The 72,089-nt window shown below is 42.5% G+C and overlaps 2 protein-coding genes across 2 annotated transcripts; one reads left to right on the top strand and one right to left on the bottom strand.

The window, feature by feature from the left end:
• Positions 1-19,086: 19,086 nt before the first annotated feature.
• gins3 (GINS complex subunit 3) lies at positions 19,087-35,689 on the bottom strand. Its single transcript, XM_073069628.1, has 3 exons — positions 35,434-35,689; positions 30,025-30,258; positions 19,087-20,731 (listed from the first exon to the last, which is right to left on the bottom strand). The coding sequence occupies exons 1-3, from the start codon at positions 35,602-35,604 to the stop codon at positions 20,501-20,503; spliced, it is 636 nt and encodes a 211-aa protein (XP_072925729.1). The 5' UTR covers positions 35,605-35,689; the 3' UTR covers positions 19,087-20,500.
• Positions 35,690-41,193: 5,504 nt separating this feature from the next.
• On the top strand, positions 41,194-66,081 carry LOC140740460 (diacylglycerol O-acyltransferase 1-like). Its single transcript, XM_073069627.1, has 5 exons — positions 41,194-41,424; positions 55,474-55,561; positions 62,635-62,675; positions 62,922-63,007; positions 65,859-66,081. Exons 1-5 carry the CDS (start codon positions 41,270-41,272, stop codon positions 65,861-65,863), a joined length of 375 nt encoding a protein of 124 aa, XP_072925728.1. The 5' UTR covers positions 41,194-41,269; the 3' UTR covers positions 65,864-66,081.
• The last annotated feature ends 6,008 nt before the right edge of the window (positions 66,082-72,089 follow it).

The following is a 72,089-nucleotide window of genomic DNA, read 5'->3' as shown; positions in this document are numbered from 1 at the left end:
GGGCGGCAGGCTCTATCACTTCCTGCGCATCCCCTTCGGTGTCACAAATGGTGTCTCTGTCTTCCAGAGGGAAATGGACCAGATGGTGGACCAGTGCCAACAGAAGGCCACGTTCCCATATCTGGATAACATCACCATCTGCGGTCACGACTGGCAGGATCACGACACCAACCTCCAACGATTTTTCCAAGCGGCCAAAACTCTTAACCTTACCTATAACAGGGACAAGTGTGTGTTTGGAACCACCCGACTTGCTATCCTTGGGTATGTCGTGGAGAACGGGGTCATTGGCCCTGACCCTGACCGTATGCGCCCCCTGTTGGAACTCCCTCTTACCACCACCCTCAGAGCCGTCAAAAGGTGCCTGGGCTTCTTTTCCTATTACGCCCAATGGGTCCCTCACTACGCAGACAAGGCCCGCCCCCTGGTCAAGTCCACTGCATTTCCCCTCTCAGCCGAGGCCTGCGCGGCCTTCAGCCGCATTAAAGGGGACATTGCCAAAGCAGCAATGCATGCGGTGGACAAGACCATTCCCTTCCAAGTAGAGAGTGACGCCTCCAACTTCGCGCTGGCTGCTACCCTCAATCAGGCAGGAAGGCCAGTAGCATTCTTCTCTCGTACCCTTCAAAGCCCTGAAATTCGGCACTCTGTGTGGTGGAGAAAGAAGCCCAAGCCATAGTGGAAGCTATTAGGCACTGGATGCACTAACTCGCTGGCAAAAAGTTCACCTTGCTGACCGACCAGTGCTCAGTTGCGTTCATGTTCAGCAGCCAACAGCAGGGCAGAATCAAAATTGATAAAATTTTGCAGTGGAGAATGGAACTCTCCACCTCCAACTATGACATCCTGTACCAGCCTGGGCGGCTCAATGAGCCCCCTGATACCCTATCCCGGGGAGCGTGTGCCAGCGCGCAGCTCGACCGGCTATACGCCCTCCAAGCAGATCTTTGCCACCCGAGGGTCACCCGATTTCACCATTTCCTGAAAGCCCGGAACCTGCCTTACTCCCTTGAGGACATCAGGACGATGACCAGGGACTGCCAAGACTGCGCTGAGTGCAAACCGCACTTCTACCGTCCTGAACAGGCATAACTTATCACTTATCACTTATCACTTATTACTGAGTGTCGACTTTAAGGCCCCCCTTCCCTCCACCGACCGCAATGTCTACTTTCTCAACATAATTGACGAGTACTCGTGGTTCCCCTTTGCCATCCCCTGCCCCGACACCACTACCACGTCCGTCATAAAAGCCCTGCGCCAGCTCTTCGCTCTGTTTGGATATCCCTGCGATATCCACAGTGATAGAGGGTCCTCCTTTATGAGTGACGAGCTGCGCCAGTATCTGCTGGCTAGGGGTATTGCTACTAGTAGGACCACGAGCTATAATCCCCGGGGAAATGGACAGGTGGAGAGGGAGAATGCCACGGTGTGGAAGGCCACACTCTTAGCACTTAAGTCAAAGGAGTTGCCGGTCTCTCGCTGGTAGGAGGTCCTCCCCAAGGCGCTCCACTCCATCCACTCCGTTATGCACGTCCACCAATACCACCCCTCATGAGCGACTCTTTTCTTTTCCCAGGAAGTCTGCCACTGGGACCACCCTACCGGTTTGGCTGACGTCCCCAGGGCCAGTGCTGCTCCGGAAACATGCGCGGAGCAATAAATACTCCCCGATGGTCGAGAGGGTTCACCTACTACATGCGAACCCCCAGTATGCCTACGTGGTCTTACCTGATGGGCGGGAGGACACGGTCTCCGTCTGCGACCTGGCGCCCGCAGGAGCACCAGACCCCTACCCTGAACACTCCACAGTGACTATGAACCCCGTACCCACCGAGGTGTATACCCACGAGACACCGCGCACACCAAGCCCTACACAGACTCCTCACGACACTCCCTTACCGGGCGCCACGCACACGCATGAAGGATTACTGACGCCTAATGGGCTGACACCTCAAGTCAGGCCGGAACCAGCACAACCACCGTCACCAGTGCAAGCACCACCGGCACCTGTACAATCACTACCACCGGCACCTGTGCAATCACCACCGGTGCTACGTAGATCGCAGCGACAGATTCGACCACCTGATAGACTTAACCTGTAAACATACTTGTAAGAAACTTCACCCCATGGGGACTCTCTTTTAAAACAAAGGGGGGGGGGTGAATGTGGTGAACTACTTATAACTGTTTGGACATGCCCCCCCGCTGACTGCTCCTGTGGCTCCTCCCACAGACCCCTGTATAAAGGCAGTTGGAGGCACTGCTCCTCCCTCAGTCTCCAGGATGTTGTGTGGTGGTCTCTTGCTACTAATTGTGGTTTCTTGCAGCTAATAAAAGCCTATCGTTCGCCCCCCATCTCAAGAGTTATTGATGGTGCGTCAGGAGGTTAAACACCTAGAGAGCTGGTGCAGTGACAACAACTTGATGCTTAATGTCACCAAAACCAAGGAGAAGATCGTCGATTTCAGACAGTCTCAGCCTGAGCACACACCCCTCAGCATCAGCGGCTCCACAGTGGAGAGAGTAGAAAACATCAAGTTCCTTGAGGTGCAGATCTCGGACAATCTCACCTGGTCCAGGAACACCACTGGGATTGTGAAACGAGCCCAGCAGACATTGCACTTTTTGAGGAAGCTTAAACAAGCATCACTCCCCACTAACATCTTAACTACATTCTACAGAGGAGTGGTTGAGAGTGTGCTGAACTTTTGCATCAACCTGGTACTCCAGCTGCAGTGCTGCCGACAATAAAGCCTTGCAGAGGGGGGTTAGGGGAGCAGAGAAGGTTATTGGGGTCTCCCTACCTTCTGTCCAAGACCTCTTTCAGAGTCGATGCCTCCAGAAGACACAATATATCATTAAAGACCCCTCACATCCTCTCCATGAACTGTTTGTTCTTCTGCCATCAGGTAAACGTTACAGGAGCATCAAAACTAAAACCATAAAGCTACTAAACAGCTTTCTCCCACAGGCAGTCAGACTGCTAAATAGCTGCTCTACCTGACTCTGCTTTGGACACTTTTAACTTGCACTGGACACTTATAACTTGTTTTTAACTGACATGTGGCTGTTGTGTTGGACTATTTATTGTTATGTTTATTATTTAGTGTTGCATTTGTTATGTTATGATTGCACTGCTCCTGGGAAATGCTGTCTCATTCTGCCCTGCAGAGCTGATGTACAGCTAGAATGACTATTAATAACGTTTTTGAATCTTGAATCTTGAATCTTAATAGTAATTCCCCTGATATCTTCATTTTCTCTGATGTATTGAGCTAATGGTTCCAGATATATTGCGAAGAGTAGCGGTGACCATGCACAACCCTGTCTCGTGCCCCTTTCTAGGGTAAGACTATTTGATAAATATCCATTGATTTTAATCCTAGCAGTAGGGTTGTCATATAGTGTCTGTATAGTTTTAATAATTGTGTCTTGGAAACCAAATCTATGTAAAACTCTGTAAAGAAAATTCCAATTAACCGAATCAAATGCCTTTTCAGCATCCACGCTTATCACTATTGCTTTGATTTAATTTTTTTGTATATGATCCATAACGTGAAGTGTCCTTCGTATATTGTCTTGTGTTTGGCATTGTCATATAAAACCTGTCTGATCGTTACGTATCAGTATGGGTAGAAACTCCTCTAATCGTTTGGCCATGATGGAGGTAAATAATCTATAATCTACATTAAGAACGGATATTGGTCTAAATGACCCGCATTCCATTTTATCCTTGCCTTCTTTCAGTATAGCTGAGATTATCGCTTCCTTCTAACTGGGTGGCATTTATGCCTTTTTTAGAGCCCAGTTCTGTGTGGGAAATAGAACAGGAATTAACTCATTTTTAAACTCTTTGTACCACTCTGCTGTATACCCATCTGATCCTGGTGACTTGCTTAATTTAAGCCTACTAATTGCAGCTTTTAATTCAACTTAAGTTATGTCAGCAGTCATCGTTCTATTTTGTTCTTCGCTTAAAGTGGGTAACTCCAGAGAATTCAGGAAGGTGTCAATTTGGGTTATGCTTCCCCTTGGAACTTTGGAATATAGAGTTTTGTAAAACACTTCAAAAGCTTCTTGAATTTCACTTAGCTTCTTTTTTATCATTTTTGTTCTTGGATCCCTAATTCTATGAATTGTATTTTCTGCTATCTTTTTTCCAGATTCCACGCCAGTATTTCAGTACTTTTATAGACTTTCATCCACTTTCATAATGTCTCTGTTTCAGAAACATTAAATTTTTCTTGATTTCTTGCATAGCCAAACTATTAATTTCATTCCTAATTTTTTTAAATTTCCCCTAATGTATCCTGCGCCAAATTCAATTTGTGTTTTTTCTCTAGTTCCTTCAGCCTATTTTGTAATTCCTCTAATGTTTTATTCCTTTTTTTCTTATATGAAGATATCGCTATAATTTTCCACCTTAAGACAGTCTTCAGAGTATCCCATAAAATGGGAGGTGAAACCTCTCCATTATCATTGAATTCTAAGTAGAGACCAATTTCTTTTTTAATTTGTTCCTTAAAGTACGGATCATTGAGTAGACTTGAATTTAGTTTCCAAATAGTATTCTTTGGTTGTAGGTCAAAATCAGCAGATAAATATATAGGTGCATGGTCACTTACATCTATTGTCCCAATTCCACAGGTGTTTATTTTTGTCTTCATCTTTTCCAAATGTTATGAAATAGTGTATTCTTGTATATACATAATGGGGAGCAGAATAATGAGTGTAATCCTTTCTGTCAGGGAACAGGTCCCTCTATATATCTATTAAACCAACATCTTCAAAAAGTGTATTAATTTTCTTATGTAAAGATTTTATTTCATAGGTTTTTCTATTGGAAGAGTCTAAGTTTGGTTGTAATTGTAAATTTAAGTCTCCCCTACATATCAGGAGACCTTCTGTTTCCGTTACCATAAGATCAGTCTGAAAGAAACTAATATCACTCCCCGGAGGTGCGTATATATTCAATAGAGTAACTGAATTTCCATCTATATTCCCACTTACCAGAATATATCTGCCCTCTTTATCTCCCATCTTGAATACTTTTTCAAAATTTAGCTTATTTGAGATAAGAATAGCAACTCCTCTCCTGTGTCCTGATTTATATGAGGAGAGGAACAAATTAGCGAAGCCCATTCTCTTTAGTTTTCTATGCTCATTATCACTTTCCTGTAAAAATACTACATGGGCTTGTTCTTTTTTCATTTTGGATAAAATTCTATTACATTTGATTGGATTTAATAGCCCACTGCCATTAAAAGAAATGTATTTTACTTTGTCCTTAGCCATCTGTATTTATCTGTCAATGTATCATTGAAATTAGCAGAATAAAACTTAAATCGATCTACTCCCTGAACAAATAAGAACCATGAAATGCAAATAATAACAAAAAGAGCAACAAAGGTGTGATTCAAGGCTGAGGTCTCTGGTAGATGACCCTGGGTTGAGTTAGAGGAATGTCTAGCTGTGGGGGATAACCCCTCCTACTTTTGAGCTGAGGGCCCCCATTGCAGTATTCATAAAAGTCAGTGAATAAATCCATTACACAGAAAAGATTTCCCTGTGTATTATATACATACACATACACACACATATATATATTCTCCTTTTGGTGGGGAAAAAGGAGTAAGTGAGCAAATAAAGAAGAATAACTGAGTAATATAAAATCCACATTATAATAAGTATTTCTAGAGATAGGTATATCACAGTCTACTTTTGCTTCCGTTCAGCTTCTCAACATTTTTAAAGTTAGCCAAACCTTATGGCTCTTCTGGAGGGGGTGAGGGCTGTCTTTGGAAAACTCCCAGTCTCCTCCTGATATACTTCTCTTGGCCTCGTCCTGTCTCCTGCCTTCTCGATTCTCGCACAATTTCCCAAGCATAGCGGGATAATTCCTCTGCCAGGCTTTCCCTTGGTTTGATCATGCTGACGGGCAACCCTCTGGCCTTCATGTCTGTAGTCGCTTCTTCCACTGTCTGATACAGTTGGATCCCATTTGAATCTAATCCTTTCCTGCTTTGGTATTCACTTTACTTCAGAGTATTCTTTACGTTTCTGCAGGACCGCGGGGAGGTGTAATCTTGGTCAAAATATATTAATTTATCGTCTAAAAACACCCTCTTCTTACCCCAAGCCCTTTGTAGAATCTCTGCCTTGGTACTGTATCGAAGGAATTTAATTATTATTGAGTGTGGCTTATCTCCGGTAGGCCTTGGGATGATCACGCGATGCGCTCTCTCAATTTCCAGCTCCATAGTTGAGGGAAGCTCCAGCGCCTCCCGCAGCAACTTTCCGACAAATTCCGTCATAGACAAACCTTCCGCTCCTTCGGGAACGTTGTATATTCTGATATTTTTTCACCTTGATCTTCCCTCCAGGTCAAGCAGTTTACCTTCTTGTTGATTTAATATTTTTATTGTCTTATGTAGTATCCGTTCCATGTTTTGCATGCGATCTTCCACCTTCTCAATTCGAGTCTCTGCCACCACTATTTTTTGATTGACATTGGTGAGCTCTGACTTAATATCATGTAGCTGCTGTTTTATATCTTTCTGGAACTCCCTTATCTCTTTCAAAATTTCGATCATAATCGCCGCTTCGCCTGAAAGAGGCCCAGCATCTGCCTCGCTAGCACGCAGTCGGGTGGGAGAGCTGCTCGCTGCACTCCTCTCGTCCACAGCCTCTGCAGTGTCGTTTTTTTATTTCCATTCCTTTTCCCCATTCTTGCCCCTCTTATCAGTTCAAATACTTTAGAAGAATACTATATTTGATCTGTTAACGGGGCAAAATATGTGTTTTTCCGGAGGAGCTAATGATTTAAGCTGCCATTCTCGATGATGACGTCACCGGAACCCCCAGCACATAATTCTACAAAACTTCTGCCATTTTCAATGGGATCCCACCACCAAGCACATCTTTACTTCCTCCCCCCCACCCCCACTTTCTGCTTACCACAGGGATCCCTTGTGCAATTCCCTTGTCCGTTCATCTCTTCCCACTGATTTCCTTCCTGGCACTTATCCTTGCAAGCAGAACAAATGCTTCACTTGCCCCTACACCTCCTCCCTCACTACCATTCAGCACCCTAAACAGTCCTTCCAGATGAGACAACATTTCACCTGTGAGTCTGTTGGGGTCATCTACTGTATCCAGTGCTGCCGGTGTGGCCTCCTGTATATCAATGAGACCCGACATAGATTGAGAGACCACTTTGCTGAACACCTATGCCAGAAAAAATGGGATCTCCCAGTGGCCACCCATTTTAATTTCACTTCCCATTCCCATTCTGATATGTCCATCCATGGCTCCTCCACTGTTGGGATAAGGCCACACTTAGGTTGGTGGATCAACACCTTATATTCCGTTTGGATACCCTCCAACCTGATGGAATGAACATTGATTTCTCAAACTTCTAGTAATGCCTCCACTTCACCATTTCCCATCCCCTTTTTCCTCTCTCACTTTATCTCCTTGCCCGCCCATCACCTCCCTGCTTTTGTTTTTTCCATGGCCTTCTGTCTCTCTCACTGATCTATTTCCCAGCTCTTTACTTCATCCCCTCCCCTTTCAGGTTTCCCCTATCACTTTGTGTTTCTCTCTTCCCTGCCCCCATCTTTTTAATCTATTCCTCAGCTTTCTTTTCTCCAGTCCTGCCGAAGGGTTTTGGCCCGAAACGTCGACTGTACTTTTTTCTATAGATGTTGTCTGGCCTGTTGAGTTCCTCCAGCATTTTGTGTATGTTGGGTCAGGTAAATCTCCTTTAAACTTTCCTCTTCTCACCACAAAACTAAGCATTCTTGTATTTGACATTTCTACCCTGAGAAAGACCTCTATGCTTATCATAACTTTATATGCTTTTATTAAGTTGCCCCTCAGCCTCTGAACTCCAGAGAAAACAATCCATGTTTGATCAAGCTCTCTTTATACCTAATACACTCCTATCCAGGCCACATCCTGGTGAGCTTCTAACTCCATCTGAAGCCTCAATATTCTTCCTGTAATGTGTTGACCAGAACCACAAGGTATGCAAAATATGGCTAACTAGAGTTTATACAGCTGCTAAATGACTTTCCCAGGACTATGAAGGCATGAATACTATGCATCTTCTTCGCCACCTTTTCACCATATATAACCATTTAACAATTACAGCACGGAAACAGGCCACCTTGGTCCTTCTAGTACGTGCCGAACGCTTACTTTCACCTAGTCCCACCTACCAGCACTCAGCCTATAACCCTCCATTCCTTTCCTGTCCATATACCTATCCATTTTTTTTAAATGACAATATCAAATCTGCCTCTACCACTTCTACTGGAAGCTCATTCCATACAGCTACCACTCTCTGAGTAAAGAAGTTCCCCCTCATGTTACCCCTAAACTTTTGCCCCTTAACTCTCAACTCATGTCCTCTTGTTTGAATCTCCCCTACTCTCAATGAAAAAAAGCCTATCCACGTCAACTCTATCTCCCTCATAATTTTAAATACCTCTATCAAGTCCCCGCTCAACCTTCTACGCTCCAAAGAATAAAAACCTAACTTGTTCAACCTTTCTTTGTAACTTAGGTGCTGAAACCCAGGTAATGTTCTAATAAATCTCCTCTGTACTCTCTCTATTTTGTTGACATCTTTCCTATAATTCGGTGACCAGAACTGTGCACAATACTCCAAATTTGGCCTCACCAATGTCTTATACAATTTTATCATTATATCCCAACTCCTATACTCAATACTCTGATTTATAAAGGCCAGCATATGAAAAGCTTCCTTCACCACCCTATTCACGAGATTCCACCTTCAGGGAACTATGCGCCATTATTCCTAGATCACTCTGTTCTACTGCATTCCTCAATGCCATTCCATTTACCATGTATGTCCTATTTTGATTAGTCCTACCAAAATGTAGCACCTCACACTTATCAGCATTAAACTCCATCTGCCATCTTTCAGCCCACTCTTCTAACTGGCCTAAATCTCTCTGCAAGCTTTGAAAACCTACTTCATTATCCACAACGCCACCTACCTTAGTATCATCTACATACTTACTAATCCAATTTACCACCCCATCATCCAGATCATTAATGTATATGACAAACAACATTGGACCCAGCACACCACTAGTCACCGGCCTCCAGCCTGACAAACAGTTATCCACCACTACTATCTGGCATCTCCCATCTAGCCACTGTTGAATCCATTTTATTACTTCAATATTAATACCTAACGATTGAACCTTTCTAACTACCCTTCCGTGTGGAACCTTGTTAAAGGCCTTACTGAAGTCCATATAGACAACATCCACTGCTTTACCTTCGTCAACTTTCCTAGTAACCTCTTCAAAAAATTCAATAAGATTTGTCAAACATGATCTTCCACGCACAAATCCATGTTGACTGTCCCTAATCAGACCCTGTCTATCCAGATAATTATATATACCATCTCTAAGAATACTTTCCATTAATTTACCCACCACTGACATCAAACTTACAGGCCAGTAATTGCTAGGTTTACTCTTAGAACCCTTTTTAAACAATGGAACCACACATAGCTGTCCACTCTGATTCTCTAAGGGACCAATTTTATCCCTCACTATCCTTTTGCTATTAATATAACTGTAGAAACCCTTTGGATTTATTTTCACCTTACTCGCCAAAGCTACCGCATATCTTCTTTTAGCTTTTCTAATTTCTTTCTTAAGATTCTTTTTACATTCTTTATATTCCTCGAGCACCTCATTTACTCCATGCTGCTTATATTTATTGTATATCTCTCTCTTTTTCAAACCAAGTTTCCAATATCCTTTGAAAACCATGGCTCTCTCAAACTTCTAACCTTTCCTTTCAACCTAACAGGAAAATAAAGATTCTGTACCCTCAAAATTTCACCTTTAAATGACCATCATTTCTCTATTACATCCTTCTCATTAAACAACTTGTCCCAATCCACTCCTTCTAAATCCTTTCACATCTCCTCAAAGTTAGCCTTTCTCAGATCAAAAATCTCAACCCTGGGTCCAGTCCTATCCTTCTCCATAATTATATTGAAACTAACGGTATTGTGATCACTGGACCTGAAGTGCTCCCCAACACATACCTCCATCACCTGACCTATCTCATTCCCTAACAGGAGATCCAACACTGCCCCTTCTCTAGTTGGTTCCTCTATGTATTGCTGCAAAAAAACCATCTTGCACACATTTTACAAACTCCAAACCATCCAGCCCTTTTACAGAATGGGCTTCCCAGTCTATGTATGGAAAACTAAAATCTCCCACAATCACAACCTCGTGTATATTACAAATATCTGCTAGCTCCTTACAAATTTGCTACTCCAATTCTCGTTCCCCATTGTGTGGTCTATAATACACCCCTATAAGTGTTACTACACCTTTCCCATTCCTCAATTCCACCCAAATAGTCTCCCTAGACGAGCCCTCTAATCTATCCTGCCAGAGCACCGCTGTAATGTTTTCTCTGACAAACAATGCAACATCTCCCCCTCTTGCCCCTCCGATTCTATCATACTCGAAGCAACGAAATCCAGGAGTATTTAGTTGCCAGTCACACCCCTCCTGCAACCATGTTTCACTAATAGCTACAACATCATACTTCCAGGTATCAATCCATACTCTAAGCTCATCCACCTTTCTTACAATGCTCCTAGCATTAAAATAGATGCAGTTAAGAAATTCTCCACCTCTTGCTCTCTGTTTATCCCTAACAGTGCAAACAACTTTATTATCTTATTCTTCCTCCTCCCCTACATCTTTGATCTGAGCACTCCCCTTCTCTACCACCTGCCTATCCTCACTCACACACTGTCTACTAGTTTTCTCTATTTGTGAACTAACCTCCTCTCTCCTAGTCTCTTCAATTTGATTCCCACCCCCCAACCATTCTAGTTTAAAGTCTCCCCAGTAGCCTTAGCAAATCTCCCCACCAGTATATTGGTCCCCCTAGGATTCAAGTGCAACCCATACTTTTTGTACAGGTCACACCTGCCCCAAAAGAGGTCGCAATGATCCAGAAACTTGAAACCCTGCCCCCTGCTCCAATCCCTCAGCCATGCATTTATCCTCCACCTCATTCCATTCCTACTTTCACTGTCGCGTAGCACAGGCAGTAATCCCGAGGTTACTACCTTTGCGGTCCTTCTCAACTCCCTTCCTAACTCCCTATATTCTCCTTTCAGGACCTCTTCCCTTTTCCTACATATGTTGTTGGTACCTATATGTACCACGACCTCTGGCTCCTCACCCTCCCACTTCAGGATATCTTGGAAGCGATCAGAAACATCCCGGACCCTGGCACCAGGCAAACTACCATCCTACCTTGCCTCATCCGGTTCCGCCTAAGCCCGTTGAGCCAAAGCCCTTAAGCCCTCACTTTGCTCCCAGCTCACTCCACTGCCCACTGTATAAGGCTGTGTTCCTTTTAAATCTTCTGTGCTTCACTGCCCGATGCCACACGCCTGTGCAGTCCCACCTCTCTTAACTCTGATAAGAAGAAAAAAATCAAAATGGCTCCTGCTGCACTCCCGTTCTGATTCTCAGACTTCCTTCACCTTTTATACGCATGTCAGCTTTTTGAGGCAGCTAATAGCTTGCACCTCCCAAGGGCCCTGCCACTTACTGTGTTCTTTCATCTGTCGTTTGATCTCCCAAAGTGTAACACCTCACACTTGTTCAGATTAAACTCTACCTGCCATTTTTCTGGCCACATTTCCAATTGGTCACAATCCTGCTAAATCCACTGCTATCCTCCTTCTCACTATCTACAACTCCACCAATCTTTGTGTCTTAATGATCAGCAATGACACATTTTTATCTAACTTTTTAAAAAATATATTTGGCAAACAGAGGCCCCTTGTGGAACATCACTGGTCACAGACCTCCAGTTGGAATAACCTCCCCCCATCACTACTTTGTCTTCAATGGCCAAGCAAATTCTGAATGCAATCTATCAAGTCTTGATTCATCCATGTGCCTTAATCTTCTGGATCCAAGAGAAACCTTGATAAAAGATTTAACATAATTAAAATTGGAAACTTTAAGTTATTTCCTGAACTCTTGGTTTAAGTTAGATGAGACCAATTTCATCATCCTCATTTTCAGTCAAAATGTTTTTTAAAAAATCACTACTGAACTAGTTTTGAGCTAAAAATGTAGAAAATGAAAGAAATGAAGTCTGCCATATGCTCACAGTTGATGATGTTTTATAGCCTCCAAAACCACAGGATTAAGTGACCCAATTCTTTCAACTCATCCATTGGCCTACTACAGCTACCCGGGAAGCAAACGTCAGACACAGAAGCACGGTAAGTGCACTGGTATTCGAGTGAGACTGGATCCCTGAGTGGATCTTTGCAGGCCAGTGCTCCTGACGATTCTGCTCAGTAATGTCTGATCACTGGAAAAAAGCTGGATTACCTTCAACTGCGTCTGAAGCAGCAGGAGAAAGAGACTGTTGACACTCATTCCTGACAGAAACATGGCTCCAGGACACCACTCAACCATCCAGCTAGAAGGCCTAATCTCTTTTTTGTCGGACAGAAATGCTACGAGCTCCAGCAAGCCCCATGGAGAAAATCTGTGTATGTACACCAATAAAAACTGGTGTGTGGACACCTCAGTAGTAAAGGCCCACTGCTCGTCGCAGATAGAGTTTTTAATGAAGTGCAGGCCCTTTTACTTAGTGGGACTGCCAGACTGGGTAACAGCTTCTTCCCTCAGGCTGTGAGACTAATGAACATCTTGCCACCATCGAGATCTTGTCTCTAGGATAGTGGGCTGCGCAATACATTCATTTTGCATTATATTTTATTAACTTTTTGTGGCAATATTTTGTTCCATGTGCTGTGTGTGATATATGCATTGTGATCTGGAGGAATGTTGTTGCGTTTGGTTGTATATGTGTACAGGCAGATGACAATGAATTTGAACTTGAACTTCTTCTGGACCTGACAGAATCAGATAATTGCTAAGTATAGTGCAATGTTGATTCAAACCAATCCAAAGAGGCATAATCAATTAATTATTGAAGAGCTGACTGGAGCCAAGTTTTTATTGATCTGTGCAATAGATCAGCTTTACAATACTGTTGAACATTATCTGAAAATCTCTAATGTACTTGTAAGTTACCTCCTAACTGTATGGAGGATATCAGTCCTGTCATTTCCAGCTTCAGGTCATAACTTGAGTATTTGATACTAAACGCAACCATTGAACTAACTTATTGCCCACTATGCTGCTGGCATTAGGGCAGCAATGAAGATCCTCTATCCATCTCCCTCCCTCTCTTTCCTTGGCTGTCTTCCCTATGTGCCCCAGGTGTGGTTCAGGGACCTTATTTCTGCTTCTACCGTGCAGTGCATACTGTTGCACACAGATGTAGAAGGATTCTTCATTGCTCTTTCCATAACAGTTTTGTTTGATCAGTCAGGCTTGTTAGCCCTCAGGGGAGGAGGGGAGGAGGGGAGCAGGTAGGAGGGGGAAGGGTGAGGGGAGAGGGGAGGGGGAAGGAGGGGAGACAGGGAGGAGAGGAGGGGGAAGGGGAGGGGTAGGGGAGAGGGAAGGCAGAGGGGAGGAGAGGAGGGGAGAAGGGGAGGATGCAGAGGAGGAGGTAAGGGTAGGGGTGGAGGAGGAGGAGGAAGTGGTGGGGAGAGGGCTGCGGGGAGGGGTAGTGAGTAGGGGAGGGAGAAGGGGAGAAGGTGCAGGGGAGGTGGCGGGGAGGGGAAAAGGGAAGTGGGAGAGGAAAGGAGGGGAGAAGGGGTGGGAGGGCTGGGGGGGAAGGGGAGGGGAGGGGATGAGGGGAAGAGAGGGGTGGGGAAAAGGAGGATATGGAGGGGGAGGGGAGCAGGGAGAATGGGAGAGGGGAGGGGAAGGTGAGGGGGAAAGGGGAGGGGAAGGGGAATGGGAATGAGTGGGGAAGAGGAGGAATGAGAGGAAGGGTAATCAGAGGAGGGGTGAGGGGGAATGAGGGGGAGGAGAGAGAGGGAATGGGGAGAGGGAGGGGTGGGGGAATGTGGGAAGTGGGGAATAAGGGAAGGGAGAGGGTAAATCAGGGGAGGGGGCCAAGGGGAGAGGGGAGTAGTGAGGGGTACGGGGGAATAATGGGAGGCGAGGGAGAGAGGGGAAATGGGGTGGAGGGGAAATGAGTGAGGAAGGGGAATGAGGGAAGGGGTGAGGGAGATAGGTGGAAAGAAGGGAGAGGGGAGGGGTGAGGTGGATGGGGGAATGATGGGAGCGGGAGGGGGAGAGTGGGAATGAGGGGTGGGGGGAAGGGAGAGGTGGGAAAGGGGGAGGGGGAGAGAAGAGGGGGGAGCAGAGAGGGAAATGTGGGGAGGGGTAATGAGAGGGGGAAATGAGTGGGGAGGGGAGGGGAATGGGGAAGATGTAGAGAGGGATGAGGGAGAAGAGGGAAGGAGAATAGGGGAGAGAGGGTAGAGGGGGAAAGGGAATGGAGTAGGGGAGGAGGAAAGAGGGTGTCGATGGGAAGGGGAAGGGCAGGGGGAGGAGGGGGAGCAGGAGGAAGGAGGAGGGGAGAGGGGGAAGTGAATGGAGGAGGGGTAGAGGGGGAAATTACTGGGAAGGTGAGTGAGAGGGAGATGGGGTAGTGGGGAGGGGAATGGGACAGGGGAGGGGAATGGGGAGGAGGGTGAGGGGGAGAGAGGGTAGGGGGAATGGGAGAGGAGGGGAGGGGGGAATGATGGGGAGAGTGGGAATGGGGGGAGGGGAAATGGGGGAAGGGGAAAGCCAATGGGGAGAGGGGGAATGGGGGAGAGGGAATGGGGGAGAGAGGGAATGGGGAGAGGTGAGGGGGACATGGGGAAAGAGGGGGAGGGGAATGGGGGAGAGGGAATGGGGAGGGAAGAAATGGGGACATGGGGAAAGAGGGGAGGGCTGAGGTGGAGAGGGGAGTGATGGGAGTGGGGAGAGGGGAAATGGAGGGAAGGGCAGAGAGGGGAGGGGAGAGGAGTGAGGAGTATGTGGGGGAGAGGGGGGTAATGAGTGTGGGGTGTACGGGAGAGGAGGAGTGAGGGAGAGGGGGAACAAGTGAAGGGGTGAGGGGGAGATGGAATGAGGGGAAATGTTGGGGAGGGGTGGCATGAGGGGAGGGGTGTGGGGGAGAGGGGGAATGAGGAATGGGGAGTTGAGTAGGTAGGTGGAGGGGGAGTGGGAATGAGTGGGAGGGAGGGGGGAATGAGGTGGGAGAATGGGGGGAGGGGATATATCAGAATGGGAATGGGATGTGTCCATCCATGGCCTGCTCTACTGTCAAGATGAAGCTGCACTCAGGTTGGAGGAACAACACCTTATGTACCGTCTGGGTAGCCTCCAACCTGATGGCGTGAATATTGACTTCTCTAACTTCTGTTAATGCCCTTCTTACCCCTTCCCTGATTTATTTATTTCCCCCCCCCCTCCTTTTTTTCCTCTCTCTGTCCATCGCTCTTTGCCTGTTCTCCATCTCCCTCTGGTACTCCCCTCCCCCTTTCTTTCTCCCTGGGCCTCCTGACCCATGATCCAGCTCTGTATCCATTTTGCCAATCACCTTTCCAGCTCTTAGCTTCACCCCACCCCCTCTGGTCTTCTCCTATCATTTCACATTTACTTTACTTTATTGTCAACAAACAACTGATACTTGATTCATCAAATTGAAAAGTGGTTTTATTGATGGAATATCACTGAGGAAATGGAAGTTAGTCAGAAAATCAAGAATGTTGAGTATCTGCATTATCCTTGAAACAAGGTGACCCATATTTGGAAAGCAATTGTGATAAAAGTCAATTTTTAACATTAAACCAAAGGAAGATGTCAAAGCTAATTAATTTGAGGTGGAAGCAAATGTTCCCACATTTCACAGAGAACAAAATTCTATCCAAACAAAATGAATTAACTGGGGCACTTCAGACACCTTCCAGAATGTGCAGATCCCAAGCTACAGAGAAATTTGTTCAAAATACCAATGTCACAGATTGGAAAGATACAGAAGAACATAACTCAGGTGGGGGTAAGGTGAAAGCAGCATGGTAGGGTGAAGGAAATAGAAATAGATAACAAAGTAAAATAGAGAACGCAGAAAAGGGAATAACACCAAGTTCAAAAATTGGAAGAACAGGCAGCGTAGATAACTTCAGTCAACACTTAACTGATTCCAGAACCTGCAGACTCACTTTCAATGACTCTACAACCCATGTTGTCAGTATTGTGTACATACATTTATTTATTTATTTTGTATCTACATGGTTAGTCTTCTGCACATTGATTGCTAGTTTTTCACTGATTCTATTGTATTCTTTTGTTCTACTGCGAATGTCTGCATTATGAATCTCAGGGTAGTAAATGGTGACATATGTATACAGTACTTTGATAATAAATTTACTTTGATAATAAATTTACTTTGTACTTTGAGAAAGGATAAGAGAATAAAAAATTCAGATAAAGTATGGCAAAAGCATCCTAGCAGGATTGATTAGAGCCTCTTCATTTGCTTCATGGATATGGAAATTGACCTTTATCCAGATACTTTTTCAGTAAAAATGGTTCAGAATCTCTGCTCTGCAAATTTAATAGCTTGGTCAGCTGCAATAAGACATAGAGGACAACTCATAAATGGGAAGGATTGGGAACATGCAGGGGAGTAGATATAAGGGTTGGTGGTTTGGTAGATCAAGGAGAAGGGGAACCACAAGTACAGCTATCAAAGGTGAAAGGGTACTCCAGAGGTAGAAACAAACCAGAAGCTGCAATATGTGATTGGTACCACAGCAATATCAAGTACTTTGCAGTTCATTTTATAAAATGTAGCATATATTATGCTGAAGCATAATCACATTGTTAGTAAAGAAATAAATCCTTTTAATCAGCTTGTGATGACGCAAACCTCGCAGTACAACAGATGTGTTTACTCCATTTAGTACTGATCACTTAGCTTGGTTGAATTCAGGTACTGCCTTTTCTTTCGCAGAACACAGACCAAGGTAGTTGATGAAGAGACAGTGAAACAATTAGCTCATCTTACAATTCAATGTGATCGGGAAGCAACATTTTAAGAAAACTTTAACTTGTCAAAATGTTTTTAAAAAGTTATTGAATGAAGCATTTTCCCTTTAAATACTGTGGTAGAGAATTTCAGCTCCAGTTACACCAGCATTATTCACATACGGTATAGGCTGGAAATCAGAGTGCTTTTACACATTGGTTGTTTGTCAGTCTTGGTTTATGTACAGTTTTTTATACATTCTGATGTATTTCTTTATTTTCCTGTAAATACCTTTAAGAAAACAAGGTAGTTTACAGTGACAGATATGTATTTTGATAAATTTACTTTGATTTGGACTTGAAATCTGGCCATTGACAAAATGGCAAGTAATCTCTTCATAAATGTGTACGTACACACACACACTACCCGAGTTACAGACAACTCGTACTTATGAACCGAGGAAGGAGAACGCCATCCGCCATTTTAAGTCGGATCACGAAGCCGTCCGCTATTTTAAGTCATTGCCATTGACACTGTGTTGAGTGTTTAACTTTGTATTTGGCTTAAATTTTTCTTAGTAAGATTCACCCTGACCCCGCCCCCAATTCCGATCGGCTGGCGCAGTCAGATCAGCACCGGGCTGGAGAACGGAGGTTCCAGAGTTCGATTTAGTGACAGACTGCTCCCGTGCCGGGTTGATGTTGATCCAATGACTCTCATACCATCCGTGCCGAGTTGATGTCGAGCTCGCAACTCGACCTCGTAAAAAAAACACTGCCACCTCCAGTTTAAATTCCCACGCGGAATATTGTGGAGGATCAAATACCCAAACCCAGCACAGCCCCACTTGTCCCATTTAACCTATCTCAGTGCAGTGCAGTTTAGGACCCAGGGAAATTAGTGCAGGGAAATTAGGACCCAGCGGACCTCGGGAGCCAGCGCAGGTTGGGACCCGCCGTCTGCAGTGTTTCTGTTCCACTGACGGGAAGCGATTGCGATTGAAAATAAAGTGAAAATAATAAAGCATTTGGAAAGAGGTGAAACTCCATCAGTCACTGGAAAAGCGTTGGGCTACAGTCGGTCAACAATCGGGACAATTTTAAAGGATAATGGATAAAGTGAGAATAATAGAGCATCTGAAAGGCCCTGCCCCGATGAAAGCTACAATTATTACTAAGCAACGTGGTGGTTTAATTATTGGAATACATACATTTCTTAAGTGTTTTATATGCATAGAAAGGTAAAATATATACTATATACTAAGACAAATGTTTGACTAACTGACGCTAAATAATACTGGATGTACTTGTTCCGACTTACGTACAAATCTGACTTAAAGACGGACTGAGGAACGGAACTCTTACGTAACCCGGGGACTGCCTGTCTATCTCAAAGACACAATGACACCAAGCAAGTTCATTTGATTGACACAATTGGTTTACTGATCATTACAGAATGTCTCTCTGGTGTTTCCCACTCCCTCCCCTCTCCCTTCCTCTTTTCCCAACCATACTTCCCCTCTCCCTGCCCCCTTCCCACTCTCAGTCCATAAAATGGACCCATGTCAGACTTGGGTTGATCACCACTCACATACAGTATGTCATCAAATTTGTTTTTTGTGACAGCAGTACAGTGCAATGCATAAAATTGCTACATTACTGTGCAATAGTCTCAGACACCTTAGAGACAGATAGATATATATCTATCTATCTGAGACATTTGCACAGTACTGTACTTCAATTAGAAACAGGTAGAACCCAATGGCCTGAGGCTGCCAAAATTGTGTGTATGTAAATATGGAAAAATATTGAGTGAAGATTAGTTGATTTCTTTTTAGTCATAAAATTACTGTATTTTGGAATTTACCTTCTGAAAGTGATTGGAATGATTCAATTACATACTGTACTTCAAAAAGGGAAATTCGTATACATTTAAATAGGAACAAAACTCACAATGCTGTGGAGCCAGGAGATGGATGAAAGCAGGTAAGTGGGATTATTTCATCCCTCTTTCAAAGAGCTACACAGATATGATTGGCTAAATAGTTACTCATTTTCTGTCACATATTGTGTTCATAAAATAATGACAGCATTGAAATCAGTATGACTATTTATATAGAACTTCTCACATCTAATGTTAAAACACAAAAATAGCTTAGAAGTACAAAACCAAAGAGGAATTGAAAAGAATACAATTTCAAGAAGATTAGCAGATGGTATACTCATAGCTCTAAGACACACCAGTCAGTAAATATATTATATGCTTGGTATATTTAGATGACAGAGGGATGCATTATCAAAGTTTTAACACAATCTCTTGGCAGCAGCCAACATTTACCCTTGTTTTAGTGTCATCAGAAGCCTATGATATCAGTGCAATACATACCCACTGTGAAACATGTTATATTAATAAAGGGCATTAGAGAATGCAGTCTACATTCCAATTCCTAGCAATTTAAACCCAAAGACCATATAGAATTAGACTTGAAAATAAAAATGTCCGGAGGAATAAACTAGTGATCTAGAATGTAAGTTTCACTCTCATGCATTCAACAGCACTACAAATTGCATCTTTCATTCCCTCTCTAGTAGCAGAAGTATTACAAAGTCTTATAAAAAGCATATGGTTCTATTTACAATTATTCTGAAATTCAGGAGCAAATTGTGGTACAGCAGAGAGTTAAGAAACAAATAGTAACTAAATTACATCAACAATCAAAACAAAGGCAAAACATGCTATTCCTGTCTATCCTTCAAATGAAAAGACAATACTGTACAATGCTCAAGAGATGAACACTGGTCAAATTCAAAGAGACTGGAGCTAGAAGTTTTGATAGTTAAAGCCCAACACTTGATTCTTTGGCCTGCTGATAGGAGAATAATTGCCTATAAGGTTGTTTCAGAGAGCAAAGAACCAATGATTTAACATTATACAGCCTTCATTAAATATCTAAACAAGAAGCCACGTGCATTGTACTTGCTTCTCACGAAGTGTACTGAAATCTTCCTTCTCTGGCTTTAAAGGGCAAGTCAAACCTATAATAAAGTGAAGGAGGAAAATGTGGCACTGGATGTATTAGAAATTTAGTTTTCACCTTGTATCCTTCCCTGTTGCTATGGTACAAAATTAAATTCCATTTGATTTCACAGCAATGATTCAGGGTTTCCATAATGGATACTAACACGGCTCAAAATTAAGGGAGTTTAACATTCAAATGTTAACCTTTAACATTCAAAACGCCGCAGTAATCAAACAATTAGTCTGCATCAATATTTAACTTCATAAGGTGGGTGCATGTAGGTGTAGGTGTGTGGTGAACAGTGGAATCACTCAATCAACAGGATTTTGTCCCATTTCATTACAGTATATCCATTTAATTTAGTTTTGATCACTGTGAATAACCCAGTCACAGCTTATGAGGATTTATTTTTAGATGAAGGAAATCCACGTTTATTTGAGAAGAATCCTCATACTGTTTCTTATCATGTCTATGACCAGCTGTGTAAGGAACTTAGGCTTCCATATCTGAAAATTTCCGTTTACCATAGCTCTGAACTAGGTTGGAAGTGGTGATTTGGACAGCTTGCCCCTTCTCCCACTTTTGGAAGTCGTTCAATCCCTTTTGACCATCTCGAAACAGTTCTCGCTCCATTTCATCCAGATGAGCCACAAGCGTTGAAATGTCCTCATTGTATGCATTCTGTGAGGAATCCATGATCCGACGGAAACGATTGACAAATGTCTGTGCCAAGAGTGATTATAGTCAAGAGTTTATAAAACAGTACATTTAAACACCAGCATATGATGACACTACAAATTCTATCCAGAATGAAAATACTGAGGTTATTCCCAAATTAATCACTCCAGAAGATTGTAAATAAATGCATTGATTTTGCACAGTTTGCAGTATAAAATGGTGCTGAATGCAGTAGTTTGAAAATAAATGAACCTGCTATACTAATATCTTTTAATTGTAGCTTAGATTACAAATTTTATTGGCTAATATTCTTTAAAACCCTCATTAACTTGAACTTTTTACTGGCTGTTATCTACCACGTATGACATTTAGGCAGTTGCACCTCTACTCATACCAACAGTTGCAAGAAAAAGTTTGTGAATCTTTTGCAATTTCATCTGTTACAATAATAGACAAACACAGTCTGTCTAAACTAGTAACACACAAACAGTTATGCTTTTCGTATCTTTATTGAACACATTGTTCAATCATTCACAGTCCAGGTTTGAAAAAGAATGTGAACCCTTGTATTTAATAGCTGGTAGAACCTCCATTAGCAGCAATAACCTCCACCAAACATTTCCTGTACTGGCTGATCAGACTTGCACGATGGTAAGGAGGAATTTTAGACCATTCCTCCATCCAAAACAGTTTCAGTTCATCAATATTTCTGGGATACCTTGCATGAACAGCCCTCTTCAGGTCATGCAACATCATCTCAATTGGGTTAAGGTCTAGACTCTGACTTAACTATTTCAAATCTGAATTTTCTTCTTTTACATAGAAACATTGAAAACCTACAGCACAATACAGGCCCTTCAGCCCGCAATGCTGTGTCAAATATGTACTTCAGAAATTACCTAGGGTTACCCAAAGCCCCCCATCTTTCTGAGCTCCATGTACCTATCCAGGAGTCTCTTAAAAGACCCTATCATATCGGCCACCACACTGTCACCGGCAGCCCATTCCATGCACTCACCACTCTCTGCATAAAAATCTCACCCCTGACATCTCCTCTGTATCTACTTCCAAGTACCTTAAAACTGTGCCCTCTCGTGTTAGCCATTTCAGCCCTGGGAAAAAGCCTCTGACTATCCACACGATCAATGCCTCTCATCATCTTATACACCGCTATCTGGTCACCTTTCATCATTGCTCCAAGGAGAAAAGGCCAAGTTCACTCAATCCATTCTCATAAGGTATGCTCGCCAATCCAGGCAACATCCTTGTAAATCTCCTCTACACCCTTTCAATGGTTTCCACATCCTTCCTGTAGTGGGGTGACAAGAACTGAGCACAGTATTCCAAGTGGGGTCTGAGCAGGGTTCTATACAACTGTAACATTACCTCTTGGCTCCTGAACTCAATCCCACGGTTCATAAATGCCTTCTTAACCACACATTCAACCTGCACAGCAACTTTGAGTGTCCTTTGGACTCTGACCCCAAGAACCCTCTGCTTCTCCACACTGCCAAGAGTCTTACTATTAATACTATATTCTGCCATCATATTTGACCTACTAAATGAGCCACCTCACACTTATCTGGGTTGAACTCCATCTGCTGTACCTCAGCCCAGTTTTGCATCCTATCAAAGTCCCACTGTAACCTCTGACAGCCCTCCACACTATCTACAACACCCCCAACCTTTGTGTCATCAGCAAATTTACTAACCCATCCCTCCACTTCCTCATCCAGGTCATTTATAAAAATCAAGGAGAAAGGGTCCCAGAACAGATCCCTGAGGCACACCACTGGTCACCAACCTCCATGCAGAATATGACCCATCTACAACCACTCTTTGCCTTCTGTGGACAAGCCAATTCTAGATCCACAAAGCAAGGTCCCCTTGGATCCCATGCCTCCTTACTTTCTCAATAAGCCTTGCATGGGGTACCTTATCAAATGCCTTGCTGAAATCCATATACACTACATCTACTGCTCAACCTTCATCAATCTGTTTAGTCACATCCTCAAAAAATTCAATCAGGCTCATAAGGCACGACCTGCCTTTGACAAAGCCAAGCTGACTATTCCTAATCATATCATGCCTCTCCAAATGTTCATAAATCCTGCCTCTCGGGATCTTCTCCATCAACTTACCAACCACTGAAGTAAAACTCACGGGCCTATAATTTCCTGGACCATCTCTACTCCTTTTCTTGAATAAGGGAACCACATCTGTAACCCTCCAATCCTCCAGAACCTCTCCTGTCCCCTTTGATGATGCAAATATCATTGCCAGAGGCTCAGCAATCTCCTCCCTCACCTCCCACAGTAGCGTGGGATACATCTCATCTTGTCCCAGAGACTTATCCAACTTGATGCTTTCCAAAAGATCCAGCACATCCTCTTTCTTAATGTGTATATGCTCAAGTTTTTCAATCCACTGTAAGTCATTCCTGCAATCGCCATGGTCATTTTCCAAGTGAATACTGAAGCAAAGTATTCATTAAGTACTTCTGCTATCTCCTCCAGTTCCATACACACTTTTCCACTGTCACACTTGATTGGTCCTATTCTCTCAAGTCTTATCCTCTTGTTCTTCACATATAGAATGCCTTGGGGTTTTCCTTAATCCTGCTCGCCAAGGCCTTCTCATGACCCCTTTTTAAACCATTCTGTTGTTGATTTACTCTTCCGTTTCGAATCATCGTCTTGCTGCATCATGCAACTTCTGTTAAGCTTCAGGTGATGGACTACTACCCTGACATTCTCCTGTAAAATGACTTGATACGATTTTGAATTCATTACTGCCTCAATGATAGCAAGCTGTCCAGGCCCTGAGGCAGTAAAGCAGCCCTAAACCATGATGCTCCTTCTACCATGCTTCACAGTTGGGATGAGGTTTTGGTGTTGCTGTGCAGTGCCCTTTTTCCTCCAAACATACTACTGTGCATTTCTGCTAGAAAGTTCAACTTCTGTCTCATCTATCCACAGACCATTGTCTCAGAAGTGTTGTAGAACATTCAGGTGGTCTTTTGTGAATTTGAGATGTGCAGCAATGTATTTTTTTGGAGAGCAGTGGTTTCCTCTGTGATGTCCTTCCATGAAAACCATTCTTGTTCAGTGTTTTTCTTGTAGTGGACACGAACAGAGACTCTAGCAAGTTACAGAGATTTCTGCATGTCTTTTGCTGTTAACCCTGGGTTCTTTTTCACCTCCTTCATCATTGCACATTGTGCTCTTGGTGCGATCTTTGCAGGATGTCCACTTCTAGGGAGAATAGCAGCAGTACTGAGTTTCCTTCATTTGTCAAGAATTTCTCCTACTGTGGGCTGTTGAACATTCACGTCTTTAAAAATGCTTTTGTAGTCTTTTCCAGCTTTGTGCATTTTTCTTCTAAGGTCCTCTGAAAGTTGTTTTGATTGAACCACAGTGCACATAGCAGTTCATGTGCCTTGCCATTCAGAGTAGGCGATCATGTCTCTCCATCCATCACAGTCCCTGACCCTCCGAATTGTAGTTGTTGCCTCCCGTTTCTAACCATGATGTTAATCCATCTATCATTTTCATTCTCTCTCTGCCTCTGCTTCTTTTTCCTTCCAGTTGTAACTAAATGTTCTAATGTCTCTCTTTGCATGATATGTCCAAAGAATTTTGATTGCTGTTTTCTGATATTTTTCAAGTAATGTACGTTTTGTTTTCATTCTCTGTAGAACTTCTTTGTTGGTTATCGTGTCCGTATATGATATGCATAGCATTCTTCTGAGGAACCACATCTCTGCGGCACTGCTTCTTTTTTCCATTGTATTTGTGATGGTCCATGACTCACAGCCATACATCAATATAGGAAGAATGTAGCAGCTGAGAGTTCTAAGGCAGATGTCAATTGTTATCTTCATGTTCGTTAGGATGTTTCTCATTTCTGTAAATGCTGTTCTTGCCATTGTTATTCTTGCTTTTATGTCTGTTTTGCATTTGCCATCAGATGTTACCCATGATCCAAGGTATCTGAAGTTGTGAACTTGTTTCAGGATTTTATTTCCCAATACAATCCTACAGTTTGGGATATCAGATTTCTTTGATATTACTATTACTTCAATTTTCTTTTTGTTTAAGGTTAGGCCAAGTCTTTTGCTCTCTGTGTTGATGGTAGATTCTGGTTTCTGTAAATTTACTTCACTGTTTGCTATCTGTACTGTATCATCCGCATAGCGGAGGTTATTGATATTGTATCCTCCTATACTTAATCCAGGTAGGTCTTGTTTGGTTCTCATGATATTTTCACTATACAGGGAGAACAGGTCTGGTGATAGAATACAACCCTGTCTGACTCCTCGCTTTATTGGCTGATAGTCACCAATCTCATTGTCTATCCATATGGCTGCACTTTGTTGCCAATAGAGATTCCTGGGTATTCTTAGATCTTTTCTGTCGATATTAATATCTTTAAGCATTTTCATGATGACTTAGTGTTTCACTGTGTCAAAGCTTTTGTGTAGTCAATGAAACAGAAGTATAGGTCTTGTTGTACTTCTATTGACCTTTCAATAATATTCCTGAGAATATAAGTTGCATTTGATGTTCCCTTGCCTTCGACAAAGCTGCACTGTTCTTCACTGATCTCTGCTTTAATTTTGTTTCTTATTCTGAGTATGATGATTCTAAGTAGAATTTTTGTGAGTGGCTTATTAAACTAATTGTTCTGTGTTGTCCACACTCTGTTGCACCTGGTTTCTTTGGCAATGCAATGAATACTGCCTTTAAAAGATCTTCTGGTGCTTTGCCACTGTTGTATATTCTATTCAGTAAGATTGTTAATTTCTCTACACCAAAATCTTCAAGTGCTTCATACAGTTCAACCGGAATGTTATCCGGTCCTGATGATTTCCCCTTTCGCATTTTCTTCATAGCATGTTCCACTTCTTCTTTCAGTATTGCTGGGCCCTCGTTGTGGTTGCCAATACCAAAGTTGTCCTCTCGGTCTTTGTTGTCGTATAGGTCTTTGATGTATTCTGACCATCTTTGCATTATTTTTCCCTTTTCCATAATTGTAGATCCATCTTTTGCCCCGCTTTTCTTCCGATTTGTGACCCCTTTGATCTCGTTGTGCATACGTTTGCTGTGGTTGGTCTTTTGCGATTGTTCTATTAACTCACATTTGTCTTTAAGCCATTTTTCTTTTGCTTCCTTGCACTTGGTTGTTATCTGTGCATGCACAGATACTTAGGCTTCTTCGTTTCCTTACATTTTCTTCTTTGTTCCATAAGATTCAGAATTTCTTCTGTCATCCATTTCTTTTTAGCTTTTTTCTGTTGTTTGGGTATCACCTCTTGTCCTGCTTGTGTTATGCTGTCTGAGGTTTTCCCATTCCATAATAGTGATGTTTTGTAGAGCCTCGAATTTGTTCTTCACTGTTATTTGGAATTCATTATTGATGTCACTGTTTTTTCTCAAAAGTCCTAAATTCAGCTTTGGCTCTATTCTTGGTCTTTTAAGCTTTCTGAGTCTCAGGTACATCACGCTGATTATTGGTACATGATCACTGTAGCAGTCTGCACCTGGATATGTTTTCCTTGATTTCAGAGCATTTCTATACCTTCTCCTTATAAGCACGTAATCATTCTGGTTTCTGGTGTTATCCCCTGGGCTCTTCCATGTCCATAGTTTTCTCGGGTGTTGCTTGAAGACGGTATTACCAATTATATAATCTTCTTTGGTGACCCATGTAGCTAGTCGTTTACCTCTTTCATTTCTCTCACCTATGCATAATATTGTCCTCGTCCTTAGTCTTGCCTACTTTTGCGTTGAAGTCACCTTGAATAATGGTATTTTCTGAGCTTTTACATTGCCTTAATGCTGTTTCTTGTTCGTCATAAAATTGTTTGATGTTTTCTTCACTGCTGTCATGGCATAAACTTGAATGACGTTGATGTCAAAAAGTTTTGCATGTAGTTTCACAAGTAACATTCAATCTGATATTGTCCAATAGCCTTTTATTGATTTTGCATGTTCTTCATCTAACATAATTCCAAAACCTTTTTCATGTATTTCTCCTCCTGAGTAAATGACAGTATATCCCTCTGAGCTTGTTTTACCAGCTCCTTTCCATCTCATCTCGCATATTCCGAAGATGTTGATTTTTAATTTTTCCATTTCCTGTTTGATGTTGTCTAGTTTACCAGGTTGGTTAAAGGGTGCATGGGAGGGGTAGCAGCTCTAGATGGGGGGGGGGGGCTGCTTGTCGCACTCCTTGGAGTGGCTTGTCATCTATTGGTCCCCACCAACGCCCAGCTCTCACCTGTGGCTCCTCGTAGTTCTTTGCATGCGACAGCGGCCACACCCCGGGCAACAGCTTCGACAGGCCATCTAAATCAGGTGAGGGTAGCCAGCGGGTCTGAAACCCTTGGTGAGATAGGAATTTGCTCATCCCAGCATGCGTAGACTGCTTTGGTGGATCAGGTGGAGGAAACCCGGGGTGGGGCCATACAATGCAGCCAAGGAAGTTGCCAGACGTAACAATTCTTCATGCCACTGGATCCTGACTTCTGAGGCTGAGAGTGTGGGATTGTCTCTGTGCAAGGCTTTTCCACTTTAATATCTTTCACGCACTGGTTACACTGCACAAAGGTCAGCTGGTGGCGCAGTGAGATCAGCGTCAGGCTCGAGAATGGAGATTCCCGAGTTCAATCCAGTGACAGACCACCCCTGAGCACGCTCCCCTTCCGTGCCAGGTTGATGTCGAGCTCGCAACTTGGCCTTGTAAAAAACACTGCCACCTTGCACAATGTAGTCTTCCTCAGACCCCGAGAGACAACCATTTTATTTTTTAAGGGTTCTTACATTCCAGGTTGCTAGTCTGATCTTCTTTGCTTTTAATCTGCCGACAGTCGCTGGATAATGGTCGAGGTTCACCTGTGGCGCATGAGATCCTCTACCGGATGAGGCTCCTTCGGTGAAGACTCCATTCACATCTTTGAGCTGAGACCGTAGTTGACTTGAGTTCATGATTATACAAGGGAGGAATACTGAAGTGGTTTCCCGTTGCCTTCTTCAGTTGCAGTGTCCTTACTGGACGGGTAACCCTGGCCATTGATCAGCAGATTCATCTGCCCAGTGTTTTTAGTTTTACAACCATAAATTCCAATTTGTAGAATCTGCTTGTAAAAACCATCCACCACCTGCAAACCATGGCTTCACGTGGGAGGCTAAACAAGTACCCTTGCCCAAGGGTGACCTGTAGGCTATCGGATGGAAGGAGTGCCTTACACCTCCTTTTGCTGAGCAATTGCACAGCACTGACACTGACATAAAAAGATCTTTCTTAAGAAGAGCAGGCTCTGTCAGTAACCTGACTTCGTATGCCTTTTTTAAAATAGGGCAGGACACCTCTACAACCCACACCTCCAATCTCATCTCATTGACTGAAACTCCTGACTCCAAATAGCTTTTTTAGAAGGTACTACCCCAGAGGTTCACATTCTTTTTTGAACCTAGACTGTGATTGTTTAAATGGTGTACTCAGTATTGATGAGAAGTTGTACAATTGTTTAAGTGTTACTAGTTTAGGCAAATAGTGTTTGTCTATTGTGACTTAGATGAAAATCGGACTACATTTTATAAGTAATTAATGCAGAAAACCTGGTAATTACAAAGGGTTCACAAACTTTTTCTTGCAACTAACTTCCAAAAAAGCACAAGGCCCTTTACAGCAGTGATGCTTCTTAATTTTGCTGTGGTTTCACTAATATATGAGTATTGCAATAGACAATTGAAAATTAATGATTATTTTCAATTATTTGTATGAGTAAAGTAACTACTCATACAAATAAATCACTTCTCATTCACTACTATACTAGAACTGGAGACTATAATTCTTTCAAAACAATTGACAAGAACCAAGTTTTACTGCACTCAGGCTACATAATATAACAAACTTTTATTGTGGGGGGGTGAAGAGAAGGGAAAGAAAGCCCTTCCTAATGCTAATTGCTTTATTATCATGGATGTTAAAGGAGCAGGAAATCAAGCACTGTGCTCCCAAAATACAATTCTTGATAAGTAATTTCAGGCTACCATGGTCAACCTGTCAAGAATATACTGTCAGCTCTATTAAACATGCATTATCATTTTATTCTTTACATTTGTCTTTCATTATTAATTATGGTTTTGATAAGAGGGGATAATCAGGAGAGACAGCAAGTTTGTTCTATTATCAGGGAAAATTAAGATGCAATTAATTGATATTATTCTCATTATTAAGCTGAAAGATTGTTGTTTAATGTCCACCACTGGTTTTAAGCTCTAATCATTGGCTGAAAGCGATTCTCCGATGAAATGCTGCATAGTCAAAGACGCTCTCTTTTCAATAAAATACCTTTCAAGGGATCTAACATGAGGAAATCTGCAGATGCTGGAAATTCAAACAACAACACACACAAAATGCTGGTGGAACACAGCAGGCCAGGCAGCATCTATAGGGAGAAGCGCTGTCGACGTTTCGGGCCGAGACGTCGACAGCGCTTCTCCCTATAGATGCTGCCTGGCCTGCTGTGTTCCACTAGCATTTTGTGTGTGTGTTGTTGTTGTTTCAAGGGATCTGCCTGCTCTGATGACTCAGATGTATTTTAGAAGTTCTCATGGCTCTATTCAAAGAATATTTTCCTCAATACTCTGGTTAGCAAGTTGTCCCAAGCCACTAAAAGCCAGGACTTGCCATTGAGAAATGTCTAAGATGTTCTAGGAGTAAATATAATAAGTTGTTGATAAATCAGTTGGGACAGTATGAGATATGATAGATTCTATATTAAAGAAACTCTTTCTTTCACACAGCTAATGCCATAGCATCATGGGTTATTTTGTTGCTTTTCATGCTAAATCTTCCCCTTCTCACTCATAAATTGCTGGGGAACAGCATATTCTGGCACATTTGGCTCAGAAACACAGGACATGATAATAAACTAGCAAAGAAAAGATGAATAGTGACCTGATCTGTAGCTCAACAAAGTTAGAAAAACAACCGTGCCTCATTAAAATGTTTGCGAAACAAGTCAAAAAAAAAAGTGAGAGAGAGAGAGAAAGAATAGTAAGAGGGAATACCTATGATACTGCGGAAGATTTTTTTTCCATTTAATCAGTATACTTCAAACTATGAGATACTCCACTCTTTCCCTCCTTCAATTTTTGCTTGAAATATGTTACACATTGAACTTCTTGCCACTGGTGAAAATCAGCTTGAATATTTAACACTGTCTCTCTTAAATATGCTGAATATTCCAATTTTATTTCCATTAATCACAGAATTTTCTTATTATTCAATAACTGACATATTAAAATGCAGCAAAATGGAATACACACCTGTAGGATAGTCTGAGCAATTTCTGTATTCTCTGGATTGTTAAAATGCAGCAGCTGTGTTCCAAACCCATAATAATATGGCCCCATTTTGTGCAAATCCACTACCTTTGCATCAGCACTGAAAATAGTCCGCCAACCATCTCTATACACCTTTGGAATGCTGGCAGACACGATGCGGCGTTTGGGGTCACACAATCCTTTCGCCATCCAAAGAGGCAGTTCTATCTTCGTACCCTTTTCAAATAAAAATAAATTCATCTAAAAATTAGGTAGCAGCAACTCAATCCAAAACTAAGTTCAGTTGGTAATTCTTGGAAAAAATGGAAATTTGGGATGTTCATCACTCGCGAAAACTAGACACGATAAGCAAAAAAAGCATCACTTTTTACATCCTTAGTGTATTCCAAAACACTGCATTGACAATGAGAAACTTTAGAAATAGAAACACAATCACTGTTCTAACATAGGTAAACATGGCACCAATGTTGTCTCACAAGTAGGGAGGAGATAATTGATCTGATAATCCACAGCAGTAATATTGGAATTGTTGACAAGTGTTAGATAGGACATCAGAACTCACGTGCTCTTACTTATCTATGGCTATAAATATTTAAATGCATGAGCTAGATTTAGGCTATGTCCACACTAGACAGGGTAATTTTGAAAACACCTGTTTCACATAAAAACGACAGGCGTCCACACTAGGTGTTTTTAAAAATACCTCTGTCCACATTAAAATGGATACTTGGGCGAATCTCCTCCTCCTGTACAGGACACACAGAAAACAAGCGAAAAGGGAACGGTATACTTGGTGCGCGTTTGTCCAGTTACAGAGTAGAAAAACTTAAAAGGAAATTGCCAAACTAAAGACTTGGTGCGCGTTTGTCCAGAAACATTTCCTACAGCCTTAGTCTCTTCACTGATGAAAGGGACGACAGCTACAACTAAATGCAATGAGGCTTGTTACTGGGCAAAAGTGAAATTTGCTGTTACCTCATTTGTTTGCCTTTACTTTTGCCATGTCTTTGTGTATTATTTTGCTGTATTTAACATGTGCAATAAAATGAGTTACAGGCAGTCCCCAGGTTACGTATGAGTTCCGTTTCTGGGTCCGTCTTTAAGTTGGATTTGTATGTAAGTTGGAACTAATACATCTGGTATTATTTAGCATCAGTTAGTCAAATGTTTGTCTTAGTATATAGTATATATTTTACCTTTCTATGCATATAAAACACTTAAGAAATGTATGTATTCCAATAATTAAACCACTGCGTTGTTTAGTGATAATTGTAGCTTTCATCGGGGCAGGGCCTTTCACATGCTCCATTATGCTCATTTTATCCATTATCCTTTAAAATTGTTCTGATTGTTGACCGACTGTAGCCTAACGCTTTTCCAATGACCGATGGTGTTTCACCACATTCCAAACGTTTTATTATTTCCACTTTATTTTCAATCACGATCGCTTCCCATCAATGAAACAGAAAAACTACGGGCAGCGGGTCCCGAGCTCCACCGGGTCCTAAGGACCACTGCACTGAGACACGTTAAATGGGACAAGTAGGGGCTGTGCTGGGTTTGGGTATTTGATCCTCCACAATATTCCGCGTGGGAATTTAAACTGGAGGTGTCAGTGTTTTTCTTAATGAGGTCAAGTTGCAAGCTTGACATCAATCCAGCACGTTTGGTACAGGAGTCACTGGATCAACATCAACCTGGCACAGAAGTGGTCTGTCACTGGATCGAACTCCGGGAAAATCCGTTCTCAAGCCCGGCGCTGATCTCACTGCGCCACCAGCCAACCAGAATGGGGGGGGGGTCAGGGCGAATCTTACTGAGAAAAATTTAACCCAAATACGAAGTTCAACGCTCAACACAGTGTCAATGGCAATGACTTAAAATGGCAGACGGCGTCATGATCCAACTTAAAATGGCAGACAGTGTTCTCTTTCCTTGGTTCATAAGTATGAGTTGTCCATAAGTCGGACGTTCGTAACTCGAGGACTACCTGTACTGGGCAAAAATGACAACTGCATCTATTGAAAGTTTGCACAAGCAATACATTAATAAAGCTGGATGAACTCAGCAGGTCGGGCAGCATCTGCTGAGTTCATCCAGCTTGTTTGTACGTGCTGATTTGACCACAGTATCTGCAGTGTACTTTGTGTTTACATTAATAAAGCACCTTGTTAAATGTATAAAACATGTCTTCATCAGTGTTATCTTGTATTTCCATACAATGTTACATTAGGCTGTTACACATTTATTGTCAGATATTGTTGTGGCGTTGGAGACAATGAAATGCCCCGCTGCCACCACCATTTGTTCCGGCACGTCATGACAGCAGTTTTAAAAATAGCCGGTTACCCCATACACACTACGCCGGATATTAGGCGTTTTCAGATTTATTCACTCTGGAGAGCATTTCTGAACATCTCCGTTTTCAGGGGAGAAAAACGCCGTTTCAGTGTGGACAGAGGGTCAAAACGAAGAGAAAAAGTTTCGGTTACGGATTTATCCGGTCTAGTGTGGACGTAGCCTCAGTTTAAAATTTCATGCAAAATGATTCCTTTGATAGCGCATCACTGAAATGCAAGCATAGAACCTTCAACCTTCCAACACCAGAGGTGAGAATGTCATCACCAAATGAAAGCTTTCCATGAATTTAAATAAAATTTCCTTTAAGGAATAAAATATAATTTGTTTAATCCCAAGAAGAAATCCTGCTAAAAAAAAAGATTAATAAAGCTTTTCACAGAAATATGCAAATTAAATTGCTTAATACTTTGGGTGCCATGGTAGTGCAGCAGTCAGCACAATGCTCTGACAGCGTCAGGGTGTTTCCCAAGTTCAGAGTTCAATTCCAGCACCATTCTGTAAGGAGTCTCTGTGCATCCTCCCCTTGGAATGTGTGGGTGTTCTGGTTTCCTCACGCAGTCCAAAGGCATACCAGGTAAGTTAACTGGTCATTGTAAGTTGTCCCGTGATCAGGTTAGGGTTCGGGTGATGAGGCCTGACGGGCTGGAAGGACCCACTCTGCACTGTATCAAGAAATGAAGAAATAATAAGTAAATAAATAAATAACCCACAATTTAGTTTTCCTGCCTGAGACATCTTTAGTCACTTTTTTTATTAATAGGGAAAGCACATCCAAAACATGTGGTTTAATATAACTATAACTGTTCCTATAGATACTGCTGCCATAAATTCTAGAAATGGATCTGGTAACTATGCCCAAGACATTTACTAAAGAAGATTTAGGATAACAGCTCTTCACATTTTGTTACTTGTTCTGATAGACTCAAGTAGCCAGAATTACCTCTGACACAAAGTTGTCTCCACCCTGAAGCTCCATTTAGTGTCAGTACGTGATTTCCACTGACAACTCCAACCACCTCTGCAGGAGCTCCCTGAATTCAAGGTGGCTTGCTTCCACTGCAGAACCATAGGTTCTGAAGTGAGTGAGAGTTCTCAACTGTGTCTGCAGACTGCTGGAGATGGGGCAGGAGGAGCTTGATAGAATAACCAGGGAAGTTGACTGGATTATTTATCCCATGTTGTCTGTGCATGGCCTTTATGTGCTTCCAAAGGAATCCAAGAGCATGGTGCCTTCTTCAATGCCTCTGGATGTTTGACCAATCTTTGGCTTGGAATTCTCACAAGAATGAAACTTTTTCTAAAAGACGTTTTGACGATATCATTCTGAAAATTGCTTGAGGGCTTGCTTTGGGAACTCAGTGTCAGGCATGCAGACAAAGTGGAATGCCTATGAAACGTAACTGAGCATTGATGTTGAGGATACTGGCTGGATGAGGACATTGACTTTGATGAAGGCACCAAAGTCTATACCTGTTGATTTAACATGTTAAGTAGCATAGTAAATTGTGAGACTACAGATTATGCAAGTGGGCAAAGATCTGGAAACCGGAATTAAATATGTTAAAAGTGTCCATTTGGATAGTTAATTTTTAACAAAATCTAATCAAAGAAAAGAGAACACGGATTTGCTTAGGGACATGGATGTCCAAGTGCATGATTCACAAAAGATATCACATAGTAGGCTGTTCTAGAAAGTAGAGTGGCTGTTCCACAAGGTAGGCTGCTGAGGAGGATTGCTAAATGACAAAATAGGATATAGATCAGTTGGAAATTTGGGCAAATTAATTTAATATGCAGTTTAATCTAAATAAATCTATTGTTGAACTTTGGGAGGTCAAAATGTATACAGAAAAATGGCAAGACCTTTAGGTGAATTGATGTAGAGAGGTAGTGTAGGGTACAAGTCCATAGCATACAGAGAAAGGCGGCACAAGTAAAAAGGATGGTAAATCCGGCATATGGCATGCTCACTTTCATCATCTGAACTTTAGTTAGGCTACATTAGGAATACTGTGTGCAGTTCTGACACACACTAAAGCAAGGATAGAGAGACTTCAGAGAAGGTGCCATAGAGGTTTATCAGGACGCTGGCTGGATTAGAGTGCAAAAACGGTTTGGACAAACTTGGGAAGTTTTTTGCTGGAATGTCAGAGGCTGAACTGTATAAAATTATGAGAGGCATAGATAGGGCAGAAAGAGCATCTTCTCCTGATATGGAAATGTTAAATACTAGAGGGCATAATGGAGGGGGGATCTTTAAAGGAAATCAACAAGTTTTTTAATATATAAATAGAACAGTAGGTACCTGGAATGCCCTGCAGGGTAGTTGGTAGAAGCAGACACAATTGAGATATTTAAAGGACATTTTAACAGACCCATGCTTTAGTGTGCATCAAAACGGCACACGATATTCCAAATAGAGTCCAACAACTTAAAGGTCTTCCTGACTTTTAAACTGATGCTCCAAATGAAGGAAAGCATGCCATATGCCTGCTTCACCACCTTTTCCACTTGTGTTGCCTTCCTCTGCATGCTTATAGACTTGTAATCCAAGACACATAGGGAGGCGTGGTAGCGTAGTGGCTAGCGTAACACTTTACAGCAACCTATGTTTTTAGTTTATGAATAAGTATCTAAGGGTAAAACAAATTAGAAGATGCCCCTGGCGAGCGAATATAACAATAATCAGAAAATAAAATCTAACCTAAACAAATAAGATAGCAACCTCCTTTCAGAGTGTCTACCCATATATTGAGTGAAATGCCAATATATTTAATTAAAAGATCCATCCAATAAAACCGAGTCCAGACCAATATTTGTATGTACGCCAAACATTACACCCGGCCGATGTACAAGCATCTAGCAGTAGGCAGGCCCTCTCTCTTCTCCGAGAGAATCTGCAGATGCTGGAAATCCAAATCCACACACACACAGAAAATGCTGGAGGAACTCGGCAGGCCAGGTAGCATCTATGGAAAAGAGTAAAGTCGAAGTTTCGGGCCGAGAGCCTTCATCAGACCTCTCTCTTACCTCGGGGATGAGATCGGCCTCACCGCCCTTATCCAGGAAGCCAAGACGTGGCAACACGGTCTCTGTCCGGCATGGGACCTTCTCCTGGGTCATCAGGATGTCGTCTAGACTGAGAAAGTTTTCCTCCAGCCCTCCGGGAGGCACCACAATATACGATTCGGACCGCGGCATTAGGATCCGATATTCGCAGGCGCAGCTTGGGCCACCGGTAAAGGACCCGCCGCCGCCACTCAAACACCGCGCGCTTGTCGCTAGGGAAAAGCAAGAGAGAGCCGATACTGCGAGCGACGGAGCCAGACACAGAACGATCGATTTAGCAACTCCGAAGCTGCTGGTGGAACACAGCAGGACAGGGGGTTTCTATGGAGAGAAATGAACAGCTGACGTTTCGGACCGAGACCCTTCATCAGTTCTTCCAGCATTCTGTGTGTGTGTGTGGTGTTCATTTCCTTCCACAGATACTGCCTGACCCGTAGAGTGCCTCCTGCATTTGGTGTGTTGCGCAAGATCATCAGCATTTGCAGAATTTCTCATGTCAACCATAGATTTAGCTTCTGGTTTTAAATTATTAGATATGTAAATATCTCAATTAAATTACAAAATATCGGCGGAAAAACATTGCCTAACAACTTAGTGAGGAAAGTTTGTCAAATGTGTGTTCCGGGGTTCCGTTCTTTTAGTTCCGCGGGGAGGGGGGGGGGGGGATTAAAGGATGAGGGATTGTTTTACTAGTTAGTGAAGATGGCTCGACACTATTCAGTCAAGACCGACTGGAGAATTCGTCTAGTGAGGCATTTTGGGTGAAACTGAGGGTTGAGAAAGGTATGACCATATACATGGGACATGAAGATCACTGATGCTGCAAGACACATAAGGTTGTTACAGCGGGGGATTTAACTTTCCACATGTTGACTGGGACTCCCATACTGTGAAAGGACTAGAGGGATAGAGTTTGGCAAATGTGTTCAGGAAAGTTTCCTAACCAGTTTATAGAAGTCCCAACGAGAGTGTGCTTGATCTGTTAGGGAATGAGAAAGGGCAGGTGACAGAAGTTTGTGCAGGAGAACATTTGCATCTAAAACCATAAGATACAGGAGCAGTTTAGGCCATTTAGCCCTTTGGCTTTCATCATGGCTGATCCATTTTTTCCTCTTGACCCCAATCTCCTGCCTCCCCCCACCCCCATCTCTTCATGTCCTGAACAATAAAGAATCTATCAACCTCTGCCTTAAATATACATAAAGACTTGGCTTCCACAGCTACCTGTGGCATTTAATTCCACAGATTCACCACTCTATGGCTAAAGAAATTCCTCCACATCACTGTTCTAAAAGGATGCTCCTCCATTCTGAGGCTGTGTCCTCTGGTCTTAGACATTCCCACCATAGGAAACATCTTCTCCACATCTGCTCTGTCAAGGCCTTCCACCATTCAATAGGTTTCAATAAGATCATCCCTTCATTCTTGTGAATTCCAGCGAATACAGGCCCAGAGACATCTTCATATGATAATCCTGGAATCATTTTTGTGAACCTCCTTTGAACCCTCTTCAGTTTCAGCACATCCTTTCTAAGATAAAGGGCCCAAAACAGTTCACAGTACTCCAAATGAGGCCTCACCAGTGCTTTATAAAGTCTTAATATTACATCTTTACTTTTAGATTCTAGTCCTCTTGAAATGAATGCTGACATTTCATTTGCCTTCCTCACCACAGACTCAACCTGCAAATTAACCTTTAGGGAATCCTGCACAAGGATTTCCTTTCCACCTCAGTTTTTTGTATTTTCTCTCCATATAGAAAATAGTCAACCACTTCAGTTCTTCTACCAAAGTGCATGACCATACATTTCCTGATACTGTATTCCATCTGCCACTTCTTTGCCATTCTCCTAATCTGACTAAGTCCTTCTATAGCCTCTCTATTTCCTCAAAGCTGGCTGCCCCTCCACCTATTTTCATATAATCTACAAACTTTGCAACAAAGTAATCAATACCATCATCCATATCATTGACATATAACGTAAAAAGAATTGGTCCCAACAGAGACCCCTGTGGAACACCACTAATCATCAGCAGCCAGCCACAAAAGGCCCCATTTATTCCCACTCTTTGCCTCCTGCCCATCAGCTACTGCTTTATCCATGCTAGAATCATTCCTGTTATACCATGGACTCATAGCTTGTTAAGCAGCTTTATGTGTGGCACCTTGTCAAAGGCCTTCTGAAAATCCAAGTACGCAACATCAACTGACTCTCTTTTGTCTATCCTGCTTGTTATATTTCTTCAAAGAATTCCAACACCAATAGATTTGTGAGGCAAGATTTTTTCTTGGTGAAACCATGTTGACTCTACAGTCTATTTTATCATGTGTCTCCAAGTATGCTGAAACTACATCCTCAACAATCGACTCCAAAATGTTCCCAACCACTGAGGTCAGACTAATGGCCTATAATTTCCTTTTTTTTTTGCTTCTCTCCCTTCTTGAAGAGTTTGCATTTGCAATTTTCCAGTCTTTCAGAAGTATTCCAGAATTTAGTGATTCTTGAAACATCATTACTAATGCCTCCACAATCTCTTCAGCCACATCTTTCAGAACCCTGGGTTGTACACCATCTAGTCCAGGTGACTTATCTATCTTCAGACCTTACAGTTTCCCAAGAACCCTCTCGCTAGTAATGGTAACTTCACACACTTCATGACCCCTGACACCTGGACCACTTACACTGCTAGTGTCTTCCACAGTGAAGAATACTTATTCAGCTTGTCTGCCATTTCATTGTTCCCCATTACTACCTCACCAGCGTCATTTTCCAGCAGTCTGATATCCACTCTCACCTTTTTATGTATCTGAAGAAACTTCTGGTATCCTCTTTAATGTTACTGGCTAGCTTATATTCATATTCCATCCTTAACATCTTAATTATGTTTTTAGTTGCCTTCTGTTTGTATTTAAAAGCTTCCCAATCCTCTAACTTACCACTAATTTTTACTCTATTATATGCCCTCTCTTTGACTTTTATGTTGGCTTTGTCTTCTCTTGTTAATCATGGTTGTGTCATCTTGCCTTTAGAATACACTTTGGGATGTATATATCCTGTGCCTTCCAAATTGCTGCTCTGCAGTGTTCTTTTCCAAAAAATTCCGGCCAACTCCTCTCATTCCTTTCACATTTCCTTTAGTCCACTATAAATACTGGTACATCTGACTTTAGCTTCTCCTTCTCAAATTTCAAGGTGAATTCAGTCATATTATGATTACTTTACCCTAGGGGTTCTTTTACCATAAGCTTGCTAATCAATTACGGTTCTTTGCACAACACCCAGCCCAGAATAGCTGATCCTCTTGTGGGCTCAACCACAAGCTGCTCTAAAAAGTCATCTTGTAGGCATTCTAGAAAATCTCCCACTTGGAATCCTGCACCAACCTGATTTTCCCAATCTACCTGTGTATTGAAATCCCCCTTGACTATTGTAAAATTGCCCTTTTGGTATGCATTTTTAAAAATCTCAATTTATAACTTGTAGACTATATCTTTATGACTGTTTAGGGATCTGTATATATCTCCCATCAGGATCTTTGTACCCTTGCAGTTCCTTAGCTCTATCCACAACAATTTAACACCTTACAATTGTATGACACCTCTTTCTAATGATTTGATTTCTTTTTTTTACCAACAGAGCCCATCCAGCCTCTCTGACTTCCTGCATATCCTTTTGATTCTTGGACATTGAACTTCCAGCTATATTCTTCTTTCAGCCATGATTCAGTGATGTCTACAACATTATGCCTGGCAAACTGTAACTGTGCTAAAAGTTCATTGACTTTATTTCATACGGCAATCATTACGATCATTATGTGATTGTAGTGTCAGTAGTTTCAAAGTAATTATGGAAAAAGATAGGTCTGGTCTGCTGGTTGAGATTTTAAATTGGAGAAAGGCCAACTTTGATGGTATCAGAAAAGATCTGGCAAGTGTGGATTGGGACAGGCTGTTTTCTGGGAAAGGTGTACTCATAAGTGAGAAGCCTCCAAAAGTGCAATTTTGTGAGTTCAAAGTTTAAGTGTAGCTGTCAGAACAAAAGGCAAAGATAACAGTTTTAGGGAAACCTGGTTTTCAATAGATATAGAGGCCCTAGTTAAAAAAAGGTACATAGCAGGTAAAGGCAGGTAGGATCAAATGATGTTCTTATGGAGTATAAGAAATGAAAGAGAACACTTAACACAGAAATCAAGAGAGCTGAAAGAAGGTATGAAGTTGCTCTAGCAGACAAGGTGAAGGAGAATCCTAAGGGATTCCACAGATATGTTCAGAGCAAAAGGATTGTTAGGGACAAAATTGGTCCTCTGGAAGATCAAACTGGTAATTCATATGTGGAGCCAAAAGAGATGGGGGAGATATTAAATGGATTTTGTTTTGCATCTTTATTTACCTGGGGACAGACACAGAGTCTATAGAAGTGAGCCAAAGCAGCATGAATTTCATGGACCCTATACAGATTACAGAGGAGGGGGTGTTTGCAGCCTTGGGGCAAATCAGTGTGGGTAAATCCCCAGGGCCTGACAAGGTGTTCCCTCAGACTCTGTGTGAGGCAAATGCAGAAGTGCAGAGGCTCTAGGAGAGATACTTAAATCATCCTTTTTGGCAGGTGAGATACGCTAGGACTGGAGAATGGCTGATGTTGTCCCACTGTTTAAGAAAGACTCTAAAGATAAACCAGGAAATTATAGGCCCATGAGCCTGACATCAGTTGTGGGAAGATTATTGGAAGATATTATAAGGGACTTGATATATGAGTATTCAGATAGACATGGACTGATTAGTGATAATACCACAGCTTTGTGCTTAGTAAGTTGTGTCTAACCAATCTTACAGACTTTGTCAAGGGAGTTACCAGGAAAGTTGATGAAGGTAAGGAACGTTGTCTATGTGGACTTCAGCAAGGCACTTGACAAGGTCTTGCATGGGAGGGTGGTCAAGAAAGTTGTTGCTTGTAAATTGGATTAGACGTTGGCTTTGTGGGAGAAGCCAGAGTGTGGTAGCAGATGGTTGCCTCTCTGACTGGAAGTATGTGATGAGGGTTGTGTTGCAGGGATCGGTGCCGGGTTTGTTTTTGTTTGTCATCTATTTCAATGGTTTGAAAAATTATGTGGTGAACTGGATCAGCAAATTTGCAGGTGACATCAAGATTGTAGTGGATAGTGAGGAAAACTATCTGGACCAGCAGGAAAAATTGGCTGATGGAATTTAATGCAGACAAGTGCCAGGTGTTGCACTTTGGTAGGACCAGATAGGGGAGGTCTTGCACAGTGAATGATAGGGCATTGAGAAGTGTAGCAGAAGGATCTGGTTCAGGTCCATAATTATGGTGGCTGTAGATAGGGTAAATGCAAGTAGGCTTTTTTCCACAGAGGTTGGGTGGGATGATTATGCGTTAAGAGTGAAAGGTGAAAAGTTTAAGGGGAACATGAGGGGAAACTTCTTCACTCAGGGTCGTGAGAGTGTGGAACGAGCTACCAGTGGAAGTGGTGCTTTTGAGCTCAATTTCAAGGTTTCAAAGAAGTTTGGATAAATACATGGATGGGAGGGGTATGAAGGGCTATGGTTCCCGTACAGATCGATGGAAGAGGCAGCATAATAGTTCAGTCCCGATTAGATACGCCTAAGAGCCGGTTTCCGTGCTGTTGTTAACTCGGACTCTAAGAGAGAAATGACATCATTGGTCGGTTGGTGACGTCAGGACACGCGCGTCCCGGCTCCAGCCGCGCGGCGGGTCGGTTGGGATTTGAAAAGACGAGGAGGCGGTGGGAGGTGTGAAGGATAGTGAAAGAGGGTGAAATGGATGACACGAACAGGAAAACCGAGACCCCCAGCGTATCGTCAAACATAGCAAGGAAGAGTACGCAAAGACACTCGGTTCGGGTGAAGCCTCAAACCACCGAGCGGTCGAAGTTCTACGAGGACCTGGTGGAGGAGATGCGCAGGAAGATGTGGTGAGACTGTACACACGCGTAGTCTCAGGGCCAGACCCGAGCACTGGCATCACTAATGTTAGCAAAAAATAGCCGGTCCCACTTTCAGTAAGAAACATCAAATTTAGATGATAATCTGCTGATAATAAACTTTTAATAATTTCTCTTTGCCTTGGAAAACATCCTCCAATTGATCCCTCGCAGTATATTGTATGTTTATGTGCACATAATGAAAAAAACCATTAATGGCTAATTGAGAAATTCTTTACAATTATTATTTGTCATTTTGATTCCAGAAGATCATGAAAACTTGTGGGAAAGAAAGATCTGACGTCAATTGCATTTTTGGAAGAGATAATTTTCTTGTCTCTGTTCAATCCTAGTGTTAAATTATCTTCAGACAATTTCTATTTAAAGTTACTTGTGTAGTCAGCCTCCTCCACTTTTTCTGAGTTTACATCCTAACAGTTTTCTCTGAAAGTAAAGAAAATCGCTATTAATGTTTAATATATGATCTTGAGTCTCTATGATATCTCATTATTAGTAATTGGGAATAGTTTCCCTATTTCTAACCTCTTGTCATCTTAAACTTCTAGATTACTTTTCCTGATTCAAAGGGAACAGCCCAAACTTGCTTAACTAAAGGTTAACATCCTTAATGAGAAGGTGGGAGTGGAGGATGCTATCACATATTTGCTGCACAAATCACTCTCTCACCTAGATGGGGTCAGTTGTGCTGTGAGGATTACATTCCTTGACTTCTCTAGTGCCTTTAACACCATCCAGCCCAAGATCTTAAGGCACAAACTAACGGAGATGGGAGTAGACTCTCACATGGTGGATTGGATAGTGGACTACTTGACAGATAGACCTCAGTATGTGCGGTTGGGAGACTGTAGGTCTGACACGGTGGTCAGCAGCACAGGGGCGCCGCAGGGAACCGTACTCTCTCCGGTCCTGTTCACCCTGTACACATCAGACTTCCAATATAACTCAGAGTCCTGCCATGTGCAGAAGTTCGCTGATGACACGGCCATAGTGGGGTGTGTCAGGAATGGACAGGAGGAGGAGTATAGGAAACTGATACAGGACTTTGTGATATGGTGCGACTCAAACTACCTGCGTCTCAATATCACCAAGACCAAGGAGATGGTGGTGGACTTTAGGAGATCTAGGCCTCATATGGAGCCAGTGGTCATTAATGGAGAATGTGTGGAGCAGGTTAAGACCTACATGTATCTGGGAGTACAGTTAGATGAGAAGCTAGACTGGACTGCCAACACAGATGCCTTGTGCAGGAAGGCACAGAGTCGACTGTACTTCCTTAGAAGGTTGGCGTCATTCAATGTCTGTAGTGAGATGCTGAAGATGTTCTATAGGTCAGTTGTGGAGAGCGCCCTCTTCTTTGTGGTGGCGTGTTGGGGAGGAAGCATTAAGAAGAGGGACGCCTCACGTCTTAATAAGCTGGTAAGGAAGGCGGGCTCTGTCGTGGGCAAAGTACTGGAGAGTTTAACATCGGTAGCTGAGCGAAGGGCGCTGAGTAGGCTACGGTCAATTATGGAAAACTCTGAACATCCTCTACATAGCACCATCCAGAGACAGAGAAGCAGTTTCAGCGACAGGTTACTATCGATGCAATGCTCCTCAGACAGGATGAAGAGGTCAATACTCCCCAATGCCATTAGGCTTTACAATTCAACCGCCAGGACTTAAGAACTTTTAAAAGCTATTATAAATGCTTTTTGAGATATTGATTTAGATGCATATCATATTGTATGTAATTAGTTTTGCTACAACAAGTGTATGGGACATTGGAAAAAAAGTTGAATTTCCCCATGGGGATGAATAAAGTATCTATCTATCTATCTATCTAATTACAACTTGAAAGCCAGTGTGGTCTTTCTAAAATGTTATTTTGTTGAAACAGTTCTGTATTTAATCTGGAGTATTGGGTGTTTATTAAAACATAGGAACATAGAAAACCTACGCACAATACTGGCTCTTCGGCCCACAAAGCTGTGCTGAACATGTCCTTACCTTAGAAATTACAGACTTCCCCATAGTCCTCTATTTTTCCAAGTTCCATGTACCAATTCAAAAGTCTCTTAAAAGACCTGTTGCCGGCAGCCCATTCTATGCACTCACAACTCACTGAGTAAAAAACTTACCCATGACATATCTGTACCTACTCCTCAGCACTTTAAACCTGTGTCCTCTTGAGGCAACCATTTCAGCCCTAGAACCATAGAACATTACAGCCCAGTACAGGCCCTTCAGCCCTCCATGTTGTGCCGACCCATAAAATCCTTTTAAAAAGTACTAAACCCACACTACCCCATAACCCTCTATTTTTCTTTCATCCATGTGCCTGTCCAAGAGGCTCTTAAATACCCCTAATGTTTTAGCCTTCACCACCATCCCTGGCAAGTCATTCCAGGCACTCTCAACCCTCTGTGTGGAAAAAAAAACTTACCCCTGATGTCTCCCCTAAACTTCCCTCCCTTAATTTTGTACATATGCCCTCTGGTGTTTGCTATTGGTGCCCTGGGAAACAGGTACTGACTATCCACCCTATCTATGCCTCTCATAATCTTGTAGACCTCTATCAAGTCCCCTCTCATTCTTCTATGCTCCAAAGAGAAAAGTCCCAGCTCTGCTAACCTTGTTCTCCAAACCAGGCAACATCCTAGTAAATCTCCTCTGCACCCTCTCCATGGCTTCCACATCCTTCCTATAATGAGGTGACCAGAATTGAACACAATACTGTAAGTGCGGTCTCACCAGAGATTTGTAGAGTTGCAACATGATCTCTCTACTCTTGAACTCAATCCCCCTGTTAATGAAGCCTAGCATCCCGTAGGCCTTCTTAACTACCCTATCAACCTGCGCAGTGACCTTGAGGGATGTCTGGTTTTGAACCCCAAGGTCCCTTTATTCATCCACACTCTTAAGTAACTGACCATTAATCCTGTACTCAGTCTTCTGGTTTGTCCTTCCAAAATGCATCACCTCACACTTATCCAGATTGTGCCGAACTCTGCAGCCTGTCTATATCCTCTTGTAACCTTCGACAAACTGCAGCTCCATCTACAACTCCTCCAATCTTCGTGTCATCTGCAAACTTACTCACCCATGTCACGAATCCTGTGACAAGTTGAAAGGACCAGCAGAAATGGAACACATCTGGAGTCTGGTTTACTATAAATTAAGACTATATTTATTACTACTACGAATTAATACCATTAAAACCAGATAATACGATACAGGTTATAAACTATTTTGTGTATATACATCTCCGTAAATGTGTGTGTGGATACAAAGATATTAGTCCCAGAGGTAGATATCAGTCTTGCGGTGTCAGGTAAGTTTAAGCAGTTCAGTTCACTTTGTGTTGCGTCGAGGTGAATTGATGGAGTTAATTGAGTTGATATTTAAGTTGGCAGCTTTAGTTCTTGCTTTTGAAGTCTTTAGAGTCACTTCTTGTGAACCCCACACAGACACAGATGGACAGAGCCCCTTCTAGGGAATGGTCTACTAACCCATGGCACGGGTTCACCACCAGCAGACCCCCACAGGCAAGCTCTTACCTGCACTGGTAATCAGGGGTTGAAATTAATCGGTCCATGGCTTCCACTCTCTGTGGTCTTAAACTCCACCAGAGGTTTCTCGGGTAGCTTCCGTAATTCTCCCGTGTTGTGTCTCCTCTGCCGTTATCAGACCAAAAGCCTCAACTTTTTTATATTCCATTCAAAATTCCAGCCATCCGTTAGCTCAACCGCTCTGAGCTGTTACCTTGGTGACTTCCCAGCTCGTGCCTCAGCTCGCGCTGTACTCTCTCTCTCAAGGTCACAATTAAAGGTGTTATCAAAACCAAGTCAGAGTCCTCTCTCTCTCTCTCTCTCTCTTTTAATCGCCTCCTTGTTCATTAGACTGCTGAATTTTCTAGCAGTTTCTCACCTGCGTGACACCCATCCTTCTGCCTCTACACCCAGGTCATTTATAAAAATCACAAATAGCAGGGGTCCCAGGACAGATCCCTGTGGCACTCCACTAGTCACCGACCTCCAGGCAGAATACTTTCCTTCCACAACTACCCTCTGCTTTCTTCCTTTAAGCCAACTTTTTATCCAAACAGCCAAGGTTCCACTTATCCCATGCCTCATGAGTCTCTCGTGAGGGACCTTGTCAAATGCCTTGCTAAAGTCCATGTAGACCACATCCAGTGTCCTCCCCTCATCAATTTCTTTTGTTACCTCTTCAAAAAAACTCAATCAGGCTTGTGAGGCATGATCTTCCCTTCACAAAGCCACGTTGACTATCCATGAGTAGACTGTATTTCTCCAAATGCTTGTAGATCCTATCCTTAAGAATCCTTTCCAGTAGTTTGCAGACCACCGACACAAGACTCACTGGTCTATAGTTCCCGGGTTTCTCCCCATTACCTTTTTTAAACAAGGAACTACATTTGCCATTCTCCAGTCCTCCGGCACTTCCCCTGTAGCCAAAGAGGATTCAAAGATCATAGCTAATGCTCCAGCGATCTCTTCTCTCAATTCCCACAACAACCTGGGGTGTATCATATCCGGCCCTGGGGATTTATCAATCTTGATGTTTTTAAGAAGATCCAGCACTTCTTCTGTAATCTTCACATTGTCCAGCACACAGGCCTGCTTTATTTCGACCTCACCCTGATCAAGATCCTTTTCACTTGCGAATACTGAAGCAGTGTATTCATTTAGGACCTCCCCAACCTCCTCCGCCTCCAGGCACATGTTGCCCTCTTTATCTTTTAGCAGTCCCACCTTCGTTCTTGACATTCTCCTGTTCTTCACATACGCATAGAACGCCTTGGGGTTCTCCTTAATCCTACATGCCAAGGCCTTCTCATGCCCCCTTCGAATTCTCCTAAGTCCTTTCTTTAGCTCCTTTCTGGCTACCCTTTATTTTTCATGAGCCCCTCCTACTTCCTGCTTCTTATATCTAACATATGCTTCCTTTTTCCTCTTGACGAGTTGCCTCATATGTTTTTTCAGCCACGGTTCCCTTTTCCTACCATTTTTTCCTTGCCTCAGTGGGACAAACCTATCCTGAACCCAGCTCAAGTGGTCCCTAAACTTCTCCCAAATTACTTCTGTGCTTTCTCCTTTGAACATCTGTTTCCAATTTACTCTCACTAGTTCCTGCCTCATCCCTTCAAAGTTAGCCCTTCCCCAGTTAAGCACTTTACCATTTCGTCTGATTTTATCCCTTTCCATAGCTATGCTGAAGCAAAGGGAGTTGTGGTCACTCTCACCAAAGTGCTCCCCCACCAAGAGGACTGTCACCTGACAAGGTTCATTACCCAGAACTAGATCCAGTTTAGCCTCTCCTCTTGTTGGTCAGTCCACATACTGTGTCAGGAATCTTTCTTGAACACACCTGACAAATTCATCCCCATCTTTCCCCCTTGCACTCAGGAGGTGCCAGTCAATATGAGGGAAGTTGAAATCACCCATAACTACTACCCTGTATTTCCTGCACCATTCTAAAATCTGCCTACTTATCTGCTCCTCGGTGTCCCGAGGGCTATTTGGGGGCCTATAGACTACTCCCAGCACAGTGATTGATCCCTTTCTATTTCTGACTTACACCCAGACCGACTAAGTGGACACTCCCTCTACAGCGTCCTCCCTTTCTAGAGCCGTGATACTATCCCTGACCAGCAATGCCACTCTTTCCCCACCCCCCTTTTCTACCTCCCATCCTATTCCTTTTAAAACACCTGAAGCCCGGGACCTGCATCATCCAATCTTGCCCTTTCTCCAACCAAGTTTCAGTAATGGCCACAACATCATAGTTCCACGTACTAATCCATGCTCCGTTCATCCTCCTTGTACCTAATACTCCTAGCATTGAAATAGACACATTTCAACCCCTTCAACTGGCTACAGTTATGTTCTGTCCCCTGCCTGTCCTTCCTCATTAACTCAGGGCCTGGGAAAAAGCCTCTGACTATCCACACGATCGATGCCTCTCATTATCTTATACACCTCTATCAGGTCACCTCTGGTCCTCCGTTGCTCCAAGGAGAAAAGGTCGAGTTCACTCAACCTGTTTTCATAAGGAATCCTCCCCAATCCAGACAATATCCTTGTAAATCTTTTTTGCATCCTTTCTATGGCTTCCATATCCTTCCTGTAGTGAGGCAACCAGGAATGAGCACAGTACTCCAAGTGGGGTCTGACCAGGGTTCTATATAGCTGCAACATTACCTCTCAGCTCCTAAATTCAATTCCACGATTAATGAAGGCCAAATCACTGAATGTTTTCTTAACCACAGAGTCAACCTGCACAGCAGCTTTGAGTATCCTATGGACTCGGACCCCCAGATCCCTCTGCTGCTCGACACTGCCAAGAGTCTTGCCATTAATACTATATTCTGCCATCATATTTGACCTACCAAAATGAACCACTTCACACTTATCTGGGTTGAACTCCATCTGCCACTTCTCAGCCCAGTTAGCCATTTATCCAGAGGGTGGTGAATCTATGGAATTTGTTGCCATGGGCAGTAGTGGAGGCCAAGTCAATGGGTGTATTTAAGGCAGAGATTGATAGGTATCTGAGTAGTCAGGGCATCAAAGGTTATGGTGAGAAGGTGGGGAAATGGGACTAAAGGGGAGATTGGATCAGCTCATGATGAAATGGTGGAGCAGACTTGATGGGCCGAATGGCCGACTTCTGCTCTTTTGTCTTATGGTCAGTTTTGCATCCTATCTATGTCCCACTGTAACCTCTGACAGCCCTCCACACTATCCACAACACCCCCAACCTTTGGGTCATCAGTAATCTTACTAACCCATCCCTCCACTTTCTCATCCAGGTTATTTATAAAAATCACAAAGAGTAAGGGTCCCAGAACAGATCCCTGAGCCACACCACTGGTCACCAACCTCCATGCAGAATATGACCCGTCTACAACCACTCTGTCTTCTGTGGGCAAGCCAGTTCTGGATCCACAAAGCAATGTCCCCTTGGATCCCATGCCTCCTTACTTTCTCAATAAGCCTTGCATGGGGTACCTTATCAAATGCCTTGCTAAAATCCATATACACTATATCTACTGCCCTTCCTTCATCAATGTGTTTAGTCACATCCTCAAAAAATTCAATCAGGCTTGTAAGGCATGACCGGCCCTTGACAAAGCCATGCTGACTATTCCTAATCGTATTGTACCTCTCCAAATGTTTATAAATCCTGCCTCTCTGGATCTTCTCCATCAACTTACCAACCACTGAGGTAAGACTCACTGGTCTATAATTTCCTGGGCTATCTCTACTCCCTTTCTTGAATAAAGGAACAACATCCACAACCCTCCAATCCTCCGGAACCTCTCCCGTCTCCATTGATAATTCAAAGATCATTGCCAGAGGCTCAGCAATCTCCTCCCTCGCCTCCCACAATAGCCTGGGGCACATCTCATCTGGTCCCAGCGACTTACCCAACTTGATGCTTTCCAAAAGCTCTAGCACGTCCTCTTTCTTAACATCTACATGCTCAAGCTTTTCAGTCTGCTGCAAGTCAGCACTACAATCACCAAGATCCTTTTCCATAGTGAATACTGAAGTAAAGTATTTGTTAAGTACCTCTGCTATTTCTTCCCATTCCATACACACTTTCCCACTGTCACACTTGATAGGTCCTATTATTTCACGTCTTATCCTCTTGCTCTTCATATACTTGTCGAATGCCTTGGGGTTTTCCTTAATCCTGCCCGCCAAGTCCTTCTCATGACCCCTTCTGGGTCTCCTAATTTCCTTTTTAAGCTCCTTTCTGTTAGCCTTATATTCTTCTAGATCTCTAACATTACCTAGCTCTCTCAACCTTTTGTAAGCTTTTCTTCTTGACTAGATTTATTACAGCCTTTGTGCTCCACAGTTCCTGTACCATACCATAACTTCCCTGTCTCATTGGAACATACCTATGTAGAATGCCACACATATGTAGAATATCCCCTGAATATTTGCCACATTTCTTCCGTACTTTTCCCTGGAACATCTTTCCCAATTTAAGCTTCCAACTTCCTGCCTGATAGTCTCATAATTCCCCTTACTCCAATTAAGTGCTTTTCTAACTTGTCTGTTCCTATCTCTCTCCAATGCTATTGTAAAGGAGATAGAATTATGATCACTATCTCTAAAATGCTCTCCCACTGAGAGATCTGTCACCTGACCAGGTTCATTTCCCAATACTAAATCAAGTATAGTCTCTCCTCTTGTAGGCTTATCTACATATTGTGTCAAGAAACCTTCCTGAACACACCTAGCAAACTCCACCCCATCTAAACCCCTTGCTGTTGGAGATGCCACTCGATATTTGGGAAATTAAAATCTCCCATCACGACAACTCTATTATTACACCTTTCCAGGATCTGTTTCCCTATTTGCTCCTCAATATCCCTGTTACTATTGCCTTGCCTTGCACCCTTAACTCCTGGTGGAGTTGTCGGGGAGCTGTCGTGACAAGCTTTGCACCAGTCTTTTCTATCTGTTGCGGTTGTGTGCTAGAGCCTGGGTCACCACAGATATTTTCCCTGTCCATTCTTTAATGTTGTCCGTCCATCTTTTCCTCTGTCTGCCTCTTCTTCTTTTCCCCTCCACAGTTCCTTGTAGAACAGTCTTTGCAAGGCCACTGGATCTTGTTACGTGGCTGTACCATCTCAGCTTTCTTTTCTTCACCGTTGTGAGAAGGTCTTCATGAGGGCCAATGTGATGCTGGGTGCTCTTGCGGACCTGCTCATTTGGGATGTGGTCCAAGTAGGTGATGCCCAAGGTGTTGCGATGGCATCTCATTTCCAATGCCTGTATCTTCGTCTGTAACCCTGCTGTGAGGGTCCATGTCTCGCATGCATACAGGAAGATGGAGAATACCAATGCACGCAGGAGTCTGATCTTGTACTTCATGGTGATGTTGCTGTCCCTCCATATTGTCTTGAGTTTGGATAGTGCAGTCGTTGTCTGTGCGGTTCTTACCAGGACTTCTGGTCTTGATCTTTCATCACTGATGATTGCCCCCACGTATTTGAACTGCTGCACTGTCTCAATTTTCTGACCATGGACTGAGATGTCTGTTGTGATGGCACTGTTGGCATTTGCCATGAGCTTGGTTTTCTCGGCACTTAATTCCATTCCAAACTTTGTGGAGGTTCTGTCAAGATGGCTGACCAGGTTGGCCAGTTCGTCCTCTTTTCCTGCAAGTCCATCAATGTCGTCAGCAAATCTTAGGTTTGTGATGTTTCTCCCTCCGATGCTGACTGTGCCCACATGATCTTCAAGGGCATCACTCATAATCTGTTCCAGTAAGACGTTGAAGAGAGTGGGAGAGAGGATGCAGCCCTGATAGACTCCTACAGAGGTATGGAACCACTCCCCGATGGTGCCCTGAGCGAGTATTGCACTGGTTACCTTGGTGTAAAGCTGATGGATTGCGTGAATCGGCTTTGCCCCATGTTGAATTTCTCCATGGTGGCCCATAAGGCAACATGCCAGACTCTGTCAAATGCCTTCTTGAAGTCTATGAAGACGTGGTAGAACTCTCTCTGGTGCTGAAGGTGTTTCTCACAGAGGGTATGGTGGTTGAAAATTTGCTCAGTGGTCTTCTGCCCTTACGGAAGCCTGTTTGTTCCTCGGCAATGATGTCTTCTGCCTGAGGTCTCAGTCTGTTCAAGATGATTCTGAGCATGACCTTGCTTACATGGCTGATCAAACTAATGGTATGGTAATTCTGGCAAAGTTAGAGATTGCCTTTCTTGGGAAGCACAATGATCAGCGATTGAGTCCAAGGTGTTGGCCATTCACCTATCTGCCAGATCTTATTGCAGATGATGGTAAGCATGTCTATCGTAGCCTCTCCTCCATGCTTCCACAGTTCAGCAGGGATGTTGTTAACTGCTGACTTCCTGCACTTCAGTGATCGTATTGTGGCTTCAACTTCTTCACTCATTATTGGATAGTCATCCTCATTGGAAGATTCCTGTACTTTCAGCACGCTTGGATCCTCTTTGCTCTGGTAGTTGTACAGTTCTGAACAGTACTTTGTCCACCTTTCCATGTTTCCTTTTCTTCTGTGAGACTTTTGCCATTTTTGTCTTGGATGGTGTTCACTTTGGCTTGTTTTGCTTTGGTAAGTACTTTCACCAGTTGGAATGCCTTCTTTGTGTTGTTGGAGAAGCTGTCTTCAATGTCCACACATTGGCTATCTATCTTTGCTTCCTTAATTTCCCTCCTGATTTCCTTATTGATTTTCCTGTATTCTGTTCTTCCCTCTGCTGTGTTTTTATCTTTCGTTAATTTCCTCCTTGTGTCACACATGTCGAGTATCTTGTTAGTGACCCATGGTTTAGACTTGTGGTGGCTGTTCCCTAGAATCTTGCTTGCTGTTTCCGTCATCACTGTGTTAAAATTATTTGTGGTTGTCTTCAGGTCTTCATCAAGGAGGAGTATTGGTGCAAATGTCCCCCCACCCCCCATTGCTGCCTGAAATTCTTCAGAGATGACAGGGTCTTTCAAGGTCGAATCTCAGCTGTTTTTTGACTTGTTGATTCTCCTCAAGCACACTCTGATAGTCATCATGACAAGGTCATGGTCACTGCCCACGTCAGCTCCTGGGAATGTTCTGGTCTTCGGTCTGTTGGCACTGGATTTGTGCAGCCTTTGCACCAGGATGTAGTTAATCTGGTGATGTTGACCATTGGGGGCATGCCAGGTCCATCTTCGGGATGCTTTGTGCTCATCAAGTGTGTTCGACAGCACCATGTTGTTATAACTCGCAAATTCCAGCAGGCATAGTCCCGTCATTGGAGGTGTCATTGCATGAAGGGCTGATGAGATCCCCCCCAATCATCTTGTGCGTCTCTACCCACCTTGGCATTCCAGTCACCCTGAATGATTAAAATATCTTTTTTGTCCACCTTGTCAATGACATCTTGTAGCTTCTTATAGAATTCTTCAATGTGTCCATCGTCGTAGTCTGTTGTTGGGGCGTAGACTTGTGCCACTGTGATGTTGAATGGCCTTGCTTGCAGGCGGATGGTCATGAGCCTGCTCGACACTGGTTGACAACCTAGGACAGTGTTCTTGATGGATTTGTTGACTAGGAACCCTACGCCATTTTCATGTCTGTTCTCTTCTCTGCTATAATTGAGTACATGTCTTTCCTCGGTATGCAGTTCTCCAGTGTTCTTCCATCTGGCTTCACAGAGCCCAAGGAGGTGCAAGTTGTATCTTTCCATCTCATGCATGAGTTCCTTGAGTTTCCCTGCTTGGTTCAGCGTTTTTACATTCCAGGTGGCGATTGTGAAGTTCTCTCTGCCACAGATCTTCTGTATTGAAACACCAGTAGCACATTTATTGTGTCCGCCCTGGTGTGAGATGGATAGTGTGGTCATTGGTGACCCTGGCTGCGACCGATCCAGTGTGAAGTTGCTTTTTGGTGTGCTTATCATGCGGCGTGTCTTGGACATCTGAAACCTAGCGAGGCCCATCCCTCTCCAGGTTTGACCACAGCCAATTTACTATTGAGCAGCCCATAAAAACACCCAGTAAAGTTATTGACCCCTTCCTGCTCCTAACCTTCACCCACAGAGACTCTGTAGACAATCCCTCCATGACATCCAGCTGTGACACTATCTCTGATCAACAGCGTCACACCCCCACCTCTTTTGCCTCCCTCCCTGTCCCTTCTGAAACATCTAAGACCCGGTACCTGAAGTAACCATTTCTGTCCCTGAGCCATCCAAGTCTCTGTAATGGCCACCACATCAAAGCACCAAGTACTGATCCACGCTCTAAGCTCATCCGCTTTGTTCACAATACTGTGTTAAAATACACATGTCAGACCATCCGTCTGAGCGCATCCCTTCTCTATCACCTGCCTATCCTCCCTCACACACTTGTCTCCAAGCTTTGTCTATTTGTGAGCCAACTGCCTCTTCTCCAGTCTCTTCAGTTTGGTTCCCACCCCCAACAATTCTAGTTTAAACTCTCCCCAGTAGACTTAGCAAACCTCCCCACCAGGATATTGGTCCCCCTGGGATTCAAGTGTAACCTGTCCTTTTTGTACAGGTCACACCTGTCCCAAAAGAGGTCCCAATGATCCAGAGATCTGAATCCCTGCCCCCTGCTCCAATCCCTCAGCCACACATTTATCCTCCACCTCATTCTGTTCCTGTACTCACTGTCTCGTGGCACAGGCAGTAATCCCGAGATTACTACCTTTGAGGTCTTGCTTCTTAACTTCCTTCCTAACTCCCAGTTCTCTTTTTTCAGGACCTCTTCCCTTTTCCTACCTATGTCATTGGTACCAATATGTACCACGACCTCTGGCTGTTCTCCCTCCCACTGCAGGATATCTTGTACGTGATCTGAAACATCCTGGACCCTGGCACTTGGGTGGCAAACTACCATCTGAGTTTCTTTGCTGCGTCCACAGAATTGCCTGTCTGACCCCCTAACTATAGAGTCCCCTATCACTACTGCCTTCCTCTTCCTTTCCCTATCCTTCTAAGCCACAGGGCCGGACTCTTTGCCAGACACATGGCCACTGTTGCTTCCCCCAGGTAGGCTGTGCCCCCCCCCAACAGTACTCAAACAGGAGTACTTATTGTTAAGGGGTACAGCCACAGGGGTACTCTCAAGTACCTGACTCTTCCCCTTCCCTGTCCTGACTTGTCTGACTCCCGTGGCCCTGGTGTGACCACCTGCCTTTCTGTCACCTCCTCGCTCTCCCTGACCAGATAAAGGTCATCGAGCTGCATCTCCAGTTCTCTAACGCGGTCCCTTAGGAGCTGCAGCTCGACACCCCGGGTGCAGGTACAGCTGTCCGGGAGGCCAGGGCGACTCCTGGACCTCCCACATCTGACACCAAGCACAGAAAACCGGCCTCACTCATATACTACTTCCTTTCTGCAATTAACACAGGTAAACCTACCTTGCCTCGTTACCACCTAAGTCCATTGAGCCAAAGCCCTACCACTCTGCTACCTCTCACTATGCTGCCCGCTGGATATGGCGTTAAATTATTTTTGGCATCAGTAACCTGGGTGACTCTGCAGCCCAAATCCCAAACTGGAGCTTGAGGCTTGAAGGTGTGAGAAAGTAGATTTTAGAACTCATCAAGCTCCTCTGCTCTGTCTGCCACAACAGCTAGGGTCTCCTGGTAGTCAGCTATTTCAATTCAACTTCCCATTCTCACAGTGACATGTCCGTTCATGGCCCCCTCCATTATCATGAGGAGGCCATACTCAGATTCAAGGAGCAGCTCCTCATATTTTGCCTGGGTCATCTCCGATGATCTCACCTGGACTGTAGACACCAGCTTTGTGTTTTTTTTTAAAAAAAGGCGCAACAGCATCTCTTCCACCTCTGGAAAAAGTTGGCATGGGCCCCCAAATCCTTAAGACCTTCTACAGGAGTACCACTGAGAGTATCCTGACTGGCTGTATCACCGCCTGGTACGGGCACTACAGAGAGTGGTATGGACATCTGTGGATGTGAACTTCCCTCCATTGAGGACATTTATAGCAGTAGGTGCAGAAAAAAGGCCTTCGGGGATACCAGTCACCCCAACCATAAACTATTTCAGCTGCTTCCATCTGGCAAACAGTACCGCAACATTAAAGCCAGAACCAACAGGTTACGGGATAGCTTCTTTCTACAAGCCATTAGACTTCTAAGTTCTCATGTCTGTACATTGGGACGGAGTCATAACGCAAAGATTTTTACTCCCCCACGTTGTGGGATGGATGTAGGATTTAAATAAATTCTATATTCTAAACCTGATGGCATGAACATTGATTTCTCTAAATTCTGATAACCTTTCGCTTCTGGGAGGGGGAAGTTGTCTCTTGTTTTTTCCAAATTAGGTCTCCTTTTCCTTGATTTCCAAACCATTGCAAATAGTTTATCTCTATCTCTATTTGAGCTTGCTGGTTGGTAATCACAATTAAATACCAGTAAATTAGTATAGATAGTAAGAATTCTTATAAGATCAGTTCAAGTAAATTGGATTTGTGTGTTTTTTCTCACATTGCAGTTGCCACAGAGCACGGGAATCTCTGTTTAGTTCCTCCAGTGGATTTGTTAACTACCGTGGAATTTTGAATTGGGCTGTGGTTGTGCTGGTAGGTACTTTGCTGAGGTTTTTCTGAGAAAACAAAAGAGAGAATTATGTATGAAATTTTGGAAGAACTCAACAGGCCAGGCAGCATTTATGGGGAAAAAAAAGTGCAGTCGATGTTTTGGGCCGAGACCTTTCAGCAGGACTGAGTCCTGTCGAAGAGTCTTAGCCCAAAATGTTGACTGTACTTTTTTTCCATAGATACTGCCTGGCCTGCTGAGTTCCTCCAGCATATTGTGTGTGTTGCTCGGATTTCCAGCATCTGCAGATTCTCTCTTGTGAGAATTATACCACATTGTGTGAATTTACAATGTACTATTTCAATTTATCCGAATGGATATACATCGGATTCTGCTTAATTGGGACAAATTGGGACCAGTACATTTTGACCCAATTAAGCAGCTGCCCTAATTAGCCAAAGTTTCATGAAAATAGTTAAAAAGATGTAAAACTACCATTTAAATGAGTAACAATTTATGTTTTTAAATGAAATTCAGGATGAGTTGGAATACTACCAACGCTACTACAATACTATAAAATTGTATTAGTTTCTAAGTTATCAGTGGAGGACTTCAACCAGTGTATGCTGCTATGTTCTTTTGATTGACCGTAAATGAATAAAATAAGCACAGACACCTAATACAGATAAAGGACTGCCTTCATACAATGCTTTCAAATGTTGCATCCTCCAAGTCTTCGTTTTCTTTGTAGCGTTCAGGATGATTGTTAATACCTTCAAATTCTACATGGTTCTGAACTTGCTGAAGTAGTGAACTTATCTTGTTTTAACTTCCGGCAGTTTCTGGCAACTCCGAGCCTGAATGTTTGAAACTGCAGTGAGCAAGAGTTCTGAATTGTCTTTTTGTTTATTTCTTGCCAACTATCAGTGACAAAAATCACTGCTTTTTGAACACAAACACGTGCAACTGACACTATTTTAAAAACTGTTTGCTCTTAGCATGATGTGTCTAATGGTCAATAGACAATAGACAATAGGTGCAGAAGTAGACCATTCGGCCCTTCGAGCCTGCACTGCCATTTTGAGATCATGGCTGGTCAATTACTATCAATACCCGGTTCCTGCTTTGTCCCCATATCCCTTGATTTCCCTATCCGTAAGATACCTATCTAGCTCCTTCTTGAAAGCATCCAGAGAATTGGCCTCCACTGCCTTCCGAGGCAGTGCATTCCAGACCCCCACAACTCTCTGGGAGAAGAAATTTTTCCTTAACTCTGTCCTAAATGACCTACCCCTTATTCTCAAACCATGCCCTCTGGTACTGGACTCTCCCAGCATCTGGAACATATTTCCTGCCTCTAACTTGTCCAATCCCTTAATAATCTTATATGTTTCAATCAGATCCTCTCTCAATCTCCTTAATTCCAGCGTGTACAAGCCCAGTCTCTCTAACCTCTCTGCGTAAGACAGTCCGGACATCCCAGGAATTAACCTCGTGAATCTACGCTGCACTTCCTCTGTAGCTAGGATGTCCTTCCTTAACACTGGAGACCAAAACTGTACACAATACTCCAGGTGTGGTCTCACCAGGGCTCTGTACAAATGCAAGAGTCACACAAGTGCATGCAACTGATGCTGATTAGAAACTGCTCAGCAAGTTTCCTGTCCCAATTAGGCAGCATAGTGTCCCAAATAAACTAAGGGAACCCTGACTATTTTCTCAATTAGTCTTTGTTCTTTAAGAGTTGTCCCAAATAAGCGGCTGCCCCAATTAACTGATAGTGCAATAATGAAATTCCACTGTAGTTACAAATGTAATATCTAGGTCTTTTTTTAATCCTCTTTCATGTTACGGACCTTGGCTCTACCTTCATGTGACAACTTTGTTTTGTTCAATGTCTCTGAATTAGAGTTCCTGAAGTTTCAAATTTTTATGTCACATACATAAGGTCAAATGAGAAAGAAGCATGAGTAAGCTATTTGAGAATTGCATATTATTTGCTACACTATAAATAAGGAATTTGTCATCTCATCTCTATCCTGAATAGCCAATTCTTTATTGTAAGATCATGACCTCTGACCAAATTGGAGAACTAATATCCTAGATTTTGTAGTGTTTATACAAGACTAGTAGGAGTATGGCAGATGGAACAGTTAAAGCAAGCATGTTGAGTAAACAGGACAGGCAGGGGTTAGACAGGAAGTGATTAAGGTCTTATGGACAATACTCAATTTATTTTATTGTCTGACAGGTAAGGCAGAGTAACTCAGGGTATAGATTGGTGCATGGGACATATAGCCACAACAAAAATATAGTTGAGGGATGGGCTGGACTAGTAGCCCACTGCTCTCCATTGCACATGTTACAGGCTTAAGAGAAGTAGGGGAGTTGTACTTTTGATTAGGAAGAACATCATGGCAGTACCTAATTGTTGGGGGAATCAGCTGGTGAGATATTTTTGGAACTTGGGAAAAAATATGGTAATCACTTTGCTGATTTATATTATAGGCTCACTAATGGTCCTTCAGAGTTAGAAGAATAAATATAGAAACATGGAAAACCTACAGGCCCTTTGGCCCACAATACTGTACTGAACATGCACTTACTTTAGAAATTACCAAGGGTTACCCAGAGCCCTCTATTTTTCAGTTTGGTTCCCACCCTCCGGTGATTCTAGTTTAAACTCTCCCCAATAGCTTTAGCAAACCTCCCTGCCATTATATCGGTTCCCCTTGGATTCAAGTGCAACCCGTCCTTTTTGTACAGGTCACTCCTGCCCAAAAGAGGCCCCAGTGATCCAGAAATTGAGTCCCTGTCCTCAGCTGCAAACCCTCAGCCATGCATTTATCCTCCACCTCACTCTATTCCTATACTCACTGTCGCGTGGCACAGGCAGCAGTCCCGGGATTAATACCCTTGAGGTCCTGCTTCTCAACTTCTTTCCTAACTCCCTGTAGTCTGTTTTCAGGACCTCCTACCTTTTCCTACCTATGTCATTGGTACCAATATGTACCACGACCTCTGGCTGTTCACTTTCCCACTTCAGGATATCGTGGACACAATCAGAAACATCCCAGACCCAGACACCTGGGAGGCAAACTACCATCCGCATTTCTTTCCTGTGTTCACAAAATCGCCTGTCTGACCCCCTAACTATAGAGTCCCCTACTGCTGCCATCCTCTTCCTTTCCCTACCCTTCTGAGCCACAGCACAAGACTCTGTGCCAGAGGCCAGTCATTGTTGCTTCCCCCAGTTAGGTCATGCCCCCCAACAGGGCTCAAACAGGAGTACTCGTTGTTAACATAGAACATAGAAGAGTACAGCACAGTATAGGCCCTTCGGCCCACAATATTGTGCTGACCCTTAAACCCTGCCTCCCATATATCCCGTCCACCTTAAATTCCTCCATATACCTGTCCAGTAGTCTCTTAAATTTCACTAGTGTATCTGCCTCCACCACTGACTCAGGCAGTGCATTCCACGCACCAACCACTCTCTGAGTAAAAAACCTTCCTCTAATATTCCCCTTTTAAAAAAAAAAATATTTTTTATTAGTTTTTCAAAACATTTTACAAAATTAAAAACCCCAAATCCCAATGAGGAGCATTAATACAGTGCAAGATTAAGCATACAATAACAATATGCTACAAAGGAAGAGAATTTAACAAAAAAAGCACCTAAATTAAAGATAAGTGAGCTTAGCGTCCTCCCCAAGCCCCACAACACAAGAAAAAAACAACAACTCCAGACCAACCACCGCACAGTATAAAGAGTATAAGTCCGGACAGTCAAACTCCCAGACTGTGAATACACTTAGCAACAGAGGATAATAATGCCTACTACCAGAAAAAAAAGGGAGCTGAAAGCAAGGGACCGAAAAGAAAAAAAAACAACAAAAAAAAACCCTAGTCAAGAGGAAGGTTATGAAAGTACTCGATAAAAGGTCCCCAGACCTTATGGATCTTTAGATCCGAATTAAGAACCGATTGAATAGCTAAGGCAGATTTAGTAGGTAATCTGGTAACAGAGGACGATCGGTCCAGTTTAGGATCCAACCAACAGTTGAAATCACCACCCAATATAAGAGAGTATGAGTTTAAGTCTGGTAGTGAGGAAAAAAACCGTTCAAAAAAGTTAACATCATCAAAGTTGGGGGCATACAGGTTTGCTAGTGCAACTTTAGTGTTATATAGTTTACCAGAAACAATAATAAAACGGCCATTTGTATCAGATATTTTATTATGGAGTTCAAAAGGAATATTTGAATGAATAAGAATGGAAACTCCCCTAGCTTTAGCGGCAAAGGATGAATGAAAATGCTGACCCGCCCACTTTGACAGAAGCCGGGAGTTATCAAAACAACGAATATGAGTTTCTTGAAGGAAAGCAATGTTAGCTTTGAGTTGTTTGATATGTGAGAATACCTTCCTCCTTTTAACAGGGTGGTTCAGTCCCTTTACATTCCAGCTCACGAATTTAAGTGCACTAGCCATTATCAATTACTAATGCATAAAAGGCAGCAGGCATATAAAAAGTCAAGCAGTACAATAGCAGTCTGGGAGCAGAGATGTAAACATAGATTCGTAAGGTCAAAATATAAAAACATGTCCTAAGCAATAAAGAGATGTTGGAACTGGAAAACCTACCCCACCCGCACAACCCAAAACTAGACGGCTACCAAAACAAGTAGCTAGCTCTACCAAAAAAATTAACCCAAATACAACTTCCAGATCTGTGTCATTAACAACATTTCCGTATAAATATTATAGCAAATAATAACTAGTTTATGCACTAGAAAACATAACTACAGATTAGAACACCTTCTGCAGAAATATACAACTTAATACAGAGAAAATTGGAAGAAAACCGAAACTAACCTACCCGCAAAACATTATAGAAGAATAAAGTAAGAGAAAGGGAAAAAAAAAGGTAAGAAGGAAAAAGAAAAAAAAAGAGGAAGGGGAAAGTTATAAATTCAAGACGAGTGTTTATCAACCATTTACAGAGAAGGGAGAAAAAATTCAGAGATTAGAAAGAAGGAATGAAGAAAAGAAAAAGATAAAATAAATATTTAAAACAAAGGAAAAATAAATCAGCAGTTGAACTGTGAACCGACAAACAGGGAGGCCTTCACTAAAGACTTCGAACCTCCAAAACAAGTTAGAATTAGTTGCAGAACTCTGTAGGTAAAGTTATACAAGAATAAAAATAGATTACACACACACCAAATCCCGGGAGAGATTGTCAACGGCCCTTAAAGTTTCAATGAATAATGTCCGAGTGATTCAAGTGAATTCCGAGTCCAGAGAAAGTAATTTTACTACGAGGAGTACTTATCCACCATTTTATGAGGTCCGATCAGATTCCGAAGATGGCTGGATAGCCGGAAGACTTGCCACAAACGCTTCAGCTTCCTTCGCTGATTTGAACCACTTATATTTCCCGGTATTAAGCTTGATTCGTAGATCAGCAGGGTTACGAAGGGAAGGTTTGAAACCATGATCAAAAAGCACTTTCATTGCGCCTTTAAACTCAGCGTGCATCTTTAAGGTCTGGGGTGCAAAATCTTCCACAAAGCGAATGGTTGTATCCTTGAAGGGAAGTGACCCCCTGCGACGCGCCTCTACGATCAGACTGTGTTTTACCTGGTATTGATGGAAACACAAGATTACTGGTCGCGGGCGGGAGCCCAGAATTCCGGGGGGAACGTAAACTCTGTGTGCCCGTTCGAGCTCGGGCGGCTTCGGAAGCAAATCTTTCCCGAATAACTCACAGAGAAACTCGGCGAAAAACTTCACGGTTGATCCCTTTTCAGTCGCCTCTGGTAATCCCAGAATTCTGATGTTACAGCGTCTGCTACGATTTTCGAGATCCACCATTTTGGAAAGAAGTTTGTTAGATTTTTCCTCTAAGCTGGAACAGAGAGTCTCCAAGTATCGAACACGACTTTCTAAATCTTCAGAAGTCGAATCGATGCGAGATAAGTGTTCAGCATGTTTGTCCACTTTATCGTTGATCCGATCCAGTTTGTCTTCTAACTGTTTGACAGCGGTTTTAAATTCCTTTAAGATTTCGTCTCGGAGCTTTCCAAGCGCCACCATAGTCTCGTCCGATGGGGTCATAGCTTCTTTTCTCCCGGATTTAGAACTCTTGCTAGACATTGTAAGTTAGATATATTCACAGGCAAGTAAGAGATACTGAAATAATTCCTAACTAAGGTTTAAAAAATGGAGACATTTAGTGCAAAGGTAGCGACAGTATCGGAACAAAAGTTCAGAGCAGCTAAACAATCGCCATCTTACCGGAAGTCTAATATCCCCCTTGAACTTCCCACCCCTTACCTTAAAGCCATGTCCTCTTGTATTGAGCAGTGGTGCCCTGGGGAAGAGGCACTGGCTGTCCACTCTATCTATTCCTCTTAATATCTTGTATACTTCTAGCATGTCTCCTCTCATCCTCCTTCTCTCCAGAGAGTAAAGCCCTAGCTCCCTTAATCTCTGATCATAATCCATACTCTCTATTGATTTGGATTTCGACTTGGAGCAAACATGTTAGAAAGACATCCATCTCCATCCACTCTTTATTTGCCTTTGAAACAGCAGTATCTTTTCACAAAGTTTTCTCACTACAAACACTGAAGAAAACTTCAGCTTGGGTGATTTTGGAGGTGGTGTTTAATTTCCTGCCTAGCTTTGTACACAGTGCTTTCTAAGAGCAGCGGTAGAAGAAGCATTAGATTTTTAGGATACTTATTTTTGATGCAGTGAAGTAGTAATTCAACTGTTTGAATTTTTCTGAAAAGATTTTATTAATTTGTAGATATTAAGTGTAATATTCCAGAATAATTCACTTGTATAAAAGTGATATTAGATATCACTATCACATCATCAAGTAAGGAGTAACTATTCACAATCGGGTGTAAACCGTGGAATATTTAACACTGAAAGAATACAAGATTAATTTTATTTCATATTAATTGGGACAACCATTTTGTAAGCCTACTGTCAACATTGCCTTACTGTATATAGTATTAGAAGTTTGTAGAAAATTTACTATAAAGTCATTTTAATAAGTAAATCTGTTTATTTATGTTAATTACCTTAATTTTTCCCACAGATTTTGACACATACACATATGGTATATGAAAATTTGATCACGTATGTATTGCACCTGCAGTTATAATAGTACTGAGGTAAAATTTGTAACTATTAATTTTAACATTTGAACAGTAATTTTCTAATAATTTGTATTTTTAATTTTAATGAGACTATGGAAGCCTTTGTTGATGTGGTCTGTATATGTATGTATATATAATAGCATTTTTCTCCCAGTTTATCTTGATGAACGTTGTTTAGTTTGTAGATTCAGCTGTGATATTAATGACAACTAAAGTATCTATACAGGTATGGAATCCTTGTGGATCCAGTTCAGATTATTGCATTTGCTTTGAGTGACCCCAGCACTTGGCCAGGTTCATATCTGATTATTGGTGAGTGAGAACATTTGGACTAAAATTAAAATTTGTTTTAATTTGTACTTGAATGTGTTAAATACTTTTGCATTTTAAATAGACCTTACATTTATTTGAAAATAGTATTAATGATATTTTAAAACTTGCAGCATTTTGGCAAAAGATAAACAAAATTAAGGTCTTATTCAGCAAACAGAACCATTGAACCATAGAACATTACAGCACAGAAACAGGCCTCTTGGCCCTTCTTGGCTGTGCCGAACCACTTTTCTGCCTAGTCCCACTGACCTGCACCTGGACCATATCCCTCCATACACCTCTCATCCATGTACCTGTCCAAGTGTTTCTTAAATGTTAAAAGTGAGCCCGCATTTACCACTTCATCTAACAGCTCATACCACATTCCCACCACTTTCTGTGTGAAGAAGCCCCCCCCCCAATATTCCCTTTAAATTTTTCCCCCTTCACCCTTAACCCATGTCCTCTGGTTTTTTTCTCCCCTAACCTCAGTGGAAAAAGCCTGCGTGCATTCACTCTATCTATACCCATCATAATTTTATATACCTCTATCAAATCTCCCCTCATTCTTCTACGCTCCAGGGAATAAAGTCCTAACCTATTCAACCTTTCTCTGTAACTCAGTTTCTCAAGTCCCAGCAACATCTTTGTAAACCTTCTCTGCACTCTTTCAACCTTATTGATATCCTTCCTATAATTCGGAGACCAAAACTGCACACAATACTCCAAATTCGGCCTCACCAATGCCTTATATAACCTCACTATAGCATTCCAACTCTTATACTCAGTACCTTGATTTATAGAGGCCAATGTACCAAAAGCTCTCGTTACGACCCTATCTACCTGTGATGCCACTTTTAGGGAATATTGTATCTGTATTCCCAGATCCCTCTGTTCTACTGCACTCCTCAGTGCCCTACCATTTACCTTGTATGTTCTACCTTGGTTTTTCCTTCCAAAGTGCAGTATCTCACACTTGTCTGTATTAAACTCCATCTGCCATTTTTCAGCCCATTTTTCCAGCTGGTCCAAATCCCTCTGCAAGCTTTGAAAATCTTCTTCACTGTCCACTACACCTCCAATCTTTGTATCATCAGCAAATTTGCTGATCCAATTTACCGCATTATCATCCAGATCACTGATATAGATGACAAATAACAGTAGACCCAGCACTGATCCCTGTGACACATCACTAGTCACAGGCCTCCACTCAGAGAAGCAAATCTCCACTACCACTCTCTGACTTCTCCCATTGAGCCAATGTCTAATCCAATTTACTATCTCACCATGTATACCTAGCGACTGAATCCTCCTAACTAACTTCCCATGCGGATCCTTGTCAAAGACCTTACTGAGGTCCATGTAGATTATATCCACTGCCTTCCCTTCATCCACTTTCCTTGTAACCTCCTTGAAAAACTCTAGAAGATTTGTTAAACATGACCTACCACAAACATGTGTTGTCTTAACCAGGAAATCAGAAATTATTTCCTGAAAAAGATTGTCTGTATTACTGATTGCAACATGATTACCCATTCTCCAGTTTGTAACCCACATTTGCGTATCGATACTGTGAGGTTTGTAATTACATTATACCAATGAAGCCCCTGAAGAAGAATAAAGTGACACTCATTTCAATAAAGTTGATGTGTTTCCAGGAGCTACTTTGAATCGTTTTATCACCTGTGGATCCAATGACTAAGAAGCCTAAATCAGTATCTGTACACAGGCTTTCATATTTTAAATTATCTTAGTCAAGTGAAATAATTTTGATTACTTAACAGGTGGCACATCTTTTGGGCTTTGATGTCCTGGTGCTAAGGAGATTTGGTTTCAGGTTCTTGTATCCAGTATTGAAGAACTGGTATTGTAGTTCAGTGAAAAGATATTTTCTGTTGCAGCTAAGTTATTTTTCCCTCTGTTTCAGCAGTCAAGACCAAGATTATTTCATAAAACTCAAATGGAATACAGTGTTTGGTTGTAGGCACCTTCTCTCAGGAAAGATGTATTTACCATAGAAAGGAATCAATGTAAACTCACCAGAATTGATCTAAACATAGTTGCATTGTAAAAATAGGCTTCAAAACCCAGGATTTATTTATTTAGAGATGCAATGCAGAATAGGTCCTTCGAGCCACACTACCCTGCAACCCCTGACAAGCCCGTATTAACCCTAATCTAATCATGGGGCAATTTACAACAACTAATAAAAATTTGAGAATGATTTATTCAAGATAAATGTATTAAGACTGTTATAAAGAGACAATTCCTCACGGAAGTAGAGAAGACTAAAAATTCTAAGCAAGACACAGAAATGAATGGAAATTTATGTGTTGGCAAGATGTAAATTGTAGTGTTTCCTTGCATGTGTATTGGGATATCATTCTTTTTACCCAAGTTAATTGAGCTTAATCGTTGAAAGAACAATGTTAACAGTTGATGGTAGAAATAAGGGGCATTTCTATTAAGAAAAATTCAAGGAAGTGCTGAACATCTTGAATTGCTTACAGGAAGGGGGAAATGGATTTGTGAGAGGGAGGAATGCAAGTGATTAAAATTCACTGCATTATTTTGGTTTTCTGTTAGATGTTATCTTTGCATTTATTTGAAGTAACAGAACAGACTGTTTTAATCCGTGTAATACAATTAATAGACTTTGAGAAGGTAATTACTGGAGTACTGTGAAGTGCGGAAGGCATAATGTACATAATGTAAATTTTTTTTGTGTGCCATACTCTGCCAGAACCTCAACAAGTACTTATTTTTTCAAGTGGCTGTCTTGGAGAAACGATTCTGTGAGTGGTCCCCCACGTCCTTCTCACAGCGCAGTGTTTGTTGTTTTTTTTACGAGGCTGAGTTATGAGCTCAACACTGAACCCAGCATGGATGGAAAGTGTGTTCGAACTCGGGAACCTTTGCTCTGGAGTCTGGCACTGATGTCACTGCGCTACCAGCTGGACAAAGATAAATACTGCAGACAAAATTGATATCAAGTTGCAACTTAATGAATAGCTATCATTTTGCTCTTTGAAGCAAAGGGCTACAGGAATATTTGAAGGATATGTTCAACACTTTGAAAGAATAAATCAATGAATTGACGATGTGTCTCTTGGATTTTATTGTATATTCAAGCATATTACATAACAAATGAACTAACAGGATAACAATATAAAATAAAATGGAAAAGATTTTAAAAAAGATTTTTTTAGTAAAGCATTTGTATAGTGGAAGATTAAATATTCAGTTTCTGAATTTATTAACATTGTTAAATGTTAGTGTGAATAGTAGTTTCATTAATATAAATCTGGAATCAAAATCATCAATGTGAGCATTTTTCTCTCTTTACAGTGTCGAATATATTTATCCTCATTGCTCTTCATATTGAAAGATCTTTGTCAGCTGTAAGTGCATCACCACTACTAAATTTCAACTTTATAAAGATATTTTTTGGGAATGGTAAGCTGTGTTGAAAATTTAAAAAAGTATAGATGCTGGAAATCTGAAAATGAAAAAATATCAGAAAATTAGATAGGTATCTAATTAGTCAGGGTATCAAGGGATGCGGGGAAAAAGCCAGAAATTGGAACTAGATGGGAGAGTAGTTTAGCTCATGGTGGAGTGGTGGAGCAGATTCGATGGGCCAAATGGCCCACTTCTGCTCCTTTGTCTTGTGACCTTGAAGGTCAGGCAGCACCCACTGAAAAGGAAATGGAGTTAACATTTCAGATGTCAGATTCTTCATTAGAACTTTAGAAGAGAGGAAGTAAGTCAGTTTTCAGATTTATTGTGCTGAGAGAAAGAAAAGGATGATAGAATGTGTGGCCGAAGAATTGGTGCAGGGGGCAGGGTTTCAGATATGTGGATCATTGGTATCTCTTCTGGGAAATGTATGCCCTGTATGAAAAAGATGGGTTACAGTTGAGCTCCAGGGGGACCAATATCCTTGCGGGCAGGTCTGATAGAGCATTTGGCGATGGTTTAAACTAACTTGGCAGAGGGATGGGAACCAGAGTGATAGGTAGAGGGTGGGACAGTTGGTGTAAAGGTAGATGCATTATATTGTGAGTCTGTGAGGAAAGATAGGAAGTGGATAGAGCATAATTGTAGTCAGCTGGATGTGTTGAAGTGTGTCTTTTTTTAATGCCTGAAGTATCAGTAACAAGTGTGATGAAATTAGAATATGGATCACTACATCGAGTTACGATATCTTGACCATTACAGAGACAATGGTATCATAAGGGCTGCTGGATATTCCAGGATTTAGATAGTTCAAAAGGGAACAGGTAGGGAGTTAAGTGTTTGGGGAGTAGCATTGCTAATCAGGGATCGTGTCAGAATTGCAGAAAAGAAGGATGTCGTGGAGGAATTGTCTACTGAGTCAGTATGGATGGAAGTCAGAAACAGGAAAGAAGCAATCACTGTTGAGAGTATTCTATAGATCTTGCAATAGCAACAGAGACACTGGGGAGCATATTGGGAAACAGAATTTGGAAATGTGCATAAATAAGGTTGTTGTCATGGATGACTTCAATTTCCCTAATATTGATTAGTACCTCCTCAGTGCAAAAGGCTTAGGGGCAGAATTTGTTAGGTGCATCCAGGGAGGATTTCTGACATAATATGTAGAAAGGCCAACTGGAGGAGAGGTCATTCTGGATCTGATACTAAGCAATTAACCTGGTCAGTTGACATATCTTCATGGGTGAGCATTTTGGAGTCAGTGACCTCAACTCCCTGACCTTTAACCTAGCCTTAACAGGGAAAGGAGCCGAGGTACACGAAAATACTTAATTGGGGGAGGGCAAATTATGATGTTATTAGGTAAACTTGGGAGCATAAAATGGAAACACATGCTCTCAGGGAAATGCACATCAGAGATGTGGAGTTTGTTTAGGGAGCACTTGCATGGAGTTCTGGATAGGTTTGTCCCACTGAGGCAGTGAAAGGACAGTAAAGTGACAAAAAATGTGGAACATCTAGACAAGAGGAAGAAAGAATATACATAAGGTTTAGGAAACAAGGATCAGACATGGCTCTAAAAATTTACAAAGGTAGCCAGGAAGGAGCTTAAGAATGGGCTTGGAAGAGCAAGCATTAGAAAGCATTGGTGGGTGGGATTAAGGAAAACCCCAAAGTGTTCTACATGTATGTGAAGAACAGGAGCATGGCAGCAATGAGCGTAGGACTGATCAGAGATGGGAGAGGAAACCTATACCTGGAGTTGGAGGGTGTGGTGGGGGGTATTAATGAATATTTTGCTTCAGTATTCCCTAGTAGGAACCGTGACAAATGTGAGGACAGTGTAACACAGCTGATATGCTGGGACATAATGATATTAAGAAAGTGGATGTTTTGAAAAACATTAGGATTGATAAGTTCCTGGAGCTGGACGGGATGTTACGGGCCACAGATTACTATGAGAAGCAAGGAAAGAGATTGGTGCACCTTTCACGAAGATCTTTGAACCTTTACTGGCCCCAGTAGTAGCACCAGAAGATTGGAGGGTGGCAAATGTTATTCCTTTGTTCAAGAAAGGAAATGGGGAAAAGCCTGGGAATTATAGACCAGTAAGTCTTAAGTTTGTGGTGGGCAAATTATTGGAGAGGATCCTTAGAAATACGGCTTACAAGCATTTGGAGAAGCATAGACTGATTGGGGATAGTCATTATGGCTTTGTGAGGGGCAGGTTATTCCTCAGTACTTGACTGAAGGTATGATTTGTGGAGGGCCATTTCAAGGGTGAAGAGACAATTTTGAATAAAGTTGCCAGCGACATTGAACGTACGACATCTCCTGCAGGGTTTGCAAGACTTTACTTCCTGCAAAGCAAAATCCAATGGCAGCGATGCTTCACTACCAGATGAATTCAACACCTTCTATGCCCACTTTGAAAGGGAGAATATGGCTACAGCTGTGAAGATCCCTGCAGCATATCTGTGAGATATCCCTGTGAAGATATCTCTAGGTACTCCATCGGGACTTTCCACCTTGCGAGGATTCACTCTCTTTAAAGACAGCCTAATAGCCTGACCCTGTGATCTCTTGTCTCAGACACCGATGTTTGGCTGTCTTTAAAGAGAGTGAACCCTCACAAGGCAGAAGGTTCCGATGGAGTACCTGGTAAGGCTCTGAAAACCTGTGCCAACCAACTAGCGGGAGTATTCAAGGACATCTTCAACCTCTCATTATTACGGGCAGACATTCCCACTTGCTTCAAAAAGGCAACAATTACACCAGTGCCTAAGAAGAATACTGTGATTTGCCTTAATGACTAGCACTCACTCACATCTGTAGTGATGAAATGCTTTGAAAGGTTGGTCATGACTAGATTGAATTCCTGCCTCAGAAAGGACCAGGACCCATTGCAATTTGCCTGTCGCCACAATAGGTCAACAGCAGATGCAATCTCAATGGTTCTTCACACAGCCTTAGACCACATAAACAATACAAACACCTGTTCATCGACTACAGCTCAGCATTTAGCACCATCATTCCAACAATCCTGATTGAGAAGTTGAGGAACCTGGGCCTCCCTCTGCAATTGGATCCTTGATTTCCTAACTGGAAGACTACAATCTATATGGATTGGTGGTAATAACTCCTCCTCACTGACGATCAACACTGGTGCACCTCAAGAGTGTGCTTATCCCACTGCTCTACTCTCTCTATGCCCATGACTGTGTGGCTAGGTATAGCTTAAATATCATCTGTAAATTTGCTGATGATAACCTTTGTTGGTAAAATCTCAGATGCAGATGAGCCGTGTACAGGAGTGAGATATGCCAACTAGTGGAGTGGTGTCGCAGCAACAACCTTGCACTCAACGTCAGTAAAATGAAAGAGCTGATTGTGGACTTCAGGAAGGGTAAGACAAAGGAACACTTACCAATCCTCAGAGGGATCAGAAGTGGAGAGAATGAGCAGTTTTAAGTTCCTGGGTGTCAAGATCTCTGAGGATCTAACCTGGTCTCAACATATTGATGTAGTTATAAAGAAGGCAAGGCAGCTATACTTCATTAGGAGTTTGAAGAGATTTGGTATGTCAACAAATACACTCAAAAGTTTCAATAGATGTACCGTGAAGAGCTGCATCACTGTCTGGTATGGGAGTTGGGGGGGGGGGGGTCGGTTGGGTGGGGGCTACTGCACTGGACCGAAAGAAGCTGTAGAAGGTCGTAAATTTAGTTGGCTCTATTTTGGGTACTCACCTACAAAGTACCCAGGATATCTTCAAGAAGCAGTGTCTCAGAAAGGCAGCATCCACTATTAAGGACCTCCAGCACCCAGGGCATGCCCTTTTCCCACTGTTATCAGGTAGGAGGTACAGAAGCCTGAAGGCACACACTCAGTGATTCAGGAACAACTTCTTCCCCTCTGCCATCCAATTCCTAAACAGACATTGAGCCTGAAAACACTACCTCACTTTTTTAAATACATATTTCTGTCTTTGCACGATTTTTAATCTATTCTATATATATATACTGTAATTACATATTTATTATTATTTTTTTCTTCTATGTTATGTATTGCATTGAACTGTTGCTGCTAAGTTAACAAATTTCACGACATATGCCGGTGATAATAAACCTGATTCTCATTCTGATTCTGAATTCTTTCAGGAGGTGAGAAAACAAATTGATGTGCTGTATATGGTTAGGCATTTGACAAGCTTCCCCATGGCAGGCTCCTTCAGAAAGTCAGGAGGGGGACTCCTGTTCTTAGTGATTTATTTTAATAAATGACTTGGATGGGTAAGTGAAAAAGTGGTTAGTAAAGTGGTTAGTGGAATTGTGAATAGTATAGAAGGTTGTTGTAGCTTACAACATGACATTAATAGGATGCAGAGTTGGGCTGCAATGTGGCAGATGGAATTCATTCAGGAAAGTTCAAGTTTATTGTCATCTGACTGCACATGTATACAACCAGATGAAACAGCAATCAGCATTCCTCCTGGAGCACAGCGCACCTATAATACATGTATCACACATATCATTTAAAACAAAATCTTCCCACAAATACAGTAATTTATTAAAATATAATTCAAAATGCATGTTGTGCCCAGCACAGGTAAACAGTAATAGTGAACAGTAAACAGCTCATTTCCTAGTGATGAGACATCAGTGGTGGCAGGGTATTTATTAATTTCACAGCCTGGAGAAAGAAACTGTTACCCACCTGGCAATCTGAGCCTGGTGTTCCTGTACCTCATTCCTGACAATAATGAGAAAGTGGTTGCAAGTGGATGGTAATGATACTTAACGATGTTTTGTACTCTTCATATACAGTGTTCCCCCCAGTAAGAGTTCCAACTTGGGGGGGGGGTGTTGGAGAGACCTTGGTGATCCCCTCTGTGGTTTTGGAAGGTCAAACTTGAAGGCAGAGTACAGGGTTAATGGCAGAATTCTTAGCAGTTTAGAGGAATGGAGGGATCTTGGAGTGCACGTCTATAGATCCCTCAAAGTTGCTGCGCAAGTTGATACAGTGTTTAAGATGGCATATGATGTGTTGGGGGATTGAGTTCAAGAGCCATGGTTGCAGCTCTACAAAACTCTGGTCAGATCACACTTGGAATATTGCACACAAAATGCTAGAGGAACTCAGCAGGACTGGCAGCATCTTTGGGAAAGAGTAAACAGTTGATATTTTGGGCTGAGACCCATCATCAGGATGGGGGGAGGAAAAAGTGATGAGATGTCACTTTCCCACAGATGCTGTCTGGCCTGCTGAGTTCCTCCAGCATTTTGTGTATATTACTCTGCAGATTTTCTGTTGCTTGGAATAATGTATTCAGTTCTGGTCACCTCAATATAGAAAGGTTGTGGAAGCTTTAGATCTAGAGTACAGGGGAGGCTTACCAGTATGCTGCTTGGATTGGAGAATGTGTTTTATGATGAGAAGATGAGTGAGCTAGGGCATTTTTCTTTGGAGCAAAGGAGAATGAAAAAATGACTTGACAGGTGTACAAGATGATAAGAGGCATTGATTGAGAGGGCACAATATTAAGGTGATTGGATAGGGGAATGTCGGAGGTATGTTTTTTTTTAACAGAGTGGTGGGTGTGTGGAATGTGCTGCCAGTGGTG

This window comes from Hemitrygon akajei, chromosome 17 (assembly GCF_048418815.1).
Source record: "Hemitrygon akajei chromosome 17, sHemAka1.3, whole genome shotgun sequence".
In the NCBI taxonomy this organism is placed as follows: Eukaryota; Metazoa; Chordata; class Chondrichthyes; order Myliobatiformes; family Dasyatidae; genus Hemitrygon; species Hemitrygon akajei.
The sequence above is the reverse complement of the archived record's forward strand: the minus strand, read 5'-3'. Positions and strand labels throughout refer to the sequence as shown.

Bases quoted from the DNA above. Each gene is read 5' to 3' on its own strand.
- gins3 (XM_073069628.1), bottom strand. From the start codon at position 35,604: ATGCCGCGGTCCGAATCGTATATTGTGGTGCCTCCCGGAGGGCTGGAG. The intron at 30,259-35,433 runs GTAAGAGAGAGG...TTATTTGAAAAG, and splicing joins AGGCCGATCTCATCCCCGAG to GGTACGAAGATAGAACTGCC. The intron at 20,732-30,024 runs GTGTGTATTCCA...CTCTTGGCACAG, and splicing joins TTGCTCAGACTATCCTACAG to ACATTTGTCAATCGTTTCCG.
- LOC140740460 (XM_073069627.1), top strand. From the start codon at position 41,270: ATGGATGACACGAACAGGAAAACCGAGACCCCCAGCGTATCGTCAAAC. The intron at 41,425-55,473 runs GTGAGACTGTAC...CTCACATTGCAG, and splicing joins GAGATGCGCAGGAAGATGTG to TTGCCACAGAGCACGGGAAT. The intron at 62,676-62,921 runs GTATGTATTGCA...GTATCTATACAG, and splicing joins GTATATGAAAATTTGATCAC to GTATGGAATCCTTGTGGATC.